At 49.3% G+C, this 71398-nt stretch overlaps 2 protein-coding genes, 1 long non-coding RNA gene and 1 other non-coding gene across 9 annotated transcripts; 3 read left to right on the top strand and 1 right to left on the bottom strand.

Moving 5' to 3' along the window:
- The first annotated feature begins 28175 nt into the window (after positions 1–28175).
- Positions 28176–28824, top strand: LOC120964454 (uncharacterized). The gene has a single exon (XR_006663811.2). It is a non-coding gene; the product is annotated as an uncharacterized protein (transcript).
- A 1046-nt stretch (positions 28825–29870) lies between these two features.
- LOC109734512 (uncharacterized) lies at positions 29871–32197 on the bottom strand. 3 transcript variants are annotated; one of them, XR_002225873.4, is made up of 5 exons: positions 31883–32197; positions 31137–31268; positions 30268–30324; positions 30063–30108; positions 29871–29948 (listed from the first exon to the last, which is right to left on the bottom strand). XR_002225873.4 is itself a non-coding variant. In XM_020293726.4 (3 exons), exons 1-2 carry the CDS (start codon positions 31966–31968, stop codon positions 31163–31165), a joined length of 192 nt encoding a protein of 63 aa, XP_020149315.1. In that variant the 5' UTR covers positions 31969–32197; the 3' UTR covers positions 29871–30108; positions 31137–31162. The 3 variants fall into 3 exon arrangements, 1 of the variants encoding a protein (XP_020149315.1); XR_002225874.4 differs by lacking the exon at positions 30268–30324; XM_020293726.4 differs by lacking the exon at positions 30268–30324 and having other exon boundaries at positions 29871–30108.
- LOC109734498 (histone deacetylase 10, chloroplastic) lies at positions 32180–42349 on the top strand. Of its 2 annotated transcripts, none has more exons than XM_020293706.3 (9): positions 32180–32394; positions 32626–32876; positions 33282–33356; positions 33760–33861; positions 34050–34121; positions 40839–40895; positions 41014–41265; positions 41357–41538; positions 41748–42349. In XM_020293706.3, exons 1-9 carry the CDS (start codon positions 32352–32354, stop codon positions 42046–42048), a joined length of 1335 nt encoding a protein of 444 aa, XP_020149295.1. In that variant the 5' UTR covers positions 32180–32351; the 3' UTR covers positions 42049–42349. The 2 variants fall into 2 exon arrangements, with proteins under 2 accessions (XP_020149295.1, XP_020149299.1); XM_020293710.3 differs by having other exon boundaries at positions 32217–32394; positions 32632–32876.
- A 25299-nt stretch (positions 42350–67648) lies between these two features.
- On the top strand, positions 67649–71174 carry LOC109734565 (uncharacterized). Of its 3 annotated transcripts, none has more exons than XR_005756826.3 (5): positions 67649–68110; positions 68690–68765; positions 68872–69693; positions 70404–70483; positions 70831–71174. It is a non-coding gene; the product is annotated as an uncharacterized lncRNA (long non-coding RNA). The 3 variants fall into 3 exon arrangements; XR_005756827.3 differs by having other exon boundaries at positions 67675–68110; positions 68690–68770; XR_005756828.3 differs by having other exon boundaries at positions 67776–68110; positions 68690–68755.
- Positions 71175–71398: the final 224 nt, after the last annotated feature.

Here is a 71398-nt window from a genome sequence, read left to right on the forward strand (position 1 = left end):
GTGTAGGTATTGAAAGTGCAACTCACTCCAATGGATTGCTCCAAACGAACTACATCAACATTGAGCATCCACATCTTCGACACCTACATGAAGTCATCATCGACAAAACCCAAGGTTAGTTCATCCCTCTTAGGGGGGATATCACATCTAGGGGGAGCTTTACTCTAATCAATTGAGCTAATGCAACCCTAATGATGTGAACACAACAATGCTTTATGTAAAAGTGGCAACCCCACTTGTGCTTAAACGATGAGTATGACCTATAATCAAATGTTCTCATTTGACTCCTAAGTCAATATACTCATATATAGATGACCTAGTCATCGCCAATTGCTTGATAGATGCTAGAGTATTTGTGCATGCTTTGTCACATATTTAATTTGCCATTTTATCATGTGAGCATGTTGGTTGCATATTTTACCCATTCGAGGACATCCATTTGTTGTTTTGATTGTTTGGATTTTTCTCTTTTGCCAAATGGATGGACAAGAATGCCTAAGAACTCCCTCTAGCTATCTATGCTTTTCTCATCTCAAACTCTATTCATGCTACATCACAAAGTTTGATCAAGTCAGATTCGAACCACTCTGTGTGAGGAGCACTCGGAGTCCCCGATTTGTCATAGACTTAAACTTCCAAAACCTCTTTGTGCATTTTGGTATGACCGATTCATCCACTTCGGTCACTCCGAGTTCACTAAGTTGATCTAGGTTTTTCATCTCGGTGCAACCGATTTGAACTTTTCGGTCACACCGAGTTGTAGTACCCGCTTGCGATTCTGCATCTCGGTGCCACCGAGTTGTTCCACTCGGTCACACTGACAGGGTCGGGATATATAAACCCACGGGTGATATTTCGGAAATTTCTTAAAACTCCTCAGCCCGCGCGTGTGTCCTGCTCTGCCTCCTCGGGTCTCCGGATCGTCTCCTCACCGCCAGCGACCTCCCGCCGCTGGTTTCCATTGCCAACAACGGAAATATGCTCCGCCATTGTCGCCGTAGCGAACTACCGCCGAACTAGGGTATGGGTTCGACTCTATGTGCTAATTCCTTAACTCCGATTCATAGCACATTGCTTTGCCATGATCTTTACCACGTATGCAAACAATCTATCCACAGAAAACATCCCTTATGTTAGATTTGATTTGAAAATTTAGGGTTAGGTCTCCGTCGAACTCATCTTGGACCGATCGAGTTGGAGAAATCTATCTCACCGATTTGTCTTAGGCCAATGCACATGCATTTTTCGGTCTAACCGAAAACAGCAAATCAGTGCGACCGAGTTCGACTCTCTGTGAAACCCTAGCAATCTTGGTGCCACCGAACTGTGACTTGGTCTGACCGAGTTCACTAGTTTAGGTTCCAAAATTGCTTCGGTATCACCGAGTTTAACAAATCGGTAGCTCTGAAATGCTTTCTGTGGAGAACTAAAACTAAGTTTTTGAGTCATCTGTTTTGCAAAAACTCTGCACTTTGTGATGCTCATCCACTCTACCTCATCTACATCTATTCACAGGGCCTGATGTCAGTGTGTTTGCCAAGATGTCTAACCAGAGTGACAGTCAGAACAGATCTGAGGAACAAGTGCAACTGAGTGAGGGTTCTGATCCCTCAAGTAGCTATGATGAGGGCAGCAGAAGCACACCTAGTAACTTGACCAAGGCAGCCACTAGAGCAAGGAATAAGAGAACCTCAGACTCTGAGGATGAGGATTATGTGGCTGTTGAGGATGAGGCCACCTCAAATATGAAAGTGCTAAAGAAGGAGTATGGTACAGCTGCTGCAACAAAGCCAGGGTTGAACAAGAAGGCACCTGCCAGAAGAGTCCCAATGTCTAAGGCTAGAGCCTTCACTCAGGAACCCTCCAAGTCAACTGGAGGAGAAGATCCTGCTAAGGATAAGAAAAAGGAGAGAAAAAGGGGAAGATGGTGCAAAAAGGTAGACCCCATGGCTGAATTTGAGAAGCATTCTTCTGATGATGAAGAAGAAGAAGAGGATGCTGCACTAGCACCCAAAGCTTAGAAGCTCATGGGGGATGCTATCAAGTCAGGGGCTGCAACATCAAAGCCCAAGTCTGCTCCCAAAGCTCAAGCTCAGAAACCCCCTAAGCCTAAGAGAAACACCAGGAACATTCCTGCAGAAGAGAAGAACATGGCCCAGTGCCTCAAGCTGAAGAGAGGATGATGAGTCTCTTGTTTTGAGAAAACTGAAACCCAAGATTCCAGACCACAATGATGCTCATCCAGTGGTTGAGGACATGCACATCAGAAAAGATGCTGGACTGAGATTGTGGAGACATTCTGATCCCTATGCTGTGAGGAGGAGGACTGTAGTTGATTACAGGTTTCTTCCAACAGAACAACAAGACTTCTATGAGACTATTTTGCTTGACAAAAAGCTAGATGTCTGTGACATGAGATGGGTTGATTGGGATTACATCAAGGAGAAAGAAGACCACTTCCTAGGAGTATATGATAGCTTCATAGCATGTGGAGTTGACAAATTTGTTGGGCAGAAGCTCACAAAATGGAATGATGAGCTAATCATGCAGTTTTACTCCACTGCCCACTTCTATCCAGATGGAAGGATAGTATGGATGTCTGAAGGTACAAGGTACCAATCTACAGTTGAAGAATGGGCTGAATTGATCAATACTCCAAACGAACATGAGGATGACTTGGATGTGTATGCCAAGAAGAAGAAAGACCACAACTCAATGGCAAACATGTACAAAGAGATCCCTGATAAAGCTTTGGAGACACACAAGCTTGGATCTGTACACTATATGTTGTCTGGTTTGCCTACCATCAACACCATCCTAAGGCACACTTTGCTACCCAAGTCAGGAGATCACAAAATGAGCAGAGGACATTCCATCAACTTGCTGCAACTATTTGATGTCCCTCAAAAGTTTAAAGTCATGAGTCTGATTGTAGAGACAATCAAGAGGACAGTTATTGACCAAAAGAGAAGTTGTGGGTATGCTCCACATATTCAGGAGCTCATTAATGCTAAGATGGGCACAGGAACATACTTGTTGGACAAGGAGCATCTACCCCTATATCCTGAATTTGAAGACAACAAGGTTGTGATGAATGAGGATGAACCATCATCAGCTCAAGCACAAGAGAAGAGAGCTAAAGCTAAGGCAGAGAAAGCTGCCAAGATGCCAAGTGTTGAGGAAGCATCTCAAGTTTCCCTTAAGAGAAAGCAAGATCAGCTTGCATATCTGATCAAATCTACTTTGAGGATTGAGAAGGGCTTGGCCACCCTGACTCAGAATCAGGAGAGCTTGGAGAGGATCATAGAGACAAAATTTTATGATCTTGATCTGAAGGTTACTGAGATACAAACAGTAGTTGAGCAGCTCCAGGAGGAAGCAGAAGAGAGGAAAGGGAAGGCAACTACTGATGCTTTTCAACGAGTGCCTAGAGGACAGAGGTCTGCTGCAGTGCCTGTCGGCGTCCTGGGAACGGGGGTCCCTAGACATGCCTGCCTGCGGCCCACGGCGTGGCTCCACCAGCGGCCCCGTACGACCCATCTTCACCAGCAAACACTCAAGACCCTCGCGAGGCGGACGACGCAAGACCTCCTCGGGAGCGGCCTCACACGGCCGGCTCGCGACGGGCGGAGAGATCAAGGCAAGGGGCACCTCGCGAGGTTCCTGTGACACAAGCTATGACGACTGGGGCCAGGCGGGCGCCAACGCGCAGTGTCCTCATTTCATCTTTGGTGCTAAAGAGGCAAGCGCAGGCGAGGAGTCCCGAGGCATCAGGCAAAGGTTTCCATATCGATGCAACGAGACCAAGACTAGCAGGACGGCAGGACGAAGGTCACCATGGATCCCAAGACGGCGTCACCACCAGAGCCTTTGGCACGCGAAGACCACCTTTAGTCAGGATAACTTGTACTAGTTGTCTCCCTTCGAATTTGGCCGTTGTGGCATCCCTTCCCGCTCAATATTTGGGGAGAGGACTAGGGCCTCTATAAATAGGACTGGCCACCACAGTAGGGGGCAACTGGATCCGGGGCAATTCGGATCATCCTCATACACACAAGCTCACCCAGCACAAGAGCACCTCTCCTTAGGAGGCTGTTCTTCCGATTGTACTAGTTCAACCTCAGCCCAAGAGGCAATCCACCACACCGCACTGGAGTAGGGTATTACACCACATCGGTCGCCCGAACCAGTATAAACTCTCGTGTCTCTCATTCTTTGGGTTCGTCGAGCTAGGCCTTGCGATCGTTGCGAGAGCGAGCTAGGGAGAGAGAGATCTTCGTGCGCACCCCAGTGTTCGAACCTCAAGGGTTTGCCAGAACCTGAAATCCGACATTTGGCGCACCAGGTAGGGGTGTGCCAAAGCTTTCCTTCCGCCAGTCCGCGTCCCATCACTTCGTCGCATCCATGGCGGACGCTCGTCGAGCCCGCGCTGAGCGCCAGGCCACCCTCGCCGCCCGCGTCGCTCAGACAGCTCCTGTCGGCGGGCCTCCCCGTCGTTCCTCGTCGCCCGCCGCCAACGCCGCCACCGGCCCGGCGGGAAACGAGCAGCAAGCGTCCTTGATGCACCCCTCGGTGCGGTGGGACGGTCGCACCACCACCTCGTCACTGACTCCGGTCGGCTCGTCGTCCCATGCATGTCGCGCACCTACAGACGCGCAGGCCGCGCTGCTCATGGCACGCGAGCTCCTGCGCTACCGCCCAGTCGACGACCTCTACGAGGACTAGTTGGACCGCATCGCCGAGCTCGTCAGCGCCGCAGGGGGCTCCCCGCGCCATCCCTCTCACTGCCTCGCCCTCTGCCAGCTGCGGGCGACGTGGCTCATGGAGCACCTCCACCACCTCTGCACCAAGACGGTGCTCTGGCACCAAGGCGCGCGGCCCCCCGGGGCGACCCACCGGGTCGGGCGCCCGCGCGAGAAGAAGGAAGCTGCCAAGAAGTTCCCCGGCCGCAAGAGAATGCTCCCGCGCTCCCAGCGCCACCGCGACAAGACCGCGTGCCACCTGCAGTGGCGGTGCGGGGGCATCAAGGGCAGGCTCCGCATCAGCAAAGGGCCCCGGTGGCCACAGCGGGCTGCCGTGCCTTCACTTCTGAGCTGCGTAGCATCGCCTGGACGGGCAAGTTCAAGCCGGACCTGCCTCCTCGCTATGACGGCACCCCCGACCCTGCGGAGTTCCTGCAACTCTACGAGCTGAGCATCGGGGCGGCCAACAGCGACGAGAAAGTCATGGCGAACTGGTTCCCCATGGCTCTCAAGGATGGTGCTCGCTCGTGGCTCCTGAACCTGCCCTCGGGCTCGATCTCCTCCTGGGGCGAGATGTGCGACCGCTTCATCGCCAACTTCCAGGGCACTCGCGACCGCCCTTCGGCCGGGGGTGACCTATGCCGCATCAAGCAGCAGCTAGGAGAGACCCTGCAGAAGTACATCCAGTGCTTCAACAGCGTTCGCCTCAAGATCCCCAAGGTGACGGACGAGGCCATCATTTCAGCGTTTTCTGATGGCGTCCGCGACGTCAAGATGAAGGAGGAGCTCGCCATCCGCGAGGAGCTATGCACGGCTTTGGAGCTGTTCAACCTGGCGACCAAGTGCGCACGAGCTGAGGAGGGGCGCCTTTCCCTCCTCGAGCTCCCAGCTACCGACCCGGAGGAGAAGAAAGCCAAGGCCAAGGACGTGAAGCGCAAGGGAGTAGCTGTGCTCGCGGCGAAGCCGAATACGAAGCGCGGCCGGGACCATCCCGAGTCGTCCAAAAGTAGTCGACCGTTCTGCGCCTTCCACAACGTACACAGCCACAACACCAATGACTGTCAAGAGCTCAGGGCCATTCGAGATGGACGCTTCGGTCGATGCCCCGAGCACAATGACCGGGGCTACGACCGAGGAGGAGGACGAGGCGGAGGATGCTGGGCCGATCGCAGCCCCCGCCAGGAGTGGCGCGACCGGCCTCGCGAGGACCGCTGGCAGGACCAGCCTCGTGAGGGCGCCTGGAGGGATCAGCCTCGCGAGGACCGCCCTCAGGGCAACGCTGGTCTTCCTCCGCTGCCGCCACCACCAAAAAGGAATGACGACCACCATCAGGACGAGGGGTCTGGGGGCTTCCAGGAACCGCGTGCTATCGCCTGCATCTTGGGCGGAGCTCAGGCCCTAGCATCTCAGCGTATCTTCAAGAAGTTTGCTCGTGAGGTGAACGCAGCCCTTCCCAGGCTTGAGGCCACGCGTCCGCTCAGGTGGTCCAAGTGCGCCATCACTTTCAGCTCAGCGGACCAGCTCAAGTGCGCGGCCACCGCTGGCGCCCTCCCGGTGCTCTGCTCACCCGTCATCAGCAACGTACAAGTCACCAAGACCCTCATTAACGGCGGTGCAGGGCTTAACGTTCTGTCCGTCGAGACATTCGATAGCCTTCAAGTGCCATACGATCAGGTTCAACCCACCAAGCCCTTCTCAGGAGTGACCGACGGCTCCACCACCCCGATAGGGCAGGTCCGCGTCCCTGTCACCTTCGGACAGCGCGACAACTACCGCACCGAGCTCATGGACTTCGACGTCGCTCACATCCGTCTGCCGTACAATGCCATCCTCGGGTATCCGGCACTGGCCAAGTTCATGGCAGTGACCCACCACGGCTACAACGTCCTCAAGATGCCAGGAAGCGGCGGGATCATCACAGTCCCCTGCGAAGAAAGAGATGCGGTGTGCTCCCTCGAGCGCGCCTTCCAAGCCGCAGCAATCAAAGACCCCGACAACGATGGTGCGCAGTACCCTCCTGAGGCCATCCCCAAGAAGAAGAAGCAACTACTCCGCACAGGGCCTCAGGGGAGCGGCGCCTCTAGCGGTGCCACATCAGGATCGGCGCCCGCGCCTGGGGCGCCTCCCTCCCTCGCATAGGAAGGCGCGCCTGGCGCCCTCCTCGGGCAAGGCTCAGGGGCTCTCTTCTGGAGGGCCTCAGACCTAGCCCACGTCACGAGGGAGGCGCTCGGGCACCACGTGGAGGCGTGCTTTGCGGCACGTTTCCCTCAGGAGGACACCGGACGAGGAGCGCCCGGCGCTCAGGAGTTCATCGCCAAGACCACACAGGAGCTACAGGATGCAAGAGCCATGCGCGGCGACCACCGCCCACCTGGCGTGGCTCCCCATCCAGGCAAGGATGGCAGGCTGCGCGTCTGCGTCAACATCCCAGGGCTCAACAGGGCCACATCCTAGGAGCTCTTCTGGACTTCGCGCGTGGGATGTTGCGAGGGCCCACCTCAAAGCTGTGTTCACATGCCATTCGGCCTGCCGAGCATGGCAGCCGCCTTCGAGTGCAACCTGCAGAGCATCCTGGCGGCTCAGGAGGCCAGGCATCACGCAATCCTGGCGGAGATGGAGACGGTCCTCGAGGAACCGCCTGGACCCCCAGAGCCTCCCGAGGCTCAGGGCCCCGGTGGCTCGTGAGGAGCAACCCCTTTGCCACGCATCCTCAGCTACCCCAACATCCCTTCGACAACGGAACCAGGTGACATTTTCCAAGTTTATTCAACTGGGAGCACCCCTGGGCTGCATCATTCCCAGACTGCGTGGGCCTGTCCCTGCGGCGTGTATCCTTTTACGTCTTTAGCTTACTCTGTTGGGGGCGCCCCTCAGGCTGCATCATCCCCAGGCCGCTCGGGTCCGACCCAGTGGCATGTATCGTTCTTGCATTTACGTAAGCTAGTTCGCTTTCCATGCATAATCTATCTATGGTTATCACCTGCTTGATTGTCACCCACCACGGGAGCCGCGTGCCGATCATCTTTCTTCAGGATCCTTCGCATAAGAAGGCTAGGCACGACGTCTGTGCTAGGGTCCGTCCCTGCAGCGTCGATAAATCCAACGGCCGAGCTCTATCTGGCGGGCCGGTCCCGTTCACGTCACCTCCTGGGGTCGTTGGTGCTTGGCCTTCTCATGCGATAACCTCAGGAGCTTCATTCGGCGCAGGATTGCCTAACCATCTCGCAGGACCGCCGCAACTAACAGGAACCAAGACCACGCGCAACCCGCCTTGAGGTAGGGCCTCGTGAGTCCCGTGCTGGCTCACGAGTGCCCAGACACACCTCGTCTAGCCCTGCCGTGCAAGCCACGTGTCATGGCGGGGCTGTACACGCCCCGGGAGCTCCACTCAGAGGGAGCCCTCACCCACGCACCAGTGGAAGCACCATGCTCCGCGCTGGTAGTCGACACGGCCGAGGAGCGGTTATGCCCGTGCAAGTGTGGAAGCTCTATGCTCTGTGCTGGTGATAAACAACTGAGGGCGGCCCCATGGCCGTATCAACCTCAGGGAGCCCTTGAGCTCAGTGTCTGGCCTCATCGCAACACCTCCCCCCGGGAGAGTCGCGCGAGGGGGCTGGGCACGGGGGATGCGCTCGGGTCATGCCCAAGTGTACGCCACCCTGCCAGGTCCCCCAGACCTGGTCGTCGCGCGCCCTCCCGAGCCGAGTCCCGGCGAGGAAAAAGGTATGAAGGTCGTTTGAGAGTCAAGGGGGACTCCTGAGCATCGTGACTCAGGAGCCTAACTGGCCACATAGCCCTCACCCCTTGGTCTCGTCCTGGTGATCTGGACGACCCAACGGCGGTTGAGGTATGCGCGGGGTCGGGCCCTGCCGATGTAGAACACTAGACCTATTCCTGCATCTCCTTTCCGTAAGCCATTTGTGTGTCAAGGGGGACTCCTGAGCATCGAGAATCAGGAGCCTAACTGGCCACGTACCCCGCACCCCTTGGTCTCGTCCTGGTGATCCGGACGACCCAACGACGGCTGAGGTATGCGCGGGGTCGGGCCCTGCCGACGTAGAACGTAAAGCAAATGGGAAGGAATCGCAAAATCTCAAGCAAATATTACAAGACATATTGTTCTCCCAATACCAAACGCAAGTTTAAACGCCTCCACGAGGCATGGTGCATATTGCAGAAGCTGAGCAGGAAAGGGGCCCCCAAGCAGGTCATCTCGTCATCCTCGGACGCCGCTGTCGCCCACAAGGGGTGCTTCTTCCACAACAGCGTTGCCCTCACCTACACCGCCTGCCGGAGTTGCAGGATCAGCAGCACCACCAGTTGAGGGCGCTGGATCGAAGGCGCGGAACCTCTTCAACAGGGCCTCCACCTGACCCTTCACGGCCTTGGCAGCAGCTGCGCAATGCTCGGCGTCCACAAGCTCCAGCAGCTCGTCAAGGTGGGCGGTGGGATCGCGAAGATGGAGGTGGCTAAAGACGCGTGTCAACGCGGCTGAGGAAAGAATGCGGGCTTCTTCCTCTCCCAAGGGGCCGATGCCGCTCACAACTTCCTCAAGCGCCGCGACCAGATAAGGAAGCAGCTGGGTGGGGCCCTCGTCGTCAGTAGCCAGCAGCTCCTCCAAGCCCTTCTCGTAGAGTGACCGCAGCGCCTTGCGGGACCTCTCCTCGAGGAGCTTGAAGGCTGTGTGGTCCTCGGCCAGGACCTTCGCCTTGGCGTCAAGCTCGGCTTTCTCCGCTTCCATCCTCTGCTTCAGCTTCTCCAGCCGTCTGCGCTCCACGGCCTACGCCTTCCCCAACTGCCCCAGCTCGGCGTCGCGACCCTTGATGGCGTCCTCTCGGGCCTTCATCTTCTCCTCCTCCGCCTTGAGGCCACGAGCTTCTTTCGCACGCTCGCTGCACATAGTCTTCAGTTCGGCCTCCAGCAACCGACAGCGATCCTGGGCGGCCCCAACATCTTTCAGCGCCACCTCGCGAGCGGCCGCGGCCTGAGCGGCGGCCTGCTTGTCCTTCTTGGAGGCTGCTGTCGCCTGGCTCAGCGCCGCCCTAATGGACACGTCTGAGTGAAGCCAGCCAGAGACCAGCTCCAGGCGCCCGGCTACCAAGCGGGGGTCGGCGCCCTGGAGATATCCTCGCAGCAGGGTCATCGCAGAAAGAGCGCGCTCCAGGACGTCGGAGGAGGCAGAAGGATCCGGTGTCAGTAGTGCGGCAGGAGGAGGAGGAGTGCTGTGGAGCATCCTATGGACATCACCATGTCAAGAGTCCGTTTGGCGAGTGACACGTGCGACATCTACTTCTCATAGACAAAGGTAAATCATCTCCTTTACACGTGCTCACATGACCCCTTCGAGGATGGTATACTACTTGACACTTCTCCCGTGTGCATGCATAGGTATTGTCGGAGCTTCACGGATGTTGAGGTGGAGTGCAAGACCTCCTCATGGAGATGAACTTTACCTTGTATCTTTCCCTTTGTTGTTCATGTACCTTGTGGATCTTGTGTGTTTGATTGTCTAGTGGATGTGTGACTGGACTTGTTCTTGAGTGTTTCCCCTTGTGATTTCTCTTCGTTCTTCCCCGCGTTCATCGTGTTCTTCGAGGAAACCCACTCCAATCATGAAAGATCGGCCTACACCGGGTTAGCCCCGTACCATATGGTATCATGAGCCACGTTGATCACGTATTTGGAGTCCCTCCCACCGTTTTCTAGCCTTCTTTTGCTTGATTTCGTCCTAAATTCGAAAATCCCCACCAAAAATAGCCCCCATTTTTTTGTGATTTGTTGGTTTGATGATGTTTTGTTGATTTTGATCCATGGATTTGCTTGGTTTTAAGTGGATCTAGCTTTCCCCCATCTTTTCCCCCTTTCCATCCACAAAATCCGTCAAATTTTGCCCCCGAAATCATCCATTTCCGCCCCAAATCGAGTTTCGAAGTCCAAATCCCGATCTGGAATCGTCGGGCCGGACATCCGGGCCACCTAGCCGGACATCCGGCTCCTGGAGCACCAAATCTGCACGGTTCTGGACATACACCCCCGGAAATCCGGACCCAACCCCGGATGTCCGACCCCTGTAGATCTCAGCCTCCCGTGTTTCACCGTTTTGTCCATAACTTTCACATTCGGAGTCCGATTTTCGCGTTCTTTAGCTCGTTGAGTAGCTATTGACATCCTCTATCCATCTAGATAGGTTACATCCCCATTTGACTCCATCTAAATTTTGGCATTTTGGCATCTTTGCCTAGGGCTTCCACCATAACTTCCGCAAAACCACCATAGCCTTCCGCAACCTAACCAATTTTGTTCCTTATAGCTTTAGTGGTTGTTTGAGTTGCGATTCGAGTCTCCTAAGGTGTTTTGGCTATTTAGGGACGGTTGCTTCTTCATCAACCACCACCACCACTTCCGTATAACCTTGCCCACCATAACGTCCACTTCCGCATTGCCTACTCCAAACCCATCATTGCCTAGTGCAAAAACCACCACCGCATTCCCGCTACCACCATTTTGACATTTGACGTTTGAGACTTTGAGTTCGCGGTTTTTCCCGTTTCCTAAGGTGTTTCGGCTACTTAGGGACGAGTCTCCATCATCTTGGTATCTACATCGAGAACACCGCCACTCGTCATCGCCACGAGGTCGTCATCGACATTGACCACTTCACCATCATCCGTCCGTGTCTTACAAACGAGAAAACCCTCGACGGTAACCTCAACGACATCATTGTACATTCTCCCTTACCATTACATTGTTAACCCCTAGCCCATTTTGCGTCACTTGCCTATCAAGACTAGCCATTTGAGTATTGCCGGCAACGTTACTTGTGCACATTAGTGATCTACACCTTCCATTGCATACATACCATATCATATTGGTATCATCATACTTGTGTCACAAGATTGTTCCCGCATATACACAATTGCTATCTTGGTTTGTGCATTTCGCATAGTGGCTATCCAAAAAAAAGAGAAAAAAAAAGAGAATAAGCTTTTAAGCAAAGAAAAAAAGAGCAAAGAAGCTTGTAAGCAAGTGCCATAGCATCATACCACATTACAATATATCATATTTGGTCATCTTGGATCAAACACCGGGAACCATACATATATAACATACTTGGGATAGAAAGTTTATCCATTTTGCATCTTATAGGTTGTGCACAAGTGTCGTATCCGCCTATAGAGCAATCGTGCTAGCGTCTCTCTTGAGTTGTGCAACACGAGCGTTTTCCGTGGAATCCACATTTTGTGCTCATTCCTTGGTTGCACGACCCCATTTATCTATCCGTGTGTGTGTTTCCGTGTGCCATTCATTGCTATTGGTCTACTTGTTTCACTTGCGAATTTGTGAATCTCTTTCAACATTATTGACTCTTGCTAACATTTTGCATTAAATTTTTGTGGCACTATCCTCACCGAGCTACTCCATAAGCTTTAGTTTGTAGGTGTGAGTGAACAAGTCCGGTACGAATTCCACTATTCTTTCATCTCACATTGAGTGAAACGGGATACATCCTCAACTTTGGGAAAAGGTAACTTGGTATTGTTTATCTCATTTCCTACTCACCTCTACTCGAGTCTTGTGATGGATAGGAAGGTATTTCACCCTCGGTCTACAACAACAACAACGAGTTCGATGCCACGCACAACTCCAACGACGCCAAGATGAATGCTCAAATGGAGGAGATCAAAGCCCTCATCAAGTCCTACAAGCGATCTTCCTCATCTTCGAGAAGACGCTCAAGAGCACATGCCTCCGAGCTACCATCTCCGGCAAGGTCACGTCGGCATCGACACCATCACCACCACGAACGTGAAGGTCAAGAGCTCAACACCAACAACCGCTCAACGACTTCACCATCTCCCTTGGCATCTTCGCCAAGCGACTTCAAGGCATCTTCGCCTTCGGATATACGGCATCTTCGCCAACAAGCACCTCAAGACTACGCTCAAGAGAAGCTCCCCAAGCTCAAGTCCGCGACTTCCACGAGCTACTACGACCTCGACACCGGCCATGAGATTCCTTTCTATGGGACTCAAGAACCCGAGGAGTATCTCGAGTGGGAGCACCTAATGGACAACTACCTCAAGCTACATCAAGTTCCTCCCGAAGATCAAGTGAAGTGCGCCACAAGAAACTTCCACGACTACGCCTCGACATGGTGGCTTCACACACCTTCGGAGAGCTACGACATGAGTTGGCCCAAGACGAAGAGAGCTTTGCGGCGAGAGTTTGTGCCTCCAACCTACACGGAACAACTTCTACGCCAATTGGAGAACACCAACCAAGGATCCAAGTCCATCGACGCGTACTTCAAGGAGATGAAGATTGCCTTGCGACGAGCCGGCGTGGACGACCCCATGTCAATGAAGTTCCACTTCATGATGGGATTGAACAACGACATCTCCAAGACTATCTTCCTCGAGAACTACAAGTCCCTCGACGACAACCACATTGGTGCTCTCAAGGCGGAACAAGAACTCATGAAGGCCAAGGCTCCTCCACCCCAAGCACACTTCTCGAAGACCAAACTCAAAGACGACGAGCATGAAGCTAGTACCACCAAGATGTCCAAGCCCGACGAGCTCCAAGACAATGCTCCCAAGTTCGACTTCACCGCCATCCCTCTTTGTGGCATTGATGATGCCGAGTCCTCCACGACTCTTTTTCAAGATGGTGCGGCGACGAGTACGACTACGGAGACCTTCAAGGACCATGCTTTGGAGGCGAGCGACTTGGTGACGAGCAAGGATGATGCTTCCATCTTAGGAGGCGAGAGTGATGATGTGCCATCTTCGGCCTTCATCCACGGTGACAACGACGAGATGGTTGAGCATGGGATTTTCCCTTAGACCACGGTGACGTATGATGACTTGAGTGACTTGTGCCACCATATTGAGAGTGAGAGTGTCTTCACCACTAGCCCCATATACGATGTGTTGCCCCAATTCCCATGTGAGGAGAGCCACAACCCCCACCATTTGAGTGAGATGAGTGACTCCACCATATGTGACTTTGAGTGCACCTACCTTGAGGGAGTGAGTGAACCACCACATAGAGAGAGTGAGGCCACTTCGATTTCTAACGACTTGACCTCTACCTCTATTGTGTCTTCTCATTTGGTGCTAGGGCCCATATATGATGACGCGCCGATTCGCGACGACTTCGTCCTTCCTATGGACATGACGATGGCCATGGTGGAATATGATGCACCCCCCACATGGTTCCATCAAGATGAAGATGACCACCCTTTGGTCTTTGCCACCTCACCTACACCACTTGAGTGGAATGAACAAGGTAACATAGGTGAAGGTGATGCTCTAGTCCCACTAGTGGACATTCTTGACATTGACTGGTTGCATGATGTTGATCAACCTATTACCATGCTTCATTCTAGTATGATTTCCCCATGCGATGATTTACCCATTTATGATGAGTTTGATGATTGTCATGTGGAGTCTATTGGTTGTGATGCCATGTTACATAGGATTTCTTGTGATAATTCTTTAGGTCACATCATGTTTGACAATCCGCTTGACTTGTCATATGCTATGCATGAGATCAACAATATGTCATATTTGCAATCTCTTCATAGTGACTATGCATATGCCATTAAAATTAACCCAATTTGCACTTATGGCATAGATGACAAGCCCATGGTTATTGGCATTTGTTTTTCTTGTGATGATATTGATATGCTTCCTTTGCATCATTTATCTCATATGCCATGCCATGACCAACTAGCTTCGGATATGCATTGTTTTGGATGTTGTCCATTTTCTCCATATGATGTTTCTGATATTTCTCATGAGGAGACCCCCATAGTTTCCTCATACATATTAGGAGATTTTGATTCATCCTATCCATTGCATGATCCCAATACTTGTGTGCACAATATGCTTCCCATGAATAAACATGCTATTGATGTGCCATATACTTCTATGCTAAATTTGCATCCCCATCGTGTCATACACAATAACTATTCTTTCATGATGGATGACATGTTCTTGTACCATGCATCAAATTTCTTTGAGCGATGCTTATCTTGTGCTAACTCACACGTGCACATACACATCATGATGGATGATGTGTACATTTACCATGCACACAATTTCTTTGGTTTGTGTCTCTTTTGTGTAGGTACCCATGAATACTTGTCAACCTCGCAATCCCATGAGTTGACAAAACGAGCTCTAGAGAGCAATGATGACTTGGGATCCCATGGATTGCCTTTCCCACCGATCTCTTCACGCGAAGTCTTCGCGCATTTCTTTTACATGGTCCTCACTTGGATATGGGTTATTGTCCATTATGTATCATTTGCCCATATTGCCATGTTCACTTTGCATGATATGCTCATTCCTATGCCTTTTCCATGCATTTGTGACCCATGCTTTGCATTACACATGATGCTTGATTCTAGTACTTGTATGTGTATCTGCAAGCGTGGTGGAGATATCACTTGTTATTGCCATGTTTGCTTTGTGCCCCATGCCTATGATGATACTATGATCTTGATTTGTGTTCGTGCTTGCGATATGTCATGTACATTGCTTATGCCTATTCTTTGCTCACATGACATGATTGCCATGATTTCCTCTAGTGTGTTGCATCTTCGCTCCACTAGTTTGCACAACTTGATTACTATTGCTTGCCTTGTTGCATCACGAATGATTTATACTTGCTCATTTCATGCGGTTGATGACAACTATCTACATGCTTTGCACATGATTGTTATTGCTTCTTGTCATTTATCTCCATGTGTTGCCTCTCTCATGCTAGATGATTTGACATGTATTGAGTGCAACAATGCCCTTAGTCTTGATAATGAGTTTGCCCCCATAGCATTCTCACATATATTTGGAGATTTTGACATATTTTTTGTGAAGCATGCTTGCCTTACCTCTTTGCACCATATTCCTCGTGCCATGGATATAGCCATTATCGCATCATATTATTCATGCACTTGTGCTTCTAATGGCTATGTGCAAGAGAAGAGAACCATCATGATGGATGATGTGTTTATCTACCATGCGCATACGTTCTTTGTTTTGTTGTGTGCATGTGTAGGATACTTGGACTTTTTGTCAACTTTCGCTTCACGTGAGTTGACCATTCGAGCTCTTGAGAGCGAGCCTCATACATTCGACAACGACTCGTTTCTACACCACCTTTCCTACCACTTCGGCATTGTGAAGAATGCACAAGGACACACCGTCAAGGTGATATCTTTCTTGAGCATGGATATTGCGGATCATACTACTTGTGTTGCTTGCACCATGAGACTTATTGTTCATCTTGGACCACTTGATTGCACACTTGTTAGAGATCTTGCTTTGACTTGTCATTTTCACCGTCCCATGCATCATGATATATATGCCTTGTGTGTTGCATCCAATTCTTGGATTACTTGCTCCTCTCATATGTTTGGTTGCAACAATGTCATCACTTCACATATGCCATGTCCCATTGCTTGTCACATGATTGACTTGATTGCCTCACACATGATGAACAATTGCTCTTTCTATTGTGTTGAGTGCCACACTATGTTCACTACACCCTATGCACATTATGCTTGGATTGTCTTGCACTTATCCCATGTGTTTAGACATCTCATCTTCTTAGGTGTTGTGAATGATTCCTATGCCTACCATAGACCTTTCATTGAGCGCTTTGCCCATGCTTGCTATGAACTTGAGGTAGATGCTTATTCTCTTGACACACATATTTGCATCTCTACCTCACATTTACATGATTGTCCCCATGATATCTTTGCTTGTGCTTGATTGATATGCTTACATGCCATGTCACAATCCCTTGTCACACCATATGCTTTGCATCATGATGACACTTGTTGGGTGAATCACCTCTTGAATGCTTGGTTTTGCACTAACGCTAACCACATTTGTTTTTCCAAGTGTTTGTTGTCCTTACTCCTTTTGAAGGAATCACAAGACGGTGCGACATTGGAGAGTGCCCATTTCGAGCTTCAAGATGACAAGTACTTGGTGAACGTCCACTTCTACACGGCGAAGCCATCTCTTTCCCGTGGTGATTTTGTTTTTGATCCGAGGTCGGATCTTTCCCAAGGGAGGGGAGATGATGCGGAGCATCCTATGGACATCACCATGTCAAGAGTCCGTTTGGCGAGTGACACGTGCGACATCTACTTCTCATACACAAAGGTGAATCATCTCCTTTACACGTGCTCACTTGACCCCTTCGAGGATGGTATACTACTTGACACTTCTCCCGTGTGCATGCATAGGTATTGTCGGAGCTTCACGGATGTTGAGGAGGAGTGCAAGCGCCAAGGAACAACTACACCATCCGCAAGGGAAGCCTGGAAGCGACGACGGAAGAAGACGGAGCTGCTGAAGCTACAGCAGCCGGACATCTGGGCCAGAGGCCGGACATCCGGCGCCTGTGCAGCCGCCAAGGAGCCGCACCAACAGACGGCCAACAACATCAGCGGCCGGACATCCGGCGCCAGCCCCGGACATCCGGCGCCTCGCCAAAGCCCGGACATCCGGCCCTTCCCTCGGAAATCCGGCATCAACGATAGAATGCATCCGAAGTTTGGCCACTTCAGCCCGGACATCCGGCCCGAGCCCCGGACATCCGGCGCCTCGCGAAGCCCCGGACATCCGGCGCCTGCCTGCGCGCAGCCACGGGCCAGAGGCCCATGTATCTCTCTTTCCCACTTACCCCTTCGTGGCTTAGACTGTATATACTACTCCCCCTCCTCCTAGTTAGGGTTAGCAAAGTGATAGCTCATTTGATAGAGAGCTTTGCTCCTTGTACCACTCTACTCTTGAGAGAGAGAGAGAGACTACTACTCCTATGGAGGCCAAGACCTCCATCTAGGAGAAGATCCTGCAGGATATATCATCAAGACCCCCTCTTGGGCGGCCCCCTTCAAGACCTCCTCATGGAGATGAACTTTACCTTATATCTTTCCATTTGTTGTTCATGTACCTTGTGGATCTTGTGTGTTTGATTGTCTAGTGGATGTGTGATTGGACTTGTTCTTGAGTGTTTCCCCTTGTGATTTCTCTTCGTTCTTCCCCGCGTTCATCGTGTTCTTCGAGGTAACCCACTCCAATCGTGAAAGATCGGCCTACACCGGGTTAGCCCCGTATCAAGGAGGCAGCATCACCACCATGGCCTGGGAGGCTGGGTGCTCCTGAGCTTCAGGGACCCTAGCAACCGAGCTGGGCGCCGGCACCTCCGGAGCCAGCGGGGCCACGGGGGCTGACTCCTCCCGAGGATGCTCCCCCAAGCCTCGCGAGGATGATCGAGCCGGAGAAGCGCGGGAGCCGTCGCTGCTCTTATCCATGGAGAGGGGTGTGGCCCCCGTAGGCGATCTGGTCCCGAGCAGTACCACCTCTTTCTCCTTCCTCTTCTTCGCCGCGGGCGTCGGCCTAATTGCACAACGGAGAAGCGTCAAGGATAAGCAGTGGAAGCAAGAATAAGGCAGGACAAGAACACTTACTGGTCCACCGCGGTGTTGTCCCTCCACTTCTTAAGCTTGAAGCCTGGGAGCCTCGCAGCCTGAGGCGCAGGCGTGCGGGCTCCAGGAGCAGAAGAGGGGCAGCAGATGGGCCAGAAGCAACTCCAGGCGGTGTCGGAGCAGGAGCATCGTCTCGGGAGATCAGCGCCGACCTGCCCCTCGTCGGAACCTCGGCCGGTGGCCTCCTCCGGGGGCTGGCCTTGGGCCTCGAGGAGTCCCCAGCCACGGGCGGCTCCTCTCTCTCCGGGGGGACATCAGCCTCGTCATCGTCATCACGCAGGGTGCGGAGGATGTCGGCCTTGCGCAAGGGGGAGGTCTCCCCCATCCCCTCAGGGGTCGCTTCCGAGTTGCGCTCCTCGTCCTCCTCCTCTTCCCCTTCCCGCGGGAATCACCAGAAGACATGACCACCGGCGCCGTCGCCATCGGGACCCCAGGGGGTGCCGGTGGCACTAGCCCGCGCCCGTCAAAGGTGGGCATGACGGCTGCGACCTGCGCCCCGTCCTTGCGAAGGAACAAGGGAACGAAGGCACTCGGCGGATACTCCTGGTCGTCCCTGACCAGGAGGTGGAGCCACAGCCAGCTCTTCATTAGACAAGGCCTCCGGGCTCAAGCGAAGCTTATCTCCTTCGCCCCCAAGCATACACAAGGGGCGCGAGCACGCCTGGAGCGGAGCCACACGCAGCGTCAGGAATTCCCTCAGGAGCATGGCCCCCGTCAGCTTCGGCGCCTTCGCATTGCCCGGCTTTAGGTCGGCGGTCATCTTCTCCAGCACTGGATTCGCCCGGTCGTCAGTAAGCTTCGCGTAGAGCCACCCTTCATCGGACTGGGGCATCTCCGTCGGCAGCGTCAACCGTGGGTGGACGCACTTGGCATCCATCATAACCCACTTGCTCCTGAAGCCCTCGGCCTTCTTTCCGGACTTCGAGATCGCGTTGGCCTTACCGGCTGCGACGAAGTTGGTGCACCCCGAGGTGTGGCCGTCATTGATCCGGAGGAAGAAGAAGTGGCGCAGGAGAGCCACAGACGGCATCACCCCGACGTACGCCTCGCAGTAGAAGGCGAAGATCGACAGGAGAAGAATAGAGTTGGGATGAAGTTGAAGGGCCTGCAGCCTGTAATGGCCGAGGACGGTGTAGAAGAAGTCGGAGAAGGGGGGACCAGCCCCGCAACGATGCTGCTCATGAAGAAGGGGTAGAAGGTGCTTCTCGAAGCCTCCGGCTCGGTGGAGCCGGCCCGGAGCTCGGTCTTCCCCTTCTCTTTGTTATCCCCCGCCGTCAGCAGACGCGTGGCGGCGAGGTTCTTCTCTGAGACATTGGGCGCGTCCAGAGCCAGCTCGTACCAGGCGGGCGGCGAAGCAGCCTTGACCTTTCGGGGCACCATTGGTCGCTGGCTCGGAAGGGAATTGAAGCAGATCTGGAGATTTCAGAAGCAAGGAGCGAGAAAGGGGATCTGGAGCAAGACGAAGGAAAGCAATGAAGGCAAGCGTTGCCCGCGCCAGTCTTTTGTCAGACGGGCAGTTGCCGAGGCAGCGTGGGGAAGCAGAGACGCCCACGTCCAATCAATCGCCACGCGTCAACCAAGGCCGCAGGCTGTTTGGGCCCGCGGTGCTCCGCACTTGCCCTCTAGCTTCGCCTTGAAGCCAAGTCCAAGCATGCCTTGGGCCCGGGGGCTACTGTCGGCGTCCTGGGAACGGGGGTCCCCAGACTTGCCTGCCTGTGGCCCATGGCGTGGCTCCACCAGCGGCCCGTACGGCCCATCTTCACTAGCAAACACTCAAGACCCTCGCGAGGGGCCAAGCCTCGCGAGGTGGACGACGCAAGACCTCCTCGGGGGCGGCCTCACCAGGCCGGCTCGCGAGGGGCGGAGAGATCAAGGCAAGGGGCACCTCGTGAGGTTCCTGTGACGCAAGCCATGACGACCGGGGCCAGGCAGGCGCCTGGTGGGCGCCAGCGCGCAGTGTCCTCGTTTCCTCTTTGGTGCTAAAGAGGCAAGCGCAGGCGAGGAGTCCCGAGGCATCAGGCAAAGGTTTCCATATCAGTGCAACGAGACCAAGACTAGCAGGACGGCAGGACGGAGGTCACCATGGAGCCCAAGACGGCGTCACCACCAGAGCCTTTGGCAGGCGAAGGCCACCTTTAGTCAGGATAACTTGTACTAGTTGTGTCCCTTCGAATTTGGCCGTTCTGGCATCCCTTCCCGCTCAATATTTGGGGAGAGGACCAGGGCCTCTATAAATAGGACTAGCCACCACAGTAGGGGGCAACTGGATCCGGGGCTATTCGGATCATCCTCATACACACAAGCTCACCCAACACAAGAGCACCTCTCCTCAGGAGGTTGTTCTTCCGATTGTACTAGTTCATCCTCAGCCCAAGAGGCATTCCACCACACCGCACTGGAGTAGGGTATTACACCACATCGGTGGCCCGAACCAATATAAACTCTTGTGTCTCTCGTTCTTTGGGTTCGTCGAGCTAGGCCTTGCGATCGTTGAGAGAGCGAGCTAGGGAGAGAGAGATCTTCGTGCGCACCCCACTGTTCGAACCTCAAGGGTTTGCCGGAACCCGAAATCCGACAGTGCATGTATCTGATACTAGAGCTACAACGTCAGCACCAGCAGCCACAACTTCAGTGCCACCTCGAGCAGCCACTCCACTAGCTCCAACTACATCAACAGATGCCTTCGTCCTTAGAGTTCTATCTACACCACCTCCCGAAGACCAAGCCTGTGAGACGCATAGCACTATGCATTTTCGAACTTTTTGGTAACTTGTTGCCAAAGAGGGAGAAATGTATAGATCATAGGCTTCGAGAGAGAGTGTTTTGCTTCTTTGTCTCTCTTGCTTTTGGTTGAAACTTTTTGTGTGCTTGGTTGATACTCTATGTCTGTGTGAGATATACTTGTTTGATCATATGCTACTTTAATACTTGCTTGGATGATATTATCTCTTATATCTCTTATATGATCATTCACTTTGCTTGGGGATGAGTGCATGCTTTTAATTTTCATCATTTTGAGAGCTCCACCAAGATGTATGTGACATGGAAGAGTGACCCATGATCCTAATCGATTGTGCATTTGCATTCAAAAGCAAATTTTAAATAATGCACAAATTCAGGGGGAGCACTTGCTTATCACATACTTCTCAAAGCGATGATGTATTTCAATTTTATTATCATTTGTCAAAGCTTTGATCTATATGTTGTCATCATTTACCAAAAAGGGGGAGATTGAAAGTGCAACTATCCCTGGTTGGTTTTGGTAATTCTTAACAACATATAGCTCATTGAGCTAATGCTATTTCAAGATAAATATTTCAGGAAAGCTCAATGATTGGCATGGCATGGATTAGAAATGTGGACCCCTCAAAATGCTAAGGACAAAAGATTGGCTCAAGCTCTAAAGCTCAAGACTCTACATTTTACTTTTAGTGATCCAAGATCACATTGAGTCCATAGGAAAAGCCAATACTATTAAAAGGGGATGAGGTGTTGCTTAATGGCTTACTTTCTCAAAGTGCTTGTGATATGCTCCAAAACCCTCAACTACTTTCTCATATCCACATATGTCCCAAACCAAAATTCAAACTCGGCCCCACCGAATCTTTCTATCCGGCGCCACCGAGTTCGGTTGTCATAGCCACTGCCACAAAACCCTAGTCACTTCGGTCTCACCGATAGGGATCTCGGTCTCACCGAGATGGGATTGCAAACTCTCTGTTTCGCTTTGTAACGTTTTGGTCCAACTGAGATGAGCGATCGGTCCCACCGAGTTTGCAATGCAAACTCTCTGTTTCCCTTTTGTAACGTTTGGGTCGCACCGAAATGAGCGAATCGGTCCGACCGAGTTTGCCTGACCAACTCTCTGGTTAGCTTATTACCAAAATCGGTCCCAGTGAGTTTGTGTAATCGGTCTCACCGAGATTATGTTATGCCCTAATCCTAATCGGTCCCACCGAGTTGACATGTCGGTCCCATCAAAAAGCCTAACGTTCACATTTTGAACTAAACCGGTCTGACCGAGTTTTATTATTCGGTCCCACCGAGTTTGGTGATTTGTGTGTAACGGTTAGATTTTGTGTGGAGGCTATATATACCCCTCCACCCACTCTTCATTCATGGAGAGAGCCATCAGAACATGCCTACACTTCCATCATACATTTTCTGAGAGAGAACCACCTACTCATGTGTTGAGGTCAAGATATTCCATTCCAACCATATGAATCTTGATCTCTAGCCTTCTCCAAGTTGCTTTCCACTCAACTCATCTTTCCACCAAATCCAAATCTGTGAGAGAGAGTTGAGTGTTGGGGAGACTATCATTTGAAGCACAAGAGCAAGGAGTTCATCATCAACACGCCATCTATTACCTTTTGGAGAGTGGTGTCTCCTAGATTGGTTAGGTGTCACTTGGGAGCCACCGTCAAGATTGTGGAGTTGAACCAAGGAGTTTGTACGGGCAAGGAGATCGCCTACTTCGTGAAGATCTACCCTAGTGAGGCAAGTCCTTCGTGGGCGATAGCCATGGTGGGATAGACAAGGTTGCTTCTTCGTGGACCCTTCGTGGGTGGAGCCCTCCGTGGACTCGCGCAACCGTTACCCTTCGTGGGTTGAAGTCTCCATCAATGTGGATGTACGGTAGCACCACCTATCGGAACCGCGCCAAAAATCTCCGTGTCTACATTGGGTTTGCTCCCTCCAAACTCCTCCCTTTACCTTCATGTGCAATGTGTTACATTCCGCTGCTATACTCTTAGACTTTCATGTGTAGGTTGTTTACTTGACTAGTGCTAAGTTGCTAAAATCTGCCAAGAATTAAAATTGGGAAAAGGCTAGATTTTTATTTGGTCAAGTAGTCTAATCCCCCCTCTAGACATACTTTCGATCCTACAATATTCATCATGAGACAGTTATAACCTAGGGCAATGCGGCACTAGCTCCAGTCCATCGATATAATGTAGGCATGTATTCCGTAAATAGTCATACGTGCTTTATTAAAAGAACTTGCATGACATCTTTTGTCCCGCCCTCCCGTGGCAGCGGGGTCCATATTGGAAACTAAGGGATATCAAGGCCTCCTTTTAATAGAGAACCGGAACAAAGGATTAACACATAGTGAATACATGAACTCCTCACACTACGGTCATCACCGGGAGTGGGCCCGGTTGTTTTCACTCCGGGGTTGCCGGATTATAACACGTAGTAGGTGACTATAACTTGCAAGATCGGATCAAGAACATGGATATAATGAGGATAACATAAACGGTTCAGATCTGAGTTCATGGCACCCGGGCCCAAAGTGACAAGCATTAAGCATGGCAAAGTCATAGCAACATCAATCTAGGAACATAGTGGATACTAGGGATCAAGCCCTAACAAAACTAACTCGGTTACATGATGAATCTCATCCAACTCCTCACTGACCAGCGAGTCTACGAAGGAATTACTCACTCCCGGTGGGGAGCATCATGGAATTGGCGATGGAGAAGGGTTGGTGATGACGAAGAACAAAGATCCCCCTCTCCGGAGCCCCAAACAGGCTCCAGATCTGCCCTCTCGAGGAAGAACAGGGCTTGGCGGCGGCTCCGTCTTGTGGATCGCGATAATTCTTTCTCCCTGATTTTTTTCTCCAAAAATAGGATTTTATAGCGTCGTTTTCAGGGTCAGCGAGGCCACCAAGTGGGGACAACCCACCTGGGCGCGCCAGGAGAGGGGAGCGCGCCCTGGTGGGTTGTGCCCACCCAGGGGCCCCTCTCCGGTAGGTCTTGGCTCCGTAAATTCTTATTATTGATATAAAAAATCCTCGCAAAGTTTTGTTCCATTCCGAGAACTTTTATTTCTCCACAAAAACAACACCATGGTAGTTCTGCTGAAAACAGCGCCAGTCCGAGGTTAGTTTCATTCAAATCATGCAAATTAGAGTCCAAAACAAGAGGAAAAGCATTAGGAAAAGTAGATATGTTGGAGACGTATCAGTCATATGTAACAAGGTGATCATAACGACAACTTTCAGGCACACCGGAAAGTTTGACAAGTGACCGAACAACTCAAGAGTGGGATTTGCTCCTCCAACGATGGAGAGATATTCTTAGGGCCCTCTCGGTGTGACGACATCCATCGTCGTCTGGCCAGACACAGGTGACTACATCACGAGGATGCCGGAACACGTCAACGAGAAAGAAGAACAAAACCGGTAACATGAGCAACGTTATAGTGAGCATGGTGATGACTCAAGAGGATACCGATGCACACCGGGTCTTGTAAAGTATCACGAAGCAAAGGGAACATCACATGATAACCAAAGTTTCACTCGAATATCATTCGTGTAATCATAGGGACCTACATGGATGTCCACGGTTCCGCTATCAGTCGTTGAACGAAGGGGTTTCGTTCATGTCTATGGTTTACCGAACCTACGGGGTCACAAGCTTAAGGTAATCACGATCCGCTGAGTGTTAGTAGGACGGGAGTGATGAGAACATATTTGTGGAATTGTTTCATTAATATCCAGAATAGTTCCGAGAGGTTCCGGAAGCGTTTCGGGGTCACCGGAAGGGTTTCAGTGAATATCGGGTAATACCGGGTATTACCGATTTATTTATATATATATATAGGTGGACAATGTTTCCGGAGATGTTAAATTATATATATTATGCTCTGAAAATGTTTAGAACAAAAATATATTTAATTTAATATCAACGGGCCAAATAAGGCCAAGAGGTGGAGAAGGAGTTGGGCCACAAGGGCCCAACAAGGGAGCCCCCCCTTTTCCTAAAGGGGGGGCGAATCCTACTTGGAAGGGGAGTCCTACTTCCCCTCCCTTGACCGGTACCCCAAGGGGGCTCTTTACCCCTTGGTGGCAGCCCCCTCTCCCCCCCTAATCCTATATGTACTAGAGGATTTCCACCCTATGGTAACACAAGTTTTGGAGCCTCCTCTAGTTGATCTACTGTATGTTCTAGTTGGTTCTAGTTGACTAATTAGAGCGATCCCTGGCCACCTCTAATCCTCATAATTAGAAGCCAAGTCGTCTTTCTAATCTCCTCCTTCTAATTCTTCGGCAACGATTAGCTCTGGGTGGCGAAGCGCTGCTGGATCGTGAAGACCGTATGCTTGCAACCAAGTAGAGAGGTTGTGCTTTCGGTCTTCCGTTCGAGGAATCGTTCATGGGCGGTTCACGGGATTGCCATCGACGTTCAAGGGACTTCAAGTACGATCTACACCGACTCGTCTACTTCCGTTGCACTCCCGGAGTCGGTAACGATCGTTGATCACAACCAGTTATGCATCTTCCTATTGTTCCTGGGTGTTCGTAGGGCGATTTTTTTTGTTTTCTACTACGTTTCCCAACAAAACACTGTCTGAAGGTCTCCTAAATTCTTCTATGCCCATGGCCGACTTCTTTCTCCATTGATAGGGCACGATTCCGCCAACATTGACGCCGGATGGCCTCGTCCATGGCAGCCACGATGCCCGTTTCGACGTGCTCCCATGCGTGCCTGCTTGGAGCTACTCGCTACTCCCCCGCGAGCTGATTTGGAGCGGCGAGTTGCTGAACCACGCGCCGGCTTGAAGCATAAACTTGCTCCGTCGGGCTGGGCGAGGGAGGTGGAGCGGCGAGTTGCCTGGCTTGTATGCGGCGAGCTCGGGGGGTGGGGCACCCAGCCGGCTTTTATGCCGGAGAACTGCTCTTCTTGCTCGCTGGATACCATGGAGAGTGTAGAGAATGTACTGCAAGGAGGAGATAGGGAGCGGAGTTGTGGTGCGATTCTTGCCCGGTGTCTAGGCTCATTTAAATAGCCGGCTAAGGGAGGAGCTTACCTGGTGTTGTGTTTAATGTCGACCCGCTAGTGAATGGATGTGTGGCCGGAGTAGGTTTCCCGGCACACACGCAGGTTTAATGGAGGCGTTTGAATGCGACGAGGAGGTCTATTCGGCCGGGCGTGCAGCGAGTTGCGCCCTTTGCCGGCGCTATGCTTCAACGGAGGAGATAGTGAGAGGTCGCATCCGCTCTAGGCTGGCTTCAATATGGAGCGGCTACTCTACAACAACATGAATGCGAGCAGCTGGCGCCGGATGGGAATGCGCGCAGGCGAGGGGGAGGGTTTTGGGTGGGTCAAGGTGGTCACAAGCGGGTGTGGGTGATGTCTGGACGCCCGCAAAGTTCCCTGAGTTTGTCTCCGGTTTATGAAAAAAAGTGTGTCCAAATCGTCGACCGGATCGATACAAGCCCGTGTTGAATGGCACAACAAGTCCGGACAGCGTTGGATGGCACAACGTATGCGGGTGGTTTAAGGTCGACGTTGGAGATGCCCTAAAGCTACACCACCGGCTGTGAAACAGTGACTGAACGGCTCCTAAATTCTTCTATGCCCCCGCCCCCCTCACCCCCACAAGAAGAACCATTGAAAAAAACATGTCACTTTGGGCGCCATTAGAACCTTCCCTTCTTTTTAGATATTCAATACAGAACTCACATTTTCATTTTTGTCTTGGTGCGGCCATCGCGGTTGATGCTGAAGGGAGACTGTAGCATTTTATTTCGTAACTGAATTTGTGAATCTTGCATACCTTACAAAAGAGCATCCTTTTTTGACGAGTTTCTACGAAACAAAGTTGTTTTACCCACTTTAGGCCTCCTTTGGTTTATAGGAATTTTGTAGGAATTTAAAGGATAGGTCTTTTTAGAAAGAAAAAAAAATCCTTTGGAGCCCTTTGGTTATAGGAATAAATTAATTTTCCTATGTAGGATAGGAACTAATCCTTCTAATTTCAAAGAAAAAAGTATTAGTCTAGACTCAAATGGAAAAGTTTGTGCATCAAATGACATTTTTTTCTATAGAAACTGAGATACATGTCATCTCATTTTATATGATTTTAGTATTCCTTTTCCTTTCCTATAAATCAAAGGAGGCCTTATACGTTTCTGAATTTCTTCACAGTTTTCTTTATGAAACATTAAATTGCATTTTTGCTAAGTTTTGTTTAAAACATGTTCATAAGGTTCTAATAGGTGGCATATGTGGCAGTGGCGGTGGCACCCCCACCTTCAAATTCACGGCCACCTCTGACGCTGACAAGGCATTGCAGAAAAAGTAGACATCGAGAGACATTTTTCACAAAATATTTGGTTGCGCACACACATTTATAAACATGTATGCATGAATTTTTTTTATTTTTTTTTAGATTTTAAAACGTGCTTAAAATGCATTTTTTAAAAAGTGGGTGCAGATGTCCCTGGTTTCAGATCGTGCCAACTCTGGATTTCAAGCACTATTTACCTCTGTCCCATGCTCTGGCCTTCAGCAGTAAAGCCACACCACTGGCTGCCAAACACTGTCCTGAATGTCTCCTTCTAAATTCTTCTATGCTCTCCCTCTCCCCCCAAAACCATTCAAAAACACATCACTACCCCCAACATCACTGCAGTTTATGCTGGAGCTTGGCTGATTCTGTTTCCCAACCAACACTCCACTTGATTTATTTTAACAGCAAAAAAGAGAGAAAGTTTATTACTTTCAGGCTCAGTTATGTCTGAACTGCACATTCTCTAGGGCCCAATAATTTTTGTTGTCATGTCGAGCTCTAGCTGTATATCATGACCTTGGAATGTTGCAACTAATAAACATTAACAATTAATTAGTAGGTCCTTTTGTCTTGGTGCTTGCTGATTGGCGTCTCCTGATAGGCCAAGCTAATCAGGCCAATTAGCATAAAGCCAACCACCAAATTATAATACTCCCATTAGCCAACCATCACTTGAGCTTCAGAGATAAAAAACAGCCGTAGACATACTCCCTCTAGCCTCTAGGCATTTGGAGAGGTAGATAAGAAGTTGCAACCTCCATTGGCAATTCCACAAATACATCATTCAGACATAGACTGAGAGTCGTCCATAGGTTCGTCGTACACAGACAAACACAGCCATGGTGGAGGACTTCACATTCCCTACCATGCCACCGGTGCCGTGCGGCGCCAAGAAGCTCCCTTTCCCTCACTTCACTTCGCCGCCGCCATGGTTCGTCGTCCCGGCCGACGCGGGAGCGCACGACCATCACCGGCGGTGCTTCTCGGCCGCCGAGCAAGCCGGGAAAGCCAACAACGACGTCTACCCGGGGGGGGGGGGGGGGGGGGGGGGGGGGGGGTGGGGGCGCTCCGAGAGGTTCGCCGTCATGGAGGAGGCACAAGATGGACATGCTGTGGGAGGACTTCAACGAGGAGCTGGCCCGGGCGCCGCAGCCGTGCCCACTGAGCATGGAGTGGTCGAGCGAGGCGTGGCACGCCGGTGAAGGCGACGGAATACCATCCCGGCATGTGGATGTGGTGGTCGCCCCCGGTACCGGGAGCAGCGTGGTCCGGCGAAGGAGGCTGGGCCTGATGATGATGCTCAAGCTGCTCTTCTTGGCACGCAAGTCCAGCACCACCTCAAGGAAGACGCCACCAAACTGACAGCAGTTTGGATGCGAGAATTATATAGATGCGTGCATAAATCAATCCCAGGTGTATATATAATATCGCATTGTCGATCGATAAATACATCTTTCTGAATCAATCTTCTAGTTTCTCACTTGCTTATTTTCCCTCGTTTGCGCGGCTCTTCAGAGCTTTGTGCTGCTCAATTCTGGCTATGGGTTCTGTTTGAAATTATCATGGTTTGCATGTTCATTGATTGGAAAACATTTCAGATTTCGGAACCTTAAGTTAGTTTGGAAGATTGAAAAGATGATTCACTCTTTCTTCTTTGGCATTCATTAACCATCATGCAAAACATGGGTAGTGCAGGCACCCACTAACAGTTTAGTGGAAATCATCATGGCAGAATTAATCGAGTCACCTATCACAATGGTTTCGCATCTGTGACTTGACACGGCAGCTAAACTGACAAAGAAGTCAGTTTGAACTAATGAAAATGGCATCAAGAGATTCCTAATCTTTCCACAAGGAAATCATCCCATCCTACTAGTGCTAGATTTTGCTAATTTATCATAAAGAAACGAAAGCAGCTTTAACGAGATAAAACTTTATTCACTACAAATACAAAGGATCTGCAAAATACAAACCAGCCCCACTTGCGTAACTCATACTACTAGTGCTTAAGCGGATGATAAAACACCCATGGAAGATAAGCAACAAGCTCAGGAATGGACATGTGTGGGGGACGCACCAACAAACTGGTTGTGGTTGGTCCCAACTCCCAAGTGGACAGCGAAAAACAGTTGTGCAGAATGTAATGCACATGTCAGCTTGAGGTCATTTGCAATGCATACCAATCTGCACTTGCTTGGTAGGTATTGCATCACACAAGATAAGATTCTATTCTACAAGCTAAGGTAGTTAGTCATGACAGAGCACCGAATTCACCAACGAGAGTAATACCATAATCAAATCACAAATAACCTGACACTAGCCACAAATGCTAAGCAACAGGATAATGACATCATATGATCTGGCAGATTAACTGCTGACTGGAATCATATCCAACACCCTAATTGCACACTAGCTTGTAGAAAGAGGGAGCTAACTAACTATTACAGTATCAGTTGACCTTATTTCTGTGCATCGTGTTCATACAAAGTTGATTTTTTTTTACCGTAGAACAGGCAGGGTGAACACTAATGCAATTCAAAAACACTTCCCATATCATAAATGCAGATTGGTGTACAACAAGGCCAGGGTTCACTTATTTTCTTGAATTACATCTGCACATGAGCATAAGAAATACAAAGGATGATACAGGTATACGGCAATATCAGTATCCCTCTTAAAAAAATATGTTGACAAACTCAGCACCGAACAACTAGCAACCACATCACCTTTCTGCAGGTTGAGGATGGCGCATTATTATTTTTCCCAGTCATACTGCAAGTAGGGAAAATAATAATAATTAAGCAATCAAATAGACGGGCATGTGACTTCCTTTCATCATATCATAGCACCCATATTGAAACCAAATATGATAGGCCGGAGTCAACAGGATCCACTAAGTAAAGTAAACTTCAGTATCTACATATACTGTACCATGATGGATTAGAGAAACTGATATCCTGATTAACTCCCAAGCAAACCTAAAATTACCTGCAAAGACAAACATCCTCTGTCAACTAGATTACATTTTTTTATTCAACCTTCAAATGAAACAGAAAACAGTATGTCAGTAGCATAATCAGCACACAATTTTGTATATAACATAATGGCTAGCCCACGGAATCTATGGTCAAGTTGTTATGGTGCTTATCTACAGTCTCAAACCACAATGATAATAAGAGGTTGATTCTGCTTGCCGAATCTGACCATGTGCTGGTTTCACGCTGCAATTTAGTTATGTTAATTGCACTTACACTTCCATCAGTCTTGAAAGTATCATATTTTCCTCAAGTTCTATTTCTTTTTAGTGCGTTCTTATAGTTCATCCACAAATATATCTACAATCTTTGGTTTCTCAAGGATATCTATACAGACCTGTAATGAGATGCCAAAGAAGACAAGCTAATGTTTACACCTGGAGATACATAGATGATAAATTATATTTTTAGTCTGTGCCTGGTCTTGATAGATTTATCACATACCAAAGTACACAGTGATAGAAAAACAAAGCATCTCCTTGTAACCAAAATAGACATTCGAAAAAGGATGTCATTGTAACCAAAGTAGAGATTCACAATGCAGCACCATCTAACAGGTAACTAATGTACACATAAACATAAACATAAAATCTTTCTTTTTCTGTAAGCGGGCTAATGATAAACTTCTTCAGATAGAAACCTCAACCACACGATTCCGACTTCTATTTAGAATTTCTAGCTTCCTAGTGCTGATATAGAAACATAGATGGAATTTGTGAACTGCAGAATTTGAACAAATTTTGTAACTGTAAAGATAAATCTTACCTTTATTGAGTGATAGTCTTATTACATCACTTTGAAATGTTTTTGAGCAAGCCCGACAAAGAACCACAATGTGTTGATTTGTACTCGCATTGCTCACAACAAGATTGTAGTGACTGAATAACTTTCAAACACCTATTAAAAAGCAAACATGATTAGCACTCCTAATTGGTAATGGGTTCTTCTGACAACTTGGGCATCTTCGCCTCATCCGCCCTTGGAGCATGGGCTGGAGGAGGTGGTGCCACAATGCTGCTTGGAGCAGCATTATTTGAGCTTGGGTGTTAACAAGGGAGAAGTAGTGCCCGTATTCTTATGAAAAATCTCCAAGAAACGAAAATTTCTTATGATGAATTAATAGGTGATGCAATCAAAACACCAGCATATAAAACAGGAAATATCGATAATGCTGTCTAGCAATGGTCATATGCTGATACGCAATAAGCACCCAAAACTAAACATGGAGTGCCACAACAAGACCCAACTAAACATGCTCACGCTATCAGAGCAAATAAATAAAAAAATATATGTAGGAAGTCCACCGTGTCATGAGGTCATGATGGCTCCTAAATCCCAATTCTTCCTAGATCCAGCTCCAATGCCTGCCTAGGTCTCCCCAATCCCAATCCCAGGACATGTCCAAGCGTCGGGCTCGAATTCCCCAACCCCCCAGTTACTATCCAGAATTATGCATGAATCCCTTTCAGCAAGCGCAAGAGCCAAGAGAAGGAGAGAGGACGGGGCCGTACTTCTTGGAATCGAAGAGGTTCTTGGAGAGGCAGGCCTGGATGTCGCACGCCTCCTTCTTGCACGGCTCCTTGCTGGGCTGCGCCATCTCGCTCCTCCTCTTGCTGCCGCCGCTGCTCCGACGACGGTGTTGGGGGTTCCTTTGAGAAGAGGAAATCGAACCAACAAGTCAAAGAATCAATTGTTTTTTAGACATAGTCAAAGAATCAATTGAAAGACGACAGACGGTGATTTTGTAGCCGAGCCGCTGGTTGGCCCGGCCCAGAGTGAGTGAGAGTTTTGGGCTCTGACTGGCCCATCCCGCGCTCCGTTGTTGTGTCTTGTGTGGCCAGCCGAGACCCAGAGAGGTAGTGGCGAACTGGCGATGCCGAGGCGACTAGCGAGAGGAAGAGGTTTTCCGGCTCCTCTTGTTCAACCGAGGGAGGATAAGAGGAGAGTGAGTGAGAGAGAGAGAGAGCTTCGACTGAGGTGATGGAGCTTCTACGGATACCACCATCCCTACCGATTCTTGGAGGTAGGACGGTAGATCCACTTGCTTCATCGCTTGCCGATTCATGCTTCCACTAGTAGATGCCACTTGCCCACCACCTGCTTGTGTAAATGCCCAGCCGTAACTAGGTCCCCAGTTTACCAGAGTTCTTGGTATCCTTTGGATGCCCATCTAAGTCTGTTTTCTGTTTATACGTGTATGGCAGTAACCTGACCTCTATAACATATTTAGACAACTGCCTGCCACTTCTCTCAGGAACAGTGTTTCCTTTGCTCAGACAGTACCGGGTCTATGGAACACATCATTCCCTAACCTGGAGCAGCTTACAAACCACCGGGAGAAAGCAGAACCTGAATGGGGGTCGGTCTGCGCAGTGTGCGACGAGTCACGGTGGAGCTTCTGTCTCACATGCAAATGGTGCTCCAAAGGATTCGCCTTTGCCGGATAGTTTGCTTCGTGATGCTCGCATCCTCTATTGTGCATCTCCTGCCATGGGTCATAACAAGGTAAGCCATCTCAAATGCTTTGCTGCTTTCACATCCACGTCACAAGTATTATATATATGTAGATGCTGGGTGATTTGAGGTGCGAAATTTTGATCAAACTGAGGGGAATAAAGGTTATAGCATTTAGAATGCAAAAGATATCCTATCAATTGTTTGTCGATTGGGCTCCTAATCCAACTATGTTTTGCTACTTCAATCTGGTAAGAGAATAAGTTACTGTCGAGCTATATTATATACAATCCTTGCTTAGGGACATCCTGGTATCAAATCATATTGTGTAAGTTGTGTGTCCAAACTCCAAAGTGTAAATAATGTGAAATAAATGGTACATCGTAGCATAATCATGACATGTCAAATTGTATTGTCTGATTTATATCCTAATATATCCAGTATAATGGTATTTAGGAAGCACATCCAGAATCAAACAAAAGAGTGCCAGCAATAGTTGATGCTCTCGAAAAATTGGAGCTTACACCAAAGGTATGTAAGCAACAAAAAAAAACTTCGCCTTCTTATACCTTTTGTAATATTATATTTATAAGTTTTTAACAGATGTATTTTCCCCTTGTCTTTTAAATTTATCTGTGCATAGACTTCAGTTAAAAGTGGTACGCTCTATTTTTTTCCAAAAGTATGCAGTTGCATGTCCTTGCATGCTAAAAATCGACTATAGAGATAGGTAAACAAAGAAAAAGATACTCCCTCCGTTCCATATTAGTTGTCACTTGTCCATAATAGAACGGAGGGAGTACATGTAAGTGTTTTCAGTTAAATCTTGATAAGTTTTGCATATTTCTTTCTCATATCCTCATCTGTACTGCATCGCATCTCACTGAAAAAATCAATGTTCTAACATGAGCTTGTATTTTTTTTTTGTATCCAGCATCGGGGTTCACAGGTTCTTGAAATCCAAAATTTCTACCCTGCTTCACTTGATGATGTTGCACGAGTTCATTCAAGAACATACATCACTGGACTTGAAAAGGTAATTGCCATCAAGCGTTTTTGTTGTTGTCGTAGTCCTACTTTGCAGAGAAGAAAAAGAAGAATTCATAGCAATTGCTTCTGATCTGCATTACCTTTTCCCAACTTAATAAAAAATTAAAATCTTGTTAGTTGAAAATATATCAAATCGACTATAAAAAAACAGCTTTAAAGAGGTCACTATTGCAGGCTATGAGTAAGGCTTTGGATGAAGGTTTGATATTCATCGAAGGAACTGGACCAACATATGCTACACAGACTGTAATGCTCTATGCACTTTCTTAATTCTTTTTCTTTTTTCTAAGCCTTTCAGAGGCAGTCTTCTGTGCACTTTACTGTTTCATGAATGCACTGCCAGAGGCTGTACTTATAAACCTTCTATTTTCAGTGCTCTTATACTGATGGTATGATTCATTCCTATCAAATCAAGAGAAATTTTGGTCTTGCCTTAAAAAAAAGGAAAAAAAATGTATTATCTAGTGACCTGGTGATTAGTTGAGGTCTTGATATTCATGCTGTGAATGTTAGGTAGAGCTGCATAGCTTGCTGCCTGTAAACATGTCACCTAGCAGCTCAGATGTTATGACTGGCGTCACTTATAGCCGGAGGAGGCCCAATGGCGCGTCTAGTTAGGGGCTTGGCCCAACTTATCTTTATTTTTATTAGCTCATTGAGGATTATATAAACTCCTGTAAGGCCACGTTTTGGAATTAAGCAATAAGTAGCCGCCTCCTGCGCCACTCCCTCCTCCTCCGCGCGACCACCTCCGCGCGACCACGGCGCCGTCGCGCCACCGCTCGCGCCCAGCTCCTCGCCACCCTCCCTTCCACCCCTACAACCTACAAGTTAGACCTGGTAGGATCCCAGCTCCTATCAATCTGGTGTCAGCTGTCTCGGGATCGGTCATGTCTACACCTCTTCCCACCACCACCCTTCCGCCGCCGCCGACCACCTCCACGGCTGGGGCGGCGTCCTTGTCGGGCCCAATGTCCTCCGCCGCCTGGACGCCGCCGATTGCCGTCCCCGCCGTCTTCACTCCGGAGGAGATGACGACTGCCCTCTGGGACCACACCCAGGCGGTCGCGGGCATACGTACCTTCCTCGCAAGCCCCTATGGGCCGCAGCCGCCGGGGCCCTTCGTCACCGCGCCGCTGCTGCCGTAGTTGCCACCGTGGCAGCCGCCCCCCTCGGCGACCCCCTTCACCCCCGCCGCGCAGTAGCCGCCGTGGCAGCCGCCACCCGCGGCGCACGTCGGTGCCTCCACCATGCAGCAGCAGCAACATCCCCACGTTGCTCCCACCATGGCGCTGCTGCACCAGCAGCTGTAGCTGCAGCCGCCGCCGCCGTCATCCTCGACCTAGGGCGTCCCAACGACGGCTCAGGGGGTGCCCATCCACCAGGTCCGGTTCCCTCCATCGCCATCACCGTTGCCGGCCTGGCTCGCCGGGTCCCTTGAGCCGGTCTACACGACGGCCTCCGGACAGCCGCACGTGCCGCCCCTGCCGGTGCCGTCCTCGGCCATCCAGTTCGGCGGGCCCTCGGGCTCCATCGACCCCTACGGCGGCGCCGACGGTCCCCTGTTCCAAGGTGGCCCGCTGATGCCCACCTACTCGGCGCCGTTGTCCTCGCTACTCCGCATCGATGAGGTGTACCCCTCCGTCATCCACGGCCAGACACCGCCGCGTTTCTCCAAGCTTGAGTTCGCCACCTACGACGGCACCGTGGACCCCCTGAACTGGCTCAATCAGCGCGACCAGTTTTTCAGGGGGCAACGCACGCTCGCGTCCGACCGCACCTGGATCGCCTCCTATCATCTCCAAGGCGCCGCACAGACATGGTATTACGCCCTCGAGCAGGACGAGGGCGGCATGCCCCCATGGGAGCGTTTCCGCGAGCTTTGTCTCTTACGCTTCGGGCCGCCGATACGCGGGAGCCGGCTGGCGGAGCTTGGGCGCCTACCCTCCACCTCCATGGTGCAGGACTTTGCTCGCGTCCGACCGCACCTGGATCGCCTCCTATCACCTCCAAGGCGCCGCACAGACATGGTATTACACCCTCGAGCAGGACAAGGGCGGCATGCCCCCATGGGAGCGTTTCCGCGAGCTTTGCCTCTTACGCTTCGGGCCGCCGATACGCGGGAGCCGGCTGGCGGAGCTTGGGCACCTACCCTTCACCTCCACGGTGCAGGACTCCGCCGACCGCTTCCAGGCCCTGGCGTGCCACGCGCCCGGCGTGACGGCTCGCCAGCGGGCCGAGCTCTTCGTTGGCGGTTTGCCGGATCATATCCGCGTGGACGTGAAGATGCGGGGACCACAGGACCTCCCGACGGCCATGTACTATGTCGGCGCCTTCGAGCGTCACGTGGTGGCCATGCAGCAGGCGTCACCGTCCCGGGGCGCCCGACAGCCCGCCCGGCCGCCACCGACGCCACCAGCGCCGAGGCGTCCGGCCCAGGCCCCCGCAGCGCCCAACGCTCCGGCCGCGACGTTCCGACGGCTCACCCCGGCCAAGCAGCTCGAGCGCCGTCGTCAGCGGCTGTGCTACAACTGCGACGAGCCCTACGCTCCGGGCCATGTTTGCCCGCGCCTGTTCTACTTGGAGGCCGCAGACTACATTGAGGAGGCCGCCGCCGCCGCTGGGCTGGGCGACCCGGCCCTTCCATTGGCCGATGAGGTTCCTTCGGGGCCGGACTAGGCGAACGCCCTCGTCTTCTCCCTCCATGCACTCGCGGGCATCCGGACGGAGAAGACTATGCTGCTGCCGGTAACGATCAACGGCGAGCGGTTCCTCGCACTCCTGGACACGGGCTCCACCCACAACTTCCTGCCAGGGGCCACCATGCGCCGCCTGGCGCTGCAGCCGACCGGCGGGGAGCAGTTACGCATTACCGTAGCCAACGGTGACCGTCTCCACTGCCAGGGTATTGCTAGGCATGTCCCCATCATCTTCGGCGCCGAGCAGTTTACCGTCACCTGCGTCGGCATCGACTTGGGCCGCTTCGACTTCATCATCGGCGTCGACTTCTTGCGGACTTTGGGTCCCATCCCCTGGGATTTCGACGCCATGACGATGATCTTCTGGCGCCTGGGTCGCCGCGTGCGGTGGGAGGGCGTGGGCGGCGCCTCCCCGGCGGCTCCTCAGCCCCAGTTGACGGCGGCGCCGTCGACGCTGAGCATCCCCTGTTGGCTAGCCTGTTGCAGCAGCACAGTGACCTCTTCAACGAGCCGCAGGGCCTGCCACCAGTCCGGCCCTACGACCACCGTATCCACCTGCTGCCGGACACCGCTCCTGTCGCCGTGTGACCGTACCGCTACCCCCAGCTGCAGAAGGACGAGCTGGAGCGGCAGTGTGCGGTCATGCTCACCCATGGCATCATCTGGATCTCGACGTCACCATTTTCCGCGCCGGTGCTCCTTGTGCGCAAGGCCGACGGTTCGTGGCGTTTCTGCATGCCAAGACGTCCAAGGACAAGTTTCATATCCCATCGTGGATGAACTCTTGGACGAGCTACACGGGGCACGCTTCTTCACCAAGCTCGACCTCCGTTCGGGATATCACCAGGTGCGGATGCACCCGGACGATGTCGCGGAGACGGCCTTCCGCACTCATCATGGCCACTTCGAGTTCTTGGTGATGTCCTTTGGCCTCTCCAATGCCCCGGCGACATTCCAGGAGTTGATGAACGATGTGCTCCGCCCCTACCTGCGCCGGTTTGTGCTTGTTTTCTTTGATGACATTATTATCTACAGCTCATCGTGGCCGGAGCACCTGCAGCACTTGGCCATCGTCTTCAACGAGCTTCGCGCGCACCATCTGCACCTCAAGCGCTCGAAGTGCTCGTTCGGCACGACATCCGTCGCCTATCTCGGCCACGTCATCTCGGCGGAGGACGTCGCTATGGATGCCGACAAGGTCGCGGCTTGGCCAACGCCGCACTCGCCGCGGGCCCTCCGCGGCTTCTTGGGCCTCGCTGGATACTACCGGAAATTCATCCGGGAGTTCGGCCTCATCGCAGCCCCACTTACGCGCCTACTGTGCCGCGACGCCTTCACCTGGGATACGGAGGCGACCGAGGCGTTCCAGACCCTCAAGCAGGCTCTCACGACGGGGCCGGTCCTCCAGATGCCTGACTTCGACAAGCTGTTCTTGGTGGACTGCGACGCCTCGGACGCGGGGTTTGGCACCGTCCTCCATCAGGGCGATGGGCCGCTTGCGTTCTTCAGCAGGCCTTTCGCCGCGCGCCATCACAAGCTCGCGGCCTATGAGAGGGAGCTTATCGGCTTGGTGCAGGCTGTGCGTCACTGGCGGCCGTATCTTTGGGGGCGGCCGTTCCGTATTCGCACGGATTACTACAGCCTCAAGTTCTTGCTGGACCAGTGCCTCTCCACCGTGCCGCAGCATCAGTGGATCAACAAGCTCTTTGGCTTCGACTTCACCGTCGAGTACCGTCCGGTCCGCCTCAACACCGTGGCCGACGCACTGTCCCGCCGTGACGCCAACCACGACACCGACACCATCGAGCCCGCAGGGGCGGGCCTCTGCATTCACTCGGGGTCCTCCTTCGCCCTCATCGACGACATCCGTCGGGCCACCGCGAGCGCTCCGGATGCGCAGCTCCTTCGGTAGCGCCTCGACGCCGGCGACCTGGAGGAGCCGTGGCGCATCGCTGATGGCCTGCTCCTGCACGGGCGCCGGCTCTTCGTGCCGGATCACGGCGACCTCCGTCACCAGGCCCTGTTGCTGGCCCATTCGGCCGGTCACGAGGACGTGCAGAAGACCCTTCACCGTCTCCGAGCAGATTTCTACATCCCCGGCGATCGGGAGCTGGTGCGAGACTAGGTGCGGTCTTGCATGACGTGCCAGCGCAACAAGACGGAGACGCTGCGGCCGGCGGGGCTGCTACAGCCCCTGAAGGTGCCCTCTCAGGTCTGGGACGACATTTCCATGGACTTCATCGAGGGCCTCCCCAAGGTGGGCGGCAAGTCCGTCATCCATACGGTGGTCGACTGCTTCTCCAAGTATGCACACTTCATTGCGCTCGGCCATCCCTACACCGCCGCCTCCATGGCGCGTGCCTTCTTCGACGGCATCGTCCGCCTCCACGGGTTCCTCTCTTCGATCGTCAGCGACCGTGACCCGGTGTTCACTGGTCATGTCTGGCGCGATCTCTTCCGGATGGCGGGCGTGAAACTGCGCCCGAGTACGGCCTTCCACCCCCAGACGGACGGACAATCTGAGGTGGTCAACAAGGTGATTGCTATGTATTTGCGTTGTGTTACACGTGATCGTCCCCGTGCTTGGGTGGACTGGCTCGCTTGGGCGGAGTACTGCTACAACACCTCCTACCATTCCGCCCTGCGCGCCACACCTTTTGAGGTGGTCTACGGCCGGCCTCCACCGCCCATCCTGCCGGTTGACCCCGGGATGGCCCGGACAGAGTCGGCTGGCGACCTTCTCCGCGGGCAGGGATGAGATCCTTGTCGAGGTGCGCCAGCGTCTTCTCCAGGCCCAGCAGCTGTCCAAGAAGTACTACGACGTCCACCACCGCGAGGCGGAGTTTGCGGTGCGCGACTGGGTGTGGCTGCGCCTCCTTCACCGCTCCACGCAGTCACTGGATCCGCGCGCTAAGCGCAAGCTGGGCCCTCGCTACGCAGGACCGTTTTCCGTGTTGGAACGCATCGGCAAGGTCGCATACCGCCTTCAGCTTCCGCCGGGCGCGCGCATCCACGACGTCTTCCATGTGGGCTTGCTGAAGCCTTTCCGCGGGGATCCGCGGACGGCCACGCCGGCGCTTCCTCCAACCTCTGATGGACATCTTCTTCCGGGTCCAACAAAGGTGTTGAAGGCCCAGCAGCGCCGCGGAGTGTGGCATTTGTTGATCCAGTGGCAAGGCCTTCCGGAGGAGGACGCCACTTGGGAGCAGCTCGAGGAGTTCCGTCAGCATTTTCCAGACTTCCAGCTCGAGGACGAGCTGTTTGCGCAGGCGGGGAGAGATGTTATGACCGGCGTCACTTATAGCCGGAGGAGGCCCAATGGCGCGTCTAATTAGGGGCTTGGCCCAACTTATCTTTATTTTTATTAGCTCATCGAGGATTATATAAACTCTTGTAAGGCCACGTTTTGGAATTAAGCAATAAGTCATAACTATTGCCCGGCTCCCTTCAGGAGTCGGAACCCTAACCCTAGCCGCCCCCTGCGCCACTCCCTCCTCCGCGCGACCACGGCGCCGTCGTGCCGCCGCTCGCGCCCAGCTCCTCGCCACCCTCCCTTCCACCCCTACAACCTACGAGCTAGACCTGGTAGGATCCCAGCTCCTATCATCAGAACTATTCTGGCACCTCTCAATCTCTCAGTGCAAGTTGAAAGGAACATTAGGACAAACCATTGTTTAAACAATGTAACAAATACATTATTTAATCTATTGAAATGAGCAGAATTTCGCTTATGCGATGGAGCATTTTGTGCCCCTTTTTTATAAACAAAATGGAACAGATAGTGAAATTATTAGTCTTACTTATGATAGAGGAAGTCCAAGATGATATTGTTGTGTGCAGTGTTAATAAGAGGATGACTTCTTATGATAAGATTATTTGAATTATTTCTCAAAGATAGTTCGTGCATTCTTTGACTAGGAGGATAGTTCATACTTTCCTTTGGCCAGGAGAGAGTTCTTAGTTTTCTTTGACCCGGCGGATAGTTCGTACTTTACTTCCTTAATTGAATTATGTACAATTGTTCTCATCAACATTTAGATATTCCTTCTCTTTCTCTAAGTAATTTCATAGTTCATACTTTCCTTTGGCCAGGAGAATAGTTCTTAATTTTCTTTTAACTCGGCGGATAGTTCATACTTTTACTTGCTTAACTGATATTATGTACTCCCTCTGTCCCATAATATAAGACGGAGGGAGTACAATTGTACTCATCAAAATTTAGATATTCCTTTTCTTTCTCTAAGTAACTTCGTTGTTTATGTAGACTTTCGCAGAATCACTTCTTTCAGCTGGTGCTGGAATTACATTGGTTGATTCAGTGGTAACTAATTTTCTTCCAGTTGATTTCCTCGGTGGTTTCAGCGTGTTTCTTATTTCATGATTTAGTAAATTTTCCTTTGCAGTGCTCGTTTGCCAAGAAATGTTGTATGTTTTCCTAGGTTGCAGCATCAAAGCTGGGCCTAAGTCCACCTCTTGGATTTGCGCTAATAAGGCCACCCGGACACCATGCTGTTCCTGAAGGTCCCATGGGCTTTTGCGTCTTTGGGAACATTGCAGTTGCAGCTCGGTACGCTCAGTGTCAACATGGATTGAAGCGAGTAATGATAATAGATTTTGATGTTCACCATGGCAATGGCACATGTGATGCCTTTTATGACGATCCAGACATCTTCTTCCTCTCAACCCACCAGGTCTATCAGACTATCACCTTACATACTCACTGCTGACTTATTTTACCATTACCATGATAGTCATTTTCTTTTCTGGATTTGGTGTATGTAGCTAGGAAGCTATCCCGGTACTGGTAAGATGAATCTAATTGGTCAGGGCAGTGGCGAAGGAACAACGCTGAACCTGCCATTGCCCGGTGGCTCAGGTGACTACTCAATGAGGTGCGCCTTTGATGAGGTCATTGCTCCATCTGCGCAGCGGTTCAAGCCCGATATCATCCTCGTTTCAGCTGGGTGAGTTCCTCAGAACCACATTATTATCTTGAGAACAGAAACATGCCAAAAAGGAAAGTTAAGATTCTCTGGAGTTGTTCAAATACACGGTGGCTTCTCATTCTGAATCTCAATCATGTAGACAATGAAAATTGTTCATAGTATTATTGTATCTAAACTATTGATGTTCCACAAACACACGAAGTTGACTCCACCCACCCTTCTATCAGCTACGACGCACACGCGCTGGACCCTCTAGCGGGTCTGCAGTTCACGACGGGCACGTTCTACATGCTGGCGTCGAGCATCAAGCAGCTGGCCAGGGAGCTGTGCAGCGGCCGCTGCGTCTTCTTCCTGGAAGGTGGTTACAACCTGCAGTCGCTCTCCAGCTCTGTGGCTGACACCTTCCGCGCGTTTCTCGACGAGCCCAGCCTCGCTGCTCAGTTCGACGACCCGGCAATGTTGTACGAGGAGCCGACGCGGAGGATCAAGGAGGCGATCGAGAAGGTCAGGCATCTTCACTCGCTCTAGGTTACGCGCCAGGAGATGAGGTGTAGACTCTACTGCTTGCAGCGCACGCACCATGAAATCAGATCACGTGTTGCATTTGCAGGTTCAGAGAGTGGGTGTGTGTGTTTGAAACATCTGCTTGCTGGTCATACACACTTGGTTAACTGCTGTCAAAAGCATTGATTTATTAGGGATCCTACACACATAATACAGCTGTGTGTGCAACTGGGCCATACATAGAATTGTGTGTGCGTGCGTGTGTGTGTATTTATTGTGGATCATGCGTGTATATAATACTGCATTTTGCCCTTCCAAACAAAAATTACGTTATCTATCTCTAACTCCTTATATCTATCTTTAAACGCTACTATACTTGTAACAATATGAGCATTATCGATGATGGAGAAGATCACTAGAGCAAGAGATGAAGTGGAGGCCCGTGCGTAAACTGATGTTATCATTCTTTGCTTCCGCAAAGATGTTAACGAGTGGCCACCATCAGGCACAAGGAGTGTTGAGTCTAAGTGAGGACCTGTTGGAGCAGTTTTTTTTTATCAAACCCCCCTAAACCAATTTTTTTATACTCCCTTGTTCCGTAATGTGCATTTTAAGTCAAACCTCGCAAACTTTGACCAAGTTTGTGGAGAAAAACATTTCATCCAGAATGCCAACATCATTAGTATCATTATAAGATGCATTTTCATATTTAAGCTATAAATGGTTTTATTTATAAAAGTTGAGTGATGAAAATGCGCTCTGTATTGACTCAATCACAGCCGATACAACTTATACACAGAGGAGTCGTAACTGAGTGCCTGATAGAAGTGGCACGCGGGCCAGGGCGTGAGTCACGATACTAAATACATGGAAACAATACGTTTACATATACAAGAGGATACACAGGTATATTACATGCTAACACACACACACACACACACACACCCCCCCCCCCCCCCCCCCCCCTCAGCTGGAACGCCATTCGGTTGGACGTTGAGGCTGGCTCGAAACTAATGGAATGCCTGTAAGGGAAGGCCCTTGGTGAACAAGTCCGCAAACTGAGAACTCGATGGGACATGGAGGACGCGAGCTTCACCAAGTGCCACACGGTCGCGGACAAAGTGGAGGTCAATCTCAATATGCTTCGTGCACTGATGTTGGATGGGATTGGTTGCAATATATGAAGCGTTGATGTTGTCACAATAAACCACTGTTGCCTGAGAGGGAGGCCGCCGAAGTTCATGTAGCAGTTGTCGCAGCCAACACGATTCGGCGACGCAGTTTGCCACACCGCGATATTCAGTCTCTACACTCGAACGCGACATGGTCGCTTGACATTTGGATGATCAGGACAACAAGTTCTGCCCGAGGAAAACGCAATATCCGGATGTGGACTTGCGTGTGTCCGGGCATCCAGCCCAGTCAGCATCCGTGTATGCCACAAGATCATGCGAGGAGGACTTGTATAGCTGCAAGCCGAAGTGTGAGGTACCACGGAGATATCGAAGAATACGTTTGAAGAGTTGCATGTGTGAGTCACGTGGTGCATGCATGAAGAGACACACTTGCTGAACCGCATAAGAGAGATCCGGCCGAGTGAGGGTGAGGTATTAGAGAGCTCCAGCAAGGCCGCGGTATATAGTGGGATTGGCCAAGAGTGCACCGTCACTAGCAGACAGTTTAGACTGTGTGTCGACGGGGGTGGAGACAGGCTTGCAGTTGAGCATGTGGGCATGGTCAAGAATTTCGAGAGCATATTGTTGTTGACACAAGAACAGGCCGGGGGTGTTCGGAGTGACATTTATGCCCAAGAAATGGTGAAGCTCGTCTAGATCGGTCATGGAGAACTCTTGTTTGAGGGCATGGATGACGTGGTGGAGTGTATGTGGTGTGCTCGCGGTGAGGATGATATCGTCCACATAGACGAGGAGATAGGCAATGGAAGAACCATGGTGGAGAATGAAAAGTGAGGAGTCGCTCTTGGAAGCGAGAAACCCAAGGGACAATAAGAAGGACCGAAATATGTGGAACCAAGTACGGGGAGCTTGCTTTAAGTCATAGAGAGACTTACGAAGGAGACACACATGATCGGGGTGCGAGTGGTCCACAAAACCAGCGGGCTGAGCACAATATACTGTCTCCTTGAGGTCACCATGGAGGAAAGCATTCTTGACGTCGAGTTGGTGAATGGGCCAGGAGCTGGACATGGCAATGCTGAGCACAACTCGAATGGTGGCTGGTTTGACCGCCGGGTTGAACATCTCGTCATAATCAACACCCTCGCGTTGAGTGAAGCCACGAACCACTCAACGGGCCTTATAACGCGCCAAAGTACCGTCGGTGTTGAACTTATGGCAGAATATCCACTTGCCAGTTACCACATTGACACCTGCAGGTTTGGGAACCAAAGACCAAGTCAAATTCTTAATTAAAGCATCATATTCCTCATACATTGCATGTTGCCAATTTGGGTCCTTGAGGGCGGAGCGGTAGGTGGGAGGTATATGCAAGATTGAAGTAGACGTGGTGTTGGCAAGGAACAGGCGTTTGGGTTGGCAAAAACCGGACTTGGCCCGGGTTTTCATTTTGTGGGAATTGTGAGGAGGTTTAATCGGCAGTGCCAGAGCAGGGAGGCGTGGCTGCGTAGGAGTGGAGGGTGCGGAATCAGAGGAGGATTGCATGGGGTCCGGGATAGAACTGGAAGATGCGTGATCTGATGGAGATCCGCGGGCAGGTGGAGCAGACGCGGTGGGCACGCGATCCAAGGGGCTTGGCAGACTCGGTGGTGGCGCATCCCGAGATAGTGCTGTTGCGAATCGTTGCATGGAAAACAACAAAATTCTACCCAGACGCAATGATCTATCCATGGAGATGCATAGCAACGAGGGGAGAGTATGTCTACGTACCCTCGTAGACCGTAAGCGGAAGCGTTTGACAACGCGGTTGATGTAGTCAAACTTCTTCGCGCTCCAACCGATCAAGTACCGAACGCACAGCACCTCCGCGTTCTGCACACGTTCAACTCGGGGACGTCCTCCGCCTTCTTGATCCAGCAAGACGGCGAGGTAGTAGATCAGTTCCGATAGCACGACGGTGTGGTGACGGTGATGGTGATGTGATCTCCGCAGGGCTTCGCCTAAGCACTACGGAAATATGACCGAGGGAGTAAACGGTGGACGGGGGGTGCCGCACACGGCTGAGACAATGTTGTGTCCTTGTGTGGCGCCCCCTCCAGAATCATCTAGATTACAGATTTCATAACTGCATTTTGCAAGAAGAGAGTGCCTCCCATTCTCTGGAGTAACTAATCGATTACGAAAAATTGGATCGGATTTTGCAGTTCTTTTTTCTGCAGTGGTCTTCCCTCAGGGATGGGAGAATATAGAAGGTGTATATATAGGTGGGAGGGGAGAGGAGGCAGCCTAGGGCAGCCAGGGCACGCCCTAAGGGGCTGGCCGCCGGCCCTAGGGCTCCTGCCCTTGCCCCCCTTCCTTGTATGAAGAAGGGGGAAGGAAAGAGGGGGGAGAGGAAAGGAAGGGGGAGTCCTACTCCACACTTTCCTTTCCCTCCCCTCTTTCCTTCTCCTCACAGGGTCGGCCTCTATATAGGTGTGTTCCCTCTATTGCCCCATCAGGCCCATATCTTTGCCGGGGTGCCCGAAACTCCTTTCTGGTGACCCGATAAGTACCCGGTACCCTCCGAAACACTTCCGCTGTCCGAATACCATCGTCCTATATATCAATCTTTACCTCTCCACCATTTCGAGACTCCTCGTCATGTCCTTGATCTCGTCTGGGACTAACAACAATCGGTCACCTAATCACATAACTCATACAACACTATATCGTCAACGAACGTTAAGCGTGCGGACCCTACGGGTTCGAGAACTATGTAGACATGACCGAGACACCTCTCCTGTCAATAACCAATAGTGGAACCTGGATGCCCATATTGGCTCCTACATATTCTATGAAGATCTTTATCGGTCGAACCGTTATGACAACATACGTAATTCCCTTTGTCCATCGGTATGTTACTTGCCCGAGATTCGATCGTCGGTATCTCTATACCTAGTTCAATCTCATTACCGATAAGTCTCTTTACTCGTTCCGTAATACATCACCTCATGACTAACTCCTTAGTCATTTGCTTGCAAACTATGATGTGTATTACCGAGAGGGCCCAGAGATACCTCTCTGATACTCGGAGTGACAAATCCTAATCTCGATCTATGCCAACTCAACAAACACCTTCGGAGATACCTGTAGAGCATCTTTATGATCACCCAGTTACGTTGTGACGTTTGATAGCACACAAGGTATTCCTCTGGTATCCGGGAGTTGCATAATCTCATAGTCAAAGGAATATGTATTTGACATGAAGAAAGCAATAGCAATAAACTGAACGGTCCATATGCTAAGCTAACGGATGGGTCTTGTCCATCACATCATTCTCCTAATGATGTGATCCCGTTATCAAATGACAACACATGTCTATGGTTAGGAAACCTTAACCATCTTTGATCAACGAGCTAGTCTAGTAGAGGCTTACTAGGGACATGGTATTTGTTTATGTATTCACACATGTATTTAGGTTTCCGATCAATACAAATCTAGCATGAATAGTAAACCTTTATCGTGAATAAGGAAATGTAAAATAACAACTTTATTATTGCCTCTAGGGCATATTTCCTTCAAGTGCGTGGGGACGGGGGAGAATCGATGGACGGGTGCGAGCCAGTGGGCAAGCTGCGCGTGGAAGGTGGGCCAAGGTTGTGGGGCAGCTGGCGCGGCGGGATGGGCGTGCATGGTGGTGTCCCATCGGTGCATGGGGCGTCCCATCAAGGCGGGTGGACTAGTACGGGTACGAGGTTTGGGGGGAATCTGGCAGTTGGGGGAAGGGGATTGCACCGGATTTGTTGTGGGAGGCTGCTGTGAGGGCGAAGGTGTGGGAGGCTCGTACGGAAAATTGCTCTCATCGAAAATTACGTGACATGAGACTATGACGCGTCGAGTGGCGAGATCGTAACAGCGATAACCCTTGTGCTCGAGGGGATAGCCGAGAAAAACACAGCGAGTGGAGCGAGGAGAGAGTTTGTGGGCACTTGTGGCATAAAGGTTGGGGTAGCAAAGACAACCAAAGACGCGAATATGATCGTAGGTGGGGTGAATGTCGTGCAACATGTAGTAGGGAGTATGACCGTGAACCGTGTGAGATGGATGTCGGTTTAGGAGGTAGGTGGCAGTATGCAATGCTTCGACCCAGAAGGGCGGGGTGAGATTAGCTTGAAGAAGGAGAGTGCGGACAACGTCGTTAGTAGTGCGAACGAGGCGCTCGGCCTTACCATTTTGAGGAGAGGTGTGAGGGCATGAAAACCGGTAGGAAATACCGTAGGTGGAGAAGAAAGTGTGCAAGGTGGAGTTGATGAACTCACCGCCGTTGTCACATTGTAATGCTTTAATGATCACGTTGTATTGGGTACGAACGAAGGAGAAAAGGTGTTGCAGCGTGGAGGAAGTGTCCAATTTGTGACGAGTGGAAAGGACCAAGAAAAATGTGTGTAATCATCAAGCACAATCAAATAGTATTGATATCCGGAAAAACTTACAATGGGGCTTGTCCATAAATCACAGTGGATCAACTGAAAAGGGGCAAACATCTGACTACTAGATGAAGAAAAAGGGAGACGAGGTTAGCGGCCTAGTTGACAAGCATTACATGGAGTGTGCACAAGTTTATTACAGGAAGAAAGAAAATCATGAGCGGCTAATGACGAAATGGCTTGAGGGCTTGGGTGGCTAAGACGACGGTGCCACACGTCCGCAGTGGAGACAGTGGCGGAGAGGGCAGTGCTCCAAGACTTGTTATTGCCAAAGAAAGGATAGAGGTCACTAGAGCTAGCAGAGATCATGATTACCCTCCTGGTGCGAAGATCCTTCACAAGAAAGGCATAGGGAAAAAATTCAATTGAGCCAGAGTTATCTTTGCTGAATTGACGAACAGAAACGAGACTAGTAACAACACGTGGTGAAAATAAGACATCTCTAAGATGAAAGTTGTGATGAGGGAGGGTGGTGGGTCCAGAAGAGTGGATGGGAAGATGAGTGCCATTGCCAACAACAATGCTAGAGAAATGACACTTTAAAGAAGAATTAGAGTGGCCGAGGTTACCAGGGTTGCCGGTGACGTGGGACGTGGAGCCGCTGTCGAGGTACCATTCATTTGGCGCAGAGCCAGTGTTGGGGAAACCGTGAGCGCTATAGGCGGCATGCAGCATCGCGAGGTGATCCCACGAAGGCTATTGTGGAGGAGGCGGCGCAGGGTAGCCCGAGAACTGCATTTGGTAGGCCTGAGCATGCGAGCCGGGAAGCGGACCGAGCATGCCAGCACAGTTCGAAGGAACCCAACCGAGGCACGGATTGGGCAGTGCCATCCCGTAGGGGGCGAACAAGCCCATGTAGGGATTGGGCACGGGCGCAGAGATGTTCTTGAAGCCGCGCTGCCCCTGATCACCACGGCCGCGTCCACGGCCACAGCCGCGCCCGCGTCCACGGTCACCAGCCTCCTGGTGAGTGCCGGAGCCGCGGCCTTGCTGGTGCCCATGCCCGTCGCGGTCGGGACCACACTCGACGGAGCAGTCGCCGCAATCACCGGTGCGGGTGCCCGACGGGCCGGCCTGGCCGGACGAGTTCCCAAGAGGAGCGGAACCATCGGTGATGGAGGGGATGGTGACGGGCTCGTCGACGGTGCGCTGAACCAGGCTCTCCTCCGCAAGCTTGAGGTGGGATAACACCGTCTCGAACGGCGGCAAGGGAACGGTGTCGCCCAAAACGACGTGGATGGTGTCAAGGCGTTTGTCGATGCGGTGGAGGAACTGGGAGTTGAGATCCACCTCGGTAACCGCGTGATCGATATTCATAAGTCCGGCGGTGAGAAGCTGAACGAAATATGCCCTAGAGGCAATAAAAAAGTTGTTATTTCATATTTCCTTATTCATGATAAAAGTTTATTATTCATGCTAGAATTGTATTGATCGGAAACCTAAATACATGTGTGAATACATAAACAAACACCATGTCCCTAGTGAGCCTCTACTTGACTAGTTCATTGATCAAAGATGGTTAAGGTTTCCTAACCATGGACATGAGTTGTCATTTGATAACGGGATCACATCATTAGGAGAATGATGTGATGTACAAGACCCATCCGTTAGCTTAGCATTATGATCATTCAGTTTTATTGCTATTACTTTCTTCATGTCAAATACATATTTCTTCGACTATGAGATTATGCAACTCCCGGATACCGGAGGAATGCCTTGTGTGATATCAAACATCACAACATAACTGGGTGATTATAAAGATGCTCTACAGGTATCTCCGAAGGTGTTTGCTGAGTTGGCATAGATCGAGATTAGGATTTGTCGCTCCGAGTATCGGAGAGGTATCTCTGGGCCCTCTCGGTAATACACATCATAAGCTTGCAAGCAAACGACTAAGGAGTTAGTCAAAAGGTGATGTATTACGGAACGAGTAAAGAGACTTGCCGGTAACGAGATTGAACTAGGTATGAAGATACCGACGATCGAATCTCGGGCTAGTAACATACCGATGGACAAGGGGAATTACATATGTTGTCATAACAGTTCGACCGATAAAGATCTTCGTAGAATATGTAGGAGCCAATATGGGCATCCGGGTTCCGCTATTGTTTATTGACCGGAGAGGTGTCTCGGTCATGTCTACATAGTTCTCGAACCCGTAGGGTCCGCACGCTTAACGTTCGATGACGATATAGTATTATATGAGTTATGTGATTTGGTGACCCAATGTTGTTCGGAGTCCCAGATGAGATCACAGACATGAAGAGGAGTCTCGAAATGGTCGAGGGGTAAATATTGATATATAGTACGATAGTATTCGGACGCCAGAAGTGTTTCGTGGGGTACCGGGTACTTATCGGGTCACCGGAAGGGGTTTCGAGCACCCCCGGCAAAAGATATGGGCCTTATGGGCCAATAGGGGAAACGCACCAGCCACAAGGGGCTGGTGCGCCCCCCATATGGTCCGGCCAAGGAGGAGAAGGAAAAAGGGAAAGGGAAAGGAAAGAGAGGAATAGGATTCCCCCTTCCTTCCCTCTCCCCCCTCTCTTTCCTTCCCCCTCCGACATATATGGCAGGGGGGCGCGGCTAGGGAGGAGCCCGAGTAGGATTCGGTCCTACTTGGGGCGCCTCCTGGCCTCTCCCCTCCCCCTCCAACCTATATATATGTGGGGGGCGCCTAGCACACCCAAGACAATTGTTTAGCCATGTGCGGCGCCCTCCTCCACCGTTTACACCCACGGTCATATTTTCGTAGTGCTTAGGCGAAGCCCTGCGAGGATCACTTCACCATCACCGTCACCACGCCGTCATGCTGACGGAACTCATCTACTACCTCGACATCTTGCTGGATCAAGAAGGAGAGGGACGTCACCGAGCTGAACATGTGCAGAACGCGGAGGTGCCGTGCGTTCGCTACTTGATCGGTTGAAACGCGAAGAAGTTCGACTACATCAACCGCGTTGAGAAATGCTTCCGCTTACGGTCTACGAGGGTACGTAGACACACTCTCCCTTTTGTTGCTATGCATCTCCATGGATAGATCATTGCGTGTGCGTAGTTTTTTTTTGTTTTCCATGCAACGATTCCCAACAGTGGCATCATGAGCCAGGTTTATGCCTAGATGATATGCACGAGTAGAACCCAAAGAGTTGTGGGCGGTGATAGTCATACTGCTTACCACCAACATCTTATTTTTATTCGGCGGTATTGTGGGATGAAGCGGCCCGGACCAACCTTACATGTCCACGTACATGAGACCGGTTCCATCGAGTATCATGCAACTAGTTTTGCATAAAGGTGGCTAGCGGGTGTCTATTTCTCCTACTTTAGTTGAATCAGATTTGACTACGGCCGGTCCTTGAAGAAGGTTAAAACAACAAACTTGATGAAACACCGTTGTGGTTTTTGTGTAGGTAAGAACGGTTCTTGCTAGAACCCGTAGCAGCCACGTAAAACTTGCAACAACAAAGTAGAGGACGTCTAACTTATTTTTGCAGGGTATGTTGTGATGTGATATGGTCAAGACATGATGTGATATACGTTATTGTATGAGATGATCATGTTTTGTAAGTTATCGGCAACCGGCAGGAGCCTTATTGTTGTCTCTTTACTGTATGAAATGCAAACGCCATGTAATTGCTTTACTTTATCGCTATGCGTTAGCAATAGTTGTAGAAGCAATAGTTGATGAGACGACCACGACGCAATGATGGAGATCAAGGTTTCAAGCCGGTGATGATGGAAATAATGACGATGCTTTGGAGATGGAGATCAAAAGCACAAGATGATGATGGCCATATCATGTGACATATTTTGATTGCGTGTGATGTGATGTAGGGTGGAACCCTAGATGCCCGATCTTTCACGATTGGAGCGGATCCCGCGAAGAACACGAGGGAAAACATGAGGGGAAACACGAGAGAATCACTCAAACCAACAAGATTCGATTACACATGTGCTAGATCCTCGAAACACAAAGAGATACATGATCGAAATCCAACAAGGGACGATACAAGAGGTAACTAGTTCATCTCCTTGAGGAGGCCTTGAGGGGGTCTTCCCGTGAGGGGTCTTGAATCCGCTTGGGGGGATCTTCTCCGAAGAGGTCGTGGAATCCAATGGATAAGTAACCAAGTGGATGAGCAAAGCTCTATCTCTAATATGAGCTATCACATGGCTAATTCCTAACTAGGAGGAGGTGGAGGAGTATATATAGGCCTTAGCCACAAAGGGGTAAGTGGGAGAGGATACATGGGCCCTTGGCCCATTCTCTGCGCACAGGCAGGGGCCGGATGTCCGGCGGCTCACGAAGAGCCGGATGTCCGGGCCTCTGGCCGGTTGTCCGGGCTAGACTTGCCCGATTCCTGTGCTCTCTGGATAGGCGGGGCCGGATATCCAGGCGAAGAGGCCGAATGTCCGGGGCTTCGGGAGGAGCCGGATGTTCGGGGCCTGGGGCCGGATGTCCGGGCTGTCGGGGTCGCTTTCGGAGCTCTGTGGATAGGAAGGGGCCAGATTTCCGAGGGTCTGGGCCGGATGTCCGGCCGCTGTAGCAGTTGGCTCTTCTTCCTTCTCCTTCCTTCGCTCCCGCGCACACTTGGCCTTGGTCCTTGGGATCTCCATGGTCTCCTTGGCTGTACTTGAGTATGCACAAGCTCCGCCCTTGAGGTAGCATCCATGTCTTACATGCGGAAACGGAAGATTCGGAAAGGAGCGAGTTCACCTTAGGTCCAATGGTGAATGCTCGAGGTCTCATCATATGGACACTTGGGGCCTGAGGAGTAGTCGTAGTGTACATGGGGATGATCGTAGGATGCTCCGCATCATCTCCCCCCCCCTTGGGAAAGATCCGACCTCGGATCGTAATCCTCATCACCATGGAAATGGTTGTCGTGGACGGACTTGAAGTTGGACGGAGTTGAAGACTGGCGCAATCCAAGCACTCCAAGGTGTCGCCAGAATGGTATACATGCAAAAAGAGCAAACACAAACGATACTCGGAAATACAATGGTTAGCGCACACAAGGTGTCCATCAAGTAAGTATGAGTCCGTGCGGCAAGATTGTTCGTGACAAAGCGCATGAAGCTTATCAAGATGATATAAAATGATATGCAAAGCGTTCATGGGAGCAAAAGCATTCATTGTGCATTCAAATGTGTTGTGAATATGATCAATGTAACCATGGTGCAAAATGATGTCATAGTGAGACGGTTTATCAATAGCATGAATACGGCAATGGATGCTCAATATGATTATGTTATCATGCAATTGATGGTAGGCAATGTGATCATTATGTATGAAGATGCCATCAAGGAAGATCACAACAAATTTGCTAAGGAAATGCACAAGCTCATATATCATGGATGACATGGGAATACAAGATGCAACAAGGCAATCATAATGTGTGTCAATCCATGCATAGGGTGCAAACTTGCGGTGAGTATGAAATGTCCATCAAGCATGACATGTGGGAGCACAATCAACAAATATATATGTGTTGGTGCAATGTGTCAAAGGAGTGTTGATGTACCAATGCTCGATATCGTGGCATGAGTAGAGTTCCGTGGGTGCATCCCATAAGTCCAGGCAATCCTCAACTTTAATGTCCATAGGGTCCATCTCCAATGTTGTCCTCCATCCAATATATGTATCATGTAGACAAGAAGAAGGAGACAACAATGAAAGAATGACCCATCCAGTATGCATATGCGAAGATGGCTCAAAGGGAAAGGTTCACCTTATGAATGTTCCCGAAGATGTTGGAGTTGCACATCATGTATGCCTTCACATAACCAAAATGTCTCGTGATGGTAACACCTTGTGAATCCTTCAAAATGAAAGAATATGACAAACACTCAGAAAAACAAATGAGGTTAGCGGAAATGCAAAACCTATCATCCGTGTGGTGAGATACCCAACAAGTGTTGTGATCATCCTTAGCATAAGAAAGTACAAGGGTGTAGGGCATGGTGTGTAGGCATATGATGCGAGTACAACCAAAGACATTAGGCTCAAGTAAACAACCATGCTTCACAAGTAATATGTCCAAGTCTCCAAGATCAATAAGGATAGCATGGGTGCACTCACTACAATGGCATATGAGAGGTGCAACTAATGGAGACAAGAGACAATGATCAAGATACATCATGTGAGAGGCATGAACATATATGTCATCAACCAAGAAAGCGAGTAAGAATGGAACATGGGTGATGCGACAAAGCAAGCAATCATAGTGATCAAGTCAAGCAAGCTAGTAGTGCAAAGATGCAACGTACTAGAAAGAATCATGGCAATGATGACATGTGTGCAAATAGTGGGCATGAATAATGCACATGACATATCACAAGCATGAAAGCAAGATATGAGCAAAATATCATCAACGTATTGGCAAGAAGTCCTATGTAAATAGCAATTGAACAATATGACCCTCCCAACACAAGAATCAACAATAGCATGAGGCACAAGGAAAACATGGTAATAGCAACAAGGATCTCCACCAAGCATGCAAATACACATAGAAGTAGTATAATGGTGAATCACATGTAAGTGCAAGTAAGGGTAACAATTGCATGGCAAATGCATTGAACGAGGCATAACATGCAAAGTGAACACGATATAATGGGAATAAGGTAACAAGTGATATTTAGCCCATAGCCGTGTGAGAGCCAAGTAAAAGAGATGCGCGCAGTCCGTGCGTGAAGAGAATGGTGGTAAGGACAATTCACGGAATACCAAATCGTCGTTGCTCTCAAGAGCTCGTTTCGTCAACTCTTGGGATTGAGAGGTTGACGAGTATACGTGAGTACCTACACAAAACAAAGACAATGGGAAAATTGTGTGTGCGTGGTATATGTACACATAATCCATCATGATGCGCACGTGCATGTGCTGGTTAGCACAAAATAGTCAATGCTCAAATAAATGAGATGCATGATATAGAAACATGTCGTCCATCATGAGAGGTTTGTTATTATGTATATCATAATGGAGACTCAAATTGTGTAATGCATCATGAGAGATGTGTAGAGCATTGTTATTCATGGAATGCATATGGTGCAAGCAATTATGGGAAGCATGCAAAGGATAGGATGTCTCAAAATCTCCTAATATGTATGAGGAAACTATGGGGGTCTCCTCATGAGCATTAGTGGAAACATCACATGGAGAATATTAACAACATCCAAAACAATGCATATTTGGAACAATGTGATCATGGCATGGCATAGTAGATGAATTGCGCAAATCATGTAAAGGAAGCATAGCAATATCATCGCATGAAAAACAAAAGCCAATGACCATCATCTCTTCATCTATGCCATAAGTGCAAATGGGATTTATTTTAATGGGGCATGCATAGTTACTATGTTGAGATTGAAATTATGCAATATGGGAAATCTCACTCATAGCATATGACAAGTTTAATGGATTGTCAAACATGACGTGACCGATAGAATTTTCACAAGATATCCTATGGAGCATAGCATCACAACTAGGCAAATCAACATGTTCACCATCATATTCATCATAAATAGGTGGCATATCTAAGCATGTAGAAGACATAGTATGTGGTGAATCCATAAGGTGATCAACATCATGCAAGCAATCATTTGCAAGATAGTCCACTAGTGGGACAAGTGAAGTACCATCACCTAGGTTACCTTTGAAGCATCGCTCATGTGTTGTAGGTGAGGTGTCGAAGATCCACTCGTTGTCATCTTCATCTTGATGGAACCATGTGGGTGGTGCATCGTCTTCCACCATGGCCATCGGTTTTCCCATTGGAGGGATGGACTCATCGAGGGTAGGCATGTCATCATGTAGGAGACCTAGAATCAAAGAAAACACACTCGGAGTAGAGGTTAAGTTGTTAGAAATCATAGTGGCCTCACGTGCCCTCTCAACTACCTCACTCACTAAATGTTGTGGCTCACTCACTCCCTCTTGGATGCTCTCACTCGTATGGTTAGTGGAGTCACTCAAATGGCTCTCAACCTCACATAGGATGTGTGGCATGCTCGCATGTGTGGGGCTAGTGGTGGTCACACTCATCCTCTCATAGGAAATGCACTCAATTTCACATATGGTGGAGTCACTCATATCACTCATGGCGGGGTGGCTCTCCTCACATGGGAATTGGGGCATCTCGTCATATGTGGGTGTCGGGGAGATGTTGGTGCAAATGTCTTCATGTTCAACTCCTATCGCCGCCTTGGTTGAAGGGATAGTCCCATGCTCAATCTCCTCATCCATAACGCCTCCAAAGATGAATGTCGTAGGATGTGGCAAAACATCACTCTCCTCCGAGACCAAAGATAATGTCTCATGTGTGCTCGCGTAGCTTGACTCGGAGTATGAGTCCAATATGGGTGCCGTCTTCATGTTGTTGAAGAGGTTCGCGCTCGTCGCCGTGGTCGAAGGGGATGGGCCTAGCTCGACCGTCTTGTTGTCGTCTTGTATGAGGCCCATATGATGTGGCACCTCGTAGCTCGTCTCCATGATCGAAGGGAATTTCCCATGCTCGGCCGTCTTCCTTGAGGGGCTTCCGAAGATGGAAGTGTCGCTCTCGCTCGTATTTGGTCGCCTTGTACTTGATGATGTCGATGTAGGCGAACTCATGGGAAGTAGGCGAAGATGCCGTACGTCCAAAGGCAAAGATGCCTTGATAGCACTTGGCGAAGATGGCAAAGTGGTGGTGATAGCCGTAGCTTCCTCTTGGTGGTGCTTGTCTCGCGGTCTTCTCTTGTGCTCATGAAATTTGACCGTAACTTGATGTAGAGCTTGTTGGGACTTGTTTTGCGCTTCGCGAGCATCTTCATGATGATTGTGTCGTTGTCGTCCTTGAGCTCCAAGAAGATGTCGTTCATCGTCGTCGTTCACATGATGCTTGGAGGTGACTTGCCCTTCATGACAATGTGGATCACGAATGTGATGATGGTCGCCATGTAGATGTGGACGTGGACGAATTGCGCTTGTATCGTGTGGGTGCTCCAAAGATGATCGACTTGCTTGCCGTCGCCTTGAGGATGATGAAGGGGAAGAAGACTTGTAGTCGGCCACCATGTCTCATAGTTGATCCTTTAGCTCGTCCAACTTGGTGTTGATGTAGTCCCTTTTCCTTGCTTCGGAGTGTCGTATGTCGATGGCGAGGTTGTCAAGGCGCTCTCACAAGGTAGATTGTGCACCTTGCATTTCGTGTTGTAGTGCAAAGATGGACGTTTTGGTGATGTAGTTGTTCGCGCTATCGTTGTCGTGGAAGACCGAAGATGAAATGCCTTTCCTATCCATCACAAGACTCGAGCAAATATGAGTGGAAGAAAGCAGAGAACTATAACAGATGTACCTTGACCGATGTTGAGAATGGATCAATGATCACTCAATGATGTAACAAGGAAATAGCACAATTGGTACCGATCTCGTCAATTTCTCACACCTACACAAATAAGCTTATGGTGGAGCTCGGTGAGGATAGTGGCACAAAAATTTGACGCAAAATGCTAGCAAGAGTTAATAATGTTGAAAGAGATTCACAAATTCGCAAGTGAAACAAGTAGACCAATAGCAAAGAATGGTACACGGAAACACACACACGGATAGATAAATGGGGTCGTGCAACCAAGGAATGAGCACAAAATTTGGAATCCACGGAAAACGCTCGTGTTGCACAACTCAAGAGAGACACTAACACGATTGCTCAATAGGCGGATACGACACTTGTGCACAACCTATAAGATGCAAAATGTATGAACTTTCTATCCCAAGTATGCTATGTGTATGATGTTCCCGGTGTTTCTCACAAGATGATCCAAGATGATCGGATATGACAATCTTATATGCAATGTGGTATGATTCTATGGCACTTGCTTACAAGCTATTTGTTCACTCTTTGTCTTTGCTTAAAAGCTTGTTCTTTTTTTTGGATGGCCACTATGCGACATGCACAAACCAAGATAGCAATTGTTTATATGCGGGAACAATCTTGTGACACAAGAGATGGTATGATACCAAGATTATACCAATATGATATGGTATGTATGCAATGGAAGGTGTAGATCGATGATCACTAATGTGCACAAGTAAAGTTGCCGGCAATACTCAAAGGCTAGTCTCGATAGGCAAGTGACGCAAAATAGGCTCAGGGTTAACAATGCAATGGCAAGAGGGATATACAATGATGTCATCGAGGTTACCATCCGTGGTGATGATGAGAGGCGGTGTTGTCGATGTCGAACCATTCCTAATTAGCCGAAACACCTTAGGAAACGGAAAAACCGCGAACTCAAAATCTCAAATGTCAAATGTCAAAATGGTGGTAGCGGAAAAGTGGTGGTGGTTGCAGAAGTATTGGTGGCAACCCGGTCAAAATGGGTTAAGGTGGCGGAAGGGTATGATGGGCTATACACGGTGTCGGAGTAGAAGGCATGGTCCCTAAGTAGCCGAAACACCTTAGGAGACACAACTCACAACACAAACAAAATTGGGTTAAGTTGGGGTGGCGGAAGTGTATGGTGGGCAAGGTTATGCGGAAGTGGTGGTGGTGGTTGGTGAAGAAGCAACCGTCCCTAAGTAGTCTAAACACCTTAGGAGACTCGAATCACAACTCAAACAACCACAAATAGAATGGGGAACAAAATGGGTTAGGTTGCGGAAGTCGATGGTTATGCGGATGATATGGTGGAAGCCCTAGGCAAAGATGCCAAAGTTCAAAAAATTTGATGGAGTCAAATGGTGATGTTAGTATTTTTATGGGATGGGGGATTTCAATAGCTTCAAAATGAGCTAAAGAACGTCAAAATCGGACTCCGGGTGAATTAGTTACGGTCAAAACGGTGAAACAGTGAAGGCTGAAATACCAGGAGCCGGACATCCGGGGTCGGGGCTGAAAATCCAGGACGTGACGTCCAGAACCGCGTGCAAAAATGCGCTCCGGGAGCCGGATGTCCGGGCTACGGGCCGGATGTCCGGGGGGCCCAGATGTCCGGGTCCACGGGCCGGATGTCCGGGCTCCAAATCCAACGATGAACTCGGGGAACTCGATTTTGGGGCGGAAAATGATGATTTTGGGGGCAAAATTTGACGAATTTCGTGGATGGAAATTGGGGAAACTTGGGGAGATGCTAGATCCACTCGAAACCAAGCAAATCCATGGATCAAATTCAACAAAACCAACAAATCACAAAAAAAATTGGGGGCTATTTTTGGTGGGGATTTTCGAATTTAGGACAAAATCAAGCAAAAGAAGGCTAGAAACAAGGGGTGGGGCTCCAAATTCGTGATCAACGTGGCTCATGATACCAAGATGATGTAGGGTGGAACCCTAGATGCCCGATCTTTCACGGTTGGAGCGGATCCCGCGAAGAACACGAGGGGAAACACGAGAGGATCACTCAAACCAACAAGATTCAATTACACATGTGCTAGCTCCTCGAAACACAAAGAGATACACGATCCAAATCCAACAAGGGACGATACAAGAGGTAACTAGTTCATCTCCGTGAGGAGGCCTTGAGGGGGTCTTCCCATGAGGGGTCTTGAATCCGCTTGGGGGGATCTTCACCGAAGAGGTCGTGGACTCCAATGGAGAAGTAACCAAGTGGATGAGCAAAGCTCTATCTCTAATATGAGCTATCACATTGCTAACCCTAGCTAGGAGGAGGTGGAGGAGTATATATAGGCCTTAGCCACAAAGGGGTAAGTGGGAGAGGATACATGGGCCCTTGGCCCATTTTCTGCGCACAGGCAGGGGCCGGATGTCTGGCGGCTCATGAAGAGCCGGATGTCTGGGCCTCTGGCCGGATGTCCGGGATAGAATTACCCGAATCCTGTGCTCTCTGGATAGGCGGGGCCGGATGTCCGGGCGACGAGGCCGGATGTCCGGGGCTTCGGGAGGAGCTGGATGTCCGGGGCATGGGGCCAGATGTCCGGGCTGTCGAGGTCACTTCCGAAGCTCTCTGGATAGGAAGGGGCCAGATTTCCGAGGGTCGGGTCGGATGTCTGAGCAGGGGCCGAATGTCCGGCAGATGTAGCAGCTGGCTCTTCTTCCTTCTCCTTCCTTCGCTCGCGCGCACACTTGGCCTTGGTCCTTGGGATCTCCATGGTCTCCTCGGGTGTACCTAAGTATGCACAACGTCCGTGCTTGAGGTAGCATCCATGTCTTACACGCGGAAAGGGAAGGAGCGAGTTCACCTTAGGTCCAATGGCGAATGCTCGATCATATGGACACTTGGGGCTTGGGGAGTAGTCGTAGTTTACATGGGGATGATCGTAGGATGCTCCGCATCATGATGTTTTTCTTTTATGCATCTTAGTTTGCTTAGTACGGCGGAAGCATTATAAGATGATACCTTCACTAAATTTCAAGGTAAAAGTGTTCTCACTGAGTATGCACCATTGTTACAGTTCGTCGTGTTAAGACACCACGTGATGATCGGGTGTGACAGACTCTACGTTCACATACAACAGGTGTAAGACAGTTTTACACATGCAGAATACTTGGGTTAAACTTGACGAGCCTAGCATGTACAGACATGGCCACGTAACACTGGAGACTGAAAGGTCGAACGTGAGTCATATAGTAGATATGATCAACATAGAGATGTTCACCATTGCTGACTACCCCATCTCACGTGATGATCGGACATGGGTTAGTTGATTTGGATCACGTATCACTTAGATAACTTGAGGGATGTTTATTTAAGTTGGAGTTCTTTAGTAATTTGATTAATTGAACTTAATTTATCATGAACTTAGTCCCGATATTATTTGCATATCTATGTTGTAGATCAATAGCTCGCGATATAGCTCCCTTATTTTTGATATGTTCCTAGAGAAAAATAAGTTGAAAGATGATAGTAGCAATGATGCGTACTGGGTCCGTGATCTGAGGATTATCCTCGTTGCTGCACAGAAGAATTATGTTCTTGATGCACCGCTAGGTGACAGACCTATTGCAGGTGCAGATGCAGACGTTATGAACGTTTGGCAAGCTCGATATGATGAGTACTTAATAGTTTAGTGCACCATGCTTTACGGCTTAGAACTGGGACTTCAAAAACATTTTGAAAGCCACGGAACATATGAGATGTTCCAAGAGCTGAAATTGGTATTTCATACTCATGCCCGTGTCGAGAGGTATGAGACATCTGACAAGAACTTTGCCTACAAGATGGAGGAGAATAGCTCAACCAGTGAGCATGTGCTCAGAATGTCTAGGTACTACAATCGCTTGAATCAAGTGGGAGTTAATCTTCCAGATAAGATAGTGATTGACAAAGTTCTCTAGTCACTATCACCAAGCTACTAGAACTTCATGATGAACCATAATATGTGAGGGATGACGAAAATGATTCCCGAGCTCTTCGCGATGCTGAAATCGGCGAAGGTAGAAATCAACAAAGAGCATCAAGTGTTGATGGTTAAAGACCACTAGTTTCAAGATAAAAATATGTGAGAGTTAAGGATAAAAGCATTGTCTTCATAAGTTGCAAAAGGCTCCCCCTGAAGATGTGCATATAAGTAGTTTGCTTTTGAATGCAAATGCACATGGCAGGTTTTACTTTGTGGAGATCCTCTTCAAATTATGAAGACAATTCATCATGCATATAAAGAGATAACGAAGATAATGACATGCATAATGAAAAATGGACGTCTGCGGAATGGCTTCATGCGGGATTTATCATCGCATCACAAGGTAGCAGAAAAAGTAGCAGACGACCATCGAGTTTAAGTGTTACAACTCAAAAACCAAATTGTTTCAAAAGACGAGAGTTGTAAAGACTTAGCAAAAATTAATGCAACCACCCATAAAGACCCGCTTGAAGACTATCAACTCATATGCTTCTTCCCCTTTTGTCAGTAATGACCAAAAAGGTTTGAAGACATAGAGTATCTACTCGTTCCCGGTTGGAGTAGGTGATGGAGCAGGGTCGTCGTTGGAGTTTGGTGGTGCAGACGGGCCTGATGCAGTGTCGTGGTGCAGTGCAGCCAAGGTTGGTGAAGTGGGATCGTCTTCTTCATCGATGACTCTCGCAACAATAGTTGCAGCCGAAGATGAATGCTCGGAATCTTCAATGGAGGGAGTGCGATGCCAGCTTGCATTTGGAGGAGGCCTGGAGTCAAACTTGAATTGCTCTGTGAAGCCATCTACACGCAGATCATCTTCAGAACATAGCAGTGTGAGGCTCTTCCAGGACCGCCGACAGGCTTCATGGGCTACAAATGTATTCTTGGTGGCCAAGTTACGGATGCGATTGACATCCACCAAGAGGCTCTGCATCTGACGCTTCAGCCAGTCATGATGCTTATGCTGCTTCTGATGCAATGCCACCAGAAGCTCTCGGTCATTGAGTACACGAGAACGCTTCCGAGGCCTTTGGGCGATACTAATGGCGGTGGCTTCAGTGTTAGCACGGTGTGGCACTCTCATGTTTCCAGCCAGGGGATAAGCAGGTGTGGCAGCATTGGGAACAAGAATGCCTTCAATTGGTTGTGTGAAGCTTTGAAACTCTGCATTCTGAAGGTGGAGTGGCTTCTTGGCAGGCTCGGGGTAGATGGCTTCGATCGACAGATCAACTTCAGGCAAGAAAACAATGTGGTTGCGCGCTGAAGGCTGATAGTCAATGGTGAAATGAAGCTTAATCAGGCGCATCACCCATGGAGCATAGAACTTCAGGCCAAACAGATCAATCCCAGAAGTAGCAAGTTGTCTGATGAAGAAATCCTGAGTGTTGAATCTGATGCCATTGATGATATAGAATACCAAAGTCTTCATGGCTCCTTCAAGTTTAGCTTCAGAAGAATGTCCCTTGATCAGCCATAGAGTGCGCCTCAGAATATGGTATAATGTGCATGGCAAGTACTCGAGGTCCTTCACAAAGAACTCCTTTGGGTATTCAGCTTCTTGAGGCAATGGCTTCATCATGCTAAGCATCTGGATCATGTTTGGCTCAGGCCTCTGAAAGATACTCTATAGCTCATCCCTCTGAAGCTGACAACCAAGTTCATATAACTCACCTGGAGTGGGCAGGAAAGTAAGCTCGATGATGTCTTGAGCTTTGGCTTCGTGATGTACATCACCTGTCATCCACTCAAGGACCCAAGTCTTCGGATCCCTGTTGTAGCCGTGAATATGGAGGGTGGCATAGAACTGCAACAGAAGCTCTTCATTCCAGTGTTCTTTGTGAGTCACAAAAGGCATAAGACCAACATCCCTAAAGCAGTCAAGAGCTTCTTCTAGACATGGCAACCCAGCTATAGCTTCACAATTCAGACGCATGTGTGGAAAGATCCGCTCTTGGTTGTACAGGATGCATGAGTAGTAGCTTTGCTGCTGATGGCTCCAAAATCTATCTGAGGAGATCTTAGGCTTCGTGTAAGGGTTCTTGGCGCTATCAAAGAAAGTGTTGTGCTCTCTGAAGTTGTGCACGCTGAAAGAACCTTGTGTAGTTACAACACTTGGAAGCCTTGGCAGCCTAGGTTTGGGCTTCTGCACATGAGGCCTCTGCTCCACATGGTAATCATATTGTGGCCCGGGAGTAGTGGGTGGAACCATAATTGGCCATCGTACAGTGGCAAGCTGACCTTCATGATTGAATGCATGTTCCATGGTGTGAGGCCTTGGAGGAGGAACGGCGCCATCCGCGATGATAGGCGTCATGGTGGCTTCAGTATTCACATTAGCTTCAGGCTCCACATTGTCTTTAGCCATGACTGAGTCATTGGCTTCAGTGGCGTTGTTTGTGGCAGCCTCAGGGTTTTCAACCTCCATCTGTTCATGGACTAGAGGGTCGGGCAGAATCACATTCTCATCGAGAATGACTTGATCACTTGCTGGGGGTGTGTCTTCTCTTTCTTCTTCTCTTTCTTCTTTGTCTTCATCGGCTGATGCAGCCAGAATGTCTTCAGCAATCTTGGCTTCAAACTCTGAGGAAGTCGTAGAAGGATTGGCTTCAGAAAAAACTTGACGTGCTACTGATCTAGTGTGTTGCGCTTCTCCTTCTAGGATGGTGGACATGGAGACCTGTGGCCGGAGGCCCTTGCGAAGCCTGCGGAACGCTGGCGACGCCTTTGGAGAGGGAGTGGTCTGTTCCATGTAGTTGTCGTCGTCAAGCGCCGGAGTGGTGACTTGAGGTGGTGGTGTTCTTGGTGTCTCATCTTGCAGAGGGGTTTCTTGTTGTTGTCGCTCCACCCATGAGTCGTCTTGAGCAATTGGCGTCAGTGGACGACCAATGCTAATGAGTTCACTGCTCGTAAGAGCAAGCGATGATACTGACTGGGGCTCGAGCTGAGGAAGGACTACATCATCATCTACATTGTCTTCGTGACCAATGTCTTCAGCTGTGTTAGGATCAGCAGCTGGAACTTCTTCACTTGCATGAGCCTCTATGGAAGTAGGCTCATGGATCACAAGACGACGCTCTTGGTTGGTTGAGGCAGGAATAGCGACTGAAACGGGTTCAACATTGAGGGGCTCTGTGGCAGCAGCACACTCTTTCGTTGAAGACTTTGAAGCCTTGGTCTTCAACTTCTTCTTGGAGGGAGCATCATCAGAAGTATCCTTGTGCTTCCTCTTTCTGGCTTCGGCTTCGGCTTGCCGTGTCTTCTTCATCTCTGAAGCTGTTGAGGGAACCTTTGGCTTCAAGCATGTCATTCTGGCAGGGAAGACTATGCTTGGTTGTTCCTGTTGTTGGGCTTCAGGTTGGGCTTCAACAGACTTCTTCTTTTGCTTGGCAGCCATTCTGGGGTGGATGCCAGGACGCCCAAGAGCCTTTCATTTCTCTGCTTCATTATGGGCTTGAACACATTTCTGCGCATAATACTTCATGCGCTCACGTGAGCCTTTGGCTTCTTCACGCTTCTTGTGGAACTCTTCCTTTAGATCATGCAGCATCCTCTTGAAGATTTGCACATCAGCCACACTGAGCTTGGTCATGTGCTTCTTGAAGTGCGCCTTCTCATGATCAATCTTGTTCTTGAGCTCGACAGTTTTCTGAGCCAAGGCCAACTCATTTGCAATGGCTCCGTGAAACGTGACGCTTATGTCCACGGGCAGCTGTGGGTCATCAATACTGATGCTCTGGTCATCAAACCATTCATCGATGAAATTGTTCAGAATGTCAACATCAAAGAGGGGCAGATCATTGAAGATCTACGCCTCTTGCTTGCTCTTGATCAGCATCTCTAGAGCCTCATCACCAAGATCTTCATTACTTGATAGATCAATGGTGTCTTCTTCGTTGCGCAGTACAGCAGCAGGAGTGAGATCATGCCCAGAAATCTTCTTGGGCTTCTTGGTCTTCTTTGTCCTCTTGGACACACGAGATAGATCTTCAGACTGCACACTGGGTTCAGGAGGTGCAATCTTCAATGGCTTCATAGTTGAAGCAGTTGGTGCAGCAGAGGGCTTCGAAGCTTTTATCTTCTTCTTCTTTGACTTCGGTGGTGCAGGAGCATCTTCGGAGTCTGCGTCATTAGATGATTGAGCCATTGTGGCCCTCTGAGCAGCAGTGTGGGAGAGGAGCCCATCGAAGCTAGTGAAGGGCCCGATGACGTTGGGATTGGCATCATGAGTGCCATCCTGTCTTGGAGCAAATGGACCAGGGTTGAAGTTGAGTCCAAGATCCCTCTTGTTCTTCGCAGCTAACTCCTTTGCGAACTGGTAGTTGCGCTTGAACAGATTGTCGTCACGACACCATAATAAGGATGATGGGTCGGCATTCTCAGGCTTCAGTCCTCGGACCATGCACGGATAGAAACCTTGAGCAATAGCTTCACGCTTCGACTTTGGCTGCAGATTCCTGTACAGAATATCGCCCCATGGGCGCTTGATGGCGTTCTTCTCAGCATATTCAGCTGTGACAAAGTTGTACTTGAACCACTGTTCTGCCCAGTATCTTCGAATCCATTGGATTCGGGTCTTGCGCTGATTGTAGTTCTCCTCACGATCAGTCTTGTACATCTCATAAGATCCGGAGGCAGATCGAGAGCAGTATTTCCACGGCGCTGCCTGCCACCTTTCCTAGCAGACTTCTCAGTGGCCATGATATTCAGACTGATATACTTCAGAACAGTGAAAGGCTTCCGTCTACTGGTCAGACAAGAACTGGCTTCAGGGGAGTGAGTATGATGTTGTAAGAACTCTGCAAATGAATGCAGACTATGAGAACCAAGGGATTCCCCCACAGACATGTACTTGTGATAGCATTAGAGGTGCGAGGGAAGGGGAAGAGGTCATATGCATTCTCAGAAGATTTTAAAGATAAATCAGTTTGAAGACATTGACCTCATAGAGCGAAGACATTCACTTATTTGAAGAGAGTTGATTCCAGATTTATACGAATCCATGAATAAGTACAAGTGAGGAATCTAACTAGTTATGAAGCATAAGTGAATATCCTTTGCATGATATGAGATGCAGACAAAGACAGATCCAGATTTGGAAGTATAGAAATCACTTTTGGTTGAAGTGGATGGATTTGACGGATCAAAAAGATAGTAAAAAGTGAGATTTAATTACCGCTGACGAACTGCTAGACGAGGCAGAGAAAGAAGCCGAGCAGTTCAATCTCCCGCGCCCTAACTTGGCAGCGGAAGACACCTACGGCGGCGGCGGAGAGGACGAGGTCCGCGGCCGGCGTGAGGACGGCGTTGAAGAAGCCGCGGCAGTTAAGCGCTTCGTCTCCGGCGTCGACGCGTGCTAGCGGAGGCGCTAGGGTTTGAGCGAGGCGGCGAGGTGGAAGAAAAGATAATGACCGCGCGGTGTGGATATTTATAAGGTAGAGGGCTGCACAGCGTAATTACGCAGGTGCCCCTGGCGGTTCACATCTGATGGACACGTGGCGTGCATGCAACTCATTGAAAGTTGTTCCATGTTTTCACGCACGCCTGGTTTGTCGGGTGGTCGTTCCGACTTTTCCGGGATTCAGGCAAAAGAGATATATCATTGAAAGCAGTTTTAAATGTGTGACAAGGATGCAGTGAAGACATTCGATTTGTGATGTCTTAAATTTCTGGAAACAAGCTTCAGTACAAGAAAAATGGGCCAGTCAGTTCATCCATATGCAACCCCCCGTAACAAAACGTATCTCTAATCCAATTAGGTGAGGATGTGCAACATATGTTTAAGTAAAACATTTATACCATGTTACAAAAGTAACTTCCCCTGTTCCGTAGAAGATTGAGTGAACTTTTTAAATATATTTTAGAAAATAAGTGTACACAAAGTAGCTCTCTCTCTTTCTATTACTCTGTCTCATGTGATGTTACTGCTCCTAGTATGTGAAATTTCCTGCCATATTGACAAAATGAGTGAAATCTTATGGTGTTCTCTGTGAAATGGAGATACCTAGTCTAACAAGAGTTCAAGTATAGAAAATGTGACAGTGGCAATTTTCAAAACCTTTAACTGTTGAAGTACATAAGAAACACAAAGTCCATTCTACAAAAACAACAGCAGACGTGATGTTCAATTTCGCTAAATTATGCAAGTGGTAATTCATATGGGTTTCCTTTGTGGTGAAGATTTCATCAGTACTGATAGCTTAACTTATTATGTTAATTCTAGTGCGGCACTAGCGAAGGTAGAAATGTACTGAATGTTCACACCTTTAATCTTTTCATTTTGTGAACACGCATCAGTTCAGTATGAAAAAGGAACATAATAAGTTAACTTTGCAAGTGAATCAGTTCACCTTGAATAAAATACAGAAGTGCACCATCAAGTTTTCCATTCAGTTCGCTTATAAAAAAACAGAAAGTTGGTTGTGTAAAGAAAATCGGAGAACCAATGTCAGCCTAGAAGTTCACTAGGGAACTCCACGCAAGTGCACTCGTTAGAAAATTTTGGGTTTACTATATTTTATAGACTGCAGAAATTTTGAACTTACTATTTTAAAATTTTCGTTGTCATTATCCAAACTTGTACGCTGGACTAAAAATTGCCTTTTTTGATCTTTAGTTCTGACCCTTTTTCTGAACTTACTATTCTGTTTGTGTACATTATCCTCTCGTCAATTTTGTGATTTTAGACCAAGTTTCAGCCCTCGAGCAAGAGCTTGTCCACCACGGGTGCTTGCAGCCGTCCAAGTCGAGGGTTGACGGCAGTCCAAGTAGAATCGCACCCACCATCTTCACTAGCACTGCACAACCGGCCAAGTCGAGCACACACACAAGGAGAACACCATCTTCACTAGCACTGCGCCGCCGCCGTACTCCCCTGGGCGCCGCTCGCGCCACCGCCCTCCTCCCTTGGCCGTTGATGGCGCCGCGCTCCCCTGCCCCCCAGCTCGCGCCGCCGGTCCCCTGCCCCCCAGCTCGCGTCGCGTTGCACGGGAGGTATTGGCCTCCTTCACCCGCCGGATTCGACCATCCCCTTTGTTCACCTTCGCCACCCGAGGCCGTTCACCACCGCCACCAGTTCCCGTTCAACACCGCCCGCACAATCTTGCGTGTCAACGACGCCCCTGTCTACCCCACGCGAAGCTTCAACAGAGGTCCGGTTCAGAACTTTAAATACCTCTACTCTTTTGTTTGTGTACATGTCTAAGAGGGAACTGGAAAAATGGAATTCAACATCACTAGTTTACTTAGGGGACGAATTCTGATTTTCTAGCAGTTCTAGTACATATGTTAGAAGAATTTCGAGTTGTATTGTTCTAGTCTGCTGTCATCGCAAGCTGCTATATATGATGTGTTGTCACCATTTATAATCTGTTAATGACCGGTATGTTCTTGTTGTCAGTTCATGTGTGTCCTTGTTGTCAGGTCGTGTTCATCTTTTATAATCAGTTCATGTACATGTGTGTTTGTAATCACGGTGTGTTCTAATAACTTCTTTCAGAAACCACTTTGTAGCTCTGTTCAGCTATGGGTTCTCCGTTCCCAGAAAGTTAAACATCAGTTCTTCTAATTTGTAAAGAAAATGTAGTTTTTCAGAATAACATAAGAACACGACTTCTTTGATGTAGTGCCATTCAAATTCTTATTTTAGTTTTGTTCATTTTCTTATTTAAGTTCAGTTTAAAATCTAATATTAGTTCAGTTCAAGACTGATTATCATTTATCCAATACAGAAGGAAAATAGAGTTGGGAGTGGACGACCTCGAGCTTGTCCAGCCCACCTTCGTTGTGCTTCTCCAGTGCGTTCATGTGCGGTATTACGAGCATTCCTGTCCCGCGTGCATGCTTTGGACTATGTGTTGTCTATTGTTATGTAGTATCTCCAGATTTTCTAAACTAACTTGCTCAATGACAGAATTGTGTATCGCACAGTACATGTATTACTACTGGGAATGTTCAGAAATCAAAACTCAAAGAAGTATTGACAGCACAACTACTGTATATTCAAGGAGTCGGGTTTTGCTCCTGCATCACCTCGTCTCCTCCGTTCGACAAAAGCCTCAGATAAGTTCACACTATGGTTTCACTCTTTCATATAATTCTTGAGTCCAGACTCCTTCGCTTTTTGTTCCATAGAAATTAAAGAAACCTGTAGAAGTTTGGGGTATAAAATTCTATAAGTTCAAAACCGGGAAACTAGTAAGTTCAGACAAAATTGAAACTGTCAAAGAACATGAGAGTTTTTGTCAAAAGAACCGAGGCTTCCCCACGCCAGTACAAACTTTTTAAATGTGTGGATTTTGTCAAAGCAAAAACTGAATGGGTGGCAAGATGAATGTAGTTGTTATTAAAAGTTTCTTTTTGAACTTCTCCTCTTAATATACATGAACTTGATTATCCTTTTAACCGGTTAAATATACAGGGATGGCAAGACGACTATAGTTGTTATAGCAAAAAAGTGCATTTTTCTTAAAAAAGTTTCTGTTTGAACTTCTCCAGTTAATATACATGAACTCAATTATCTTTTTAACATGTACTCACATGAGCTCGTTTGGATTTTTGTGTATACTTGTAACACAATCCATTCAGATCTCGAGAGACCGTAAGTTTAGTCGGCCTTGGCATCACGAACGGGTTCAGTTCGATCTCGCACAGTGGGCAGGTCCCCGATGGTGTGTCCGTCGGTTCTACTCGCACAAGTGGACGTCAGATCGCGCAAGTGGGAAGGTCCCCGATGGTAAGAACTTGTTCTATTCCTGCTGCTATCAACCTGTTTGTTCATATACTTATAAGAAATGAAATATCCTTTTTGATATTTCTTTGTTGCCAAATAAAAAGCTAATATTTATGGACATGTGCAGTATAAACATTTGTTATGGGGTAGTACACATTTTTAAACTTTTTATATAATTGCAAAAAAAGGAATTCTCATTCCCAAAAACCTACAAAAAAAATCTACTTGTAGTGATAGTTTTGGTTCTAGTCCTTATGGCCCGGTTCAAGTAACTATGTCGCCCCCGCGTTTTGGTTTCTTGTTATCTCTCCTGAATTCTTTTGAAGAGCTTCAATTGTTTTTAGTTCATCTTTTGAATGCTTTTCAGTACATCTATTTACCAATCGTAAGTCCAGCTTACTTTGTGTTTCCATGTTATTTCTATAGCACAACAGGTGTGTGTGGTTATGTTAATGAGCGCATGTAACAAAGTTTATTTTGTAAGTTCAGAGAAGCAACGAGGTAAAAGCAAAACACTAAAACCACGCAATTCTTGTAAAGATATCTGAAAGTTCAACAATAAAAATTATATAAGTTTAGTCTCAAGTGGAGAGAAGTTGCTGCATCTCTCTCTGCCCGTGGATGCTCGTGTGCTATAGTTGCTTTCTCCCCTTCCTGTACATGCTGCTGCTCACCTTTTTATCTCTCTGATGCGTTGTGTTGCACTACTGCAGCTCGATCCAGGAGGTGCTAGCTAATGCTGGCTGGAACTAGGATGCAAAAGGGTTGACGGATCCATGCCGCACAAGCACTGGTGCTCTACTTTCTTCTTACTTTGTGTTCTAATTTGCTTTCTTCTTATTTTCAGTTTGCGAGATACAAAAAGAAGTTAAAAAAATGTTCTGCCTAGAGTTCATATTATTTGCTACCCCGTGATGTACGTCTATAGTTTCTCCCTCCAAATGTGTTGATCCATGTGGTTGTATTTTCTGTGTTTCTCCCTCCAAAATATATGCAAGTACAGAAGTTGCACACAAACAGAAGTTTGTTTTAGTGAGAAAAATGCATACTGTCTTCTATAACTCATTTCACTCCACGGTTTCTTCACCTTTTTGTTGTTTCCTATTTATCCTAATTCCTAAATGTTCTACTCAACTTCAGCGCCATACTCAGTCCAACCCCGTGGCTTCAGGGTGGCCGAGTTCGTCGCGACCATCAATTCGGAGACCTGCGTCACTGCCCGTGTCGCTACCATGGCCACCTGCATCACTGCGTGATCCGTCAACAGCCTTCCTGCACAAGGAAAAGCAACAGGAGTAGAGGCGTCTGAGATGCTCTGTTCTAGCGAGGTGGCTGATTATGTTTCTCAGTTTGTAATACTTTGGCCGCAGTGTACTTATGTATCTTTTTCTGGCCGGAGCACGACCAGAACTTATGTCAGTACGAACTTTGATTGTGATGGTACTACAAACTCTATAAAAACACCATCAATCCATTTTTACTGGTACTTACCTTTTATACAATTCACATGGATTGTGCCCCTATTACCAATTGTGGTAACAAAATGCACTGTGCTCACCATTTTATTTTAGTTCGTCAGTTTGTAATACTTTAAAAGAGAGGAGGTAAAAGTGAACCATTTGGTTTGGTATTATAAAAAGTGTTAATATGAGAAACTTTAAAAACATCTTGTTTAATAAGTTCTGCTTGTTCCGTGTATAGTATTTAT

Source organism: Aegilops tauschii, chromosome 5 (genome assembly GCF_002575655.3).
Source record: "Aegilops tauschii subsp. strangulata cultivar AL8/78 chromosome 5, Aet v6.0, whole genome shotgun sequence".
Taxonomy (NCBI): Eukaryota; Viridiplantae; Streptophyta; class Magnoliopsida; order Poales; family Poaceae; genus Aegilops; species Aegilops tauschii.

What these genes read in the sequence shown, in the direction of transcription:
- LOC109734498 (XM_020293706.3), top strand. Translation starts at nt 32,352, where the DNA reads ATGGAGCTTCTACGGATACCACCATCCCTACCGATTCTTGGAG. An exon ending in ACATCACTGGACTTGAAAAG is followed by an intron (nt 33,862 to 34,049) that starts GTAATTGCCATC and finishes TCACTATTGCAG; the next exon opens with GCTATGAGTAAGGCTTTGGA. An exon ending in CAACATATGCTACACAGACT is followed by an intron (nt 34,122 to 40,838) that starts GTAATGCTCTAT and finishes TTGTTTATGTAG; the next exon opens with ACTTTCGCAGAATCACTTCT.
- LOC109734512 (XM_020293726.4), bottom strand. Translation starts at nt 31,968, where the DNA reads ATGGCGCAGCCCAGCAAGGAGCCGTGCAAGAAGGAGGCGTGCGACATC. An exon ending in AACCTCTTCGATTCCAAGAA is followed by an intron (nt 31,269 to 31,882) that starts GTACGGCCCCGT and finishes GCTTTTTAATAG; the next exon opens with GTGTTTGAAAGTTATTCAGT.